The sequence below is a fragment of the Mobula hypostoma genome, chromosome 30 (assembly GCF_963921235.1).
Source record: "Mobula hypostoma chromosome 30, sMobHyp1.1, whole genome shotgun sequence".
Lineage (NCBI taxonomy): Eukaryota > Metazoa > Chordata > Chondrichthyes > Myliobatiformes > Myliobatidae > Mobula > Mobula hypostoma.
This window is the reverse complement of record NC_086126.1, coordinates 4901401-4972739: the sequence shown is the minus strand read 5'-3', so window position 1 is coordinate 4972739 and position 71339 is coordinate 4901401. Positions and strand designations below refer to the sequence as shown.

Sequence of the window (71339 nt, the reverse complement as noted above, 5' to 3'; positions counted from 1 at the left end):
CCCATATCAGAATCAGGTTTTATCATCAATCACATGAGGGCTGCTTAACAAAAGAGCCCGTGGTACTACAGGAAAGTTACTGGCGTGGTTAGAGCATTGGCTGATCGGTAGGAGGCAGCGAGTGGGAATAAAAGGATCGTTTTCTGGTTGGCTGCCAGTGACTAGTGGTGTTCTGCAGGGGTTGGTGTTGGGACCACTTCTTTTTATGCTGTATATGGCTTTGTTTAAATGGCTTTGTTGCCAAGTTTGCAGATGATATGAAGATTGGTGGAGGGGCAGGTAGTGTTGAAGAAATGGGTAGGATGCAGAAGGACTTAAAACAGGTTAGAAGAATGGGCAAGAAAGTGGCAAATTAAATACAATATTGGAGAATGCATGATCATGCACTTTGGTAGTAGAAATAAATGTGCGGACTATTTTCTAAACCGGGAGAAAATTGAAAAATCTGAGATGCAAAGGGATTTGGGAGTCCTTGTGCAGAACACCCTAAAGATTAATTTGCAGGTTGGGTCCGTGGTGAGGAAGGCAAATGCCATGTTAACAGTCATTTCAAGAGGTCTGGAATACAAGAGCAAGGATGTGATGCTGAGGCTTTATAAGACACTGGTGAGGCCTCACCTGGAGTATTGTGAAGAGTTTTCAGCTTCTCATCTTAAAAAACGATGTGCTGGCATTGGAGAGGGTCCAGAGGAGGTTCACAAGGATGATTCCGGGGATGAAAGGGTTATCATACGAGGAACTTTTGATGGCTCTGGGTCTGTACTCGCTGGAATTCAGAAGGATGAGGGGGGAATGTCATTGAAACCTTTTGAATGTTGAAAGGCCTAGACAGAGTAGATGTGGAAAGGATGTTTCCCATGGTGGGGGAGTCTAGGACAAGAGGGCACAGCCTTAGGATAGAGGGGTATCCATTCAGGACAGAGATGTGGAAATTTTTCTTTAGCCAAAGGGAGTGAATTTGTGGAATTTGTTGCCATGTACAGCTGTGGAGGCCAGGTCGTTGGGTGTATTTAAGGCAGAGATTGATAGGTTCTTGATTGGACGTGGCATCAAAGGTTACGGGGAAAAGGCCGGGAAATGGGGTCGAGGAGGAGGGAAAAAAAGGATCAGCCATGATTGAATGGTGGAGCAGACTCCATGGGCCAGATGGCCTAATTCTGCTCCAAAGTCTTATGGTCTTGTGTGTCATGAAATTTGCCTTTTTTGTATTGGCCACAGTACAGTGCAATACATAAAATTGCAGTACTGTGCAGAAGTTTCAGGCACACTAGCTATGTGCCTAAGGTTTTTGTGCTGTTCTGTAGGAGCAGAATTAGACTGTTCGGCCCATCGAGTCTGCTCCATCGTTCAGTCGCGACCTTGTTCCCTCAACCCAGTTCTCCCCATAGGGTTGGCACAACATTGCTGGCAGGAGGGCCTGTACTGTTCTGTGTCCTGGTAAAACTTAACCCCTTTTACTAACCAGGAACCTACCAACGTCCACTCTATGTGTACCCAATGACTTGGCCTCCCCACCGGCCTGTGACAACGAATTCCACAGATTCAGCTCCTTTTGGCTGAAGAAATTCCTCCTCATCTCTGTTCTAAATGGACGCCCCTCTATTCTCAGGCTGTGCCCTCTGGTCCTAGACTCCCCCACCACAGAAAACATTCTGTCCACATCAACTCAGTGGAGGTGTTTCAGAATCCCGGAGGTTTCAGTAAGACACCACCTGTTGTTCTGAACTTCCAAGTCCAGGCCCTGAGAGAAAACAGGGAAGAAAGATTAAAGAAAGTTTCAGTGTTATTGTTGAAGCATGCGCTGAAATGCGTCGTTTGTGCCCGCGGCCAACGAACAGAATACAGAATGTGCTGGGGGGCACGCTTTCTGCCAGTGTGTCGCCCTGCTTCCGTTGCCAACGTGGCATGCCCCATGACTTGCCAACCCCTACCCGCACGCCTTTGAAATGTGGGGGGTGGGGGAACCCACACGGGGACATACAAACTCCTCACGGCAGGGATTGAAGCCCCGATCGCTATAGCGCTGTGAAAACGTTACACTAACCGGGGTGCTACCAGGCCATCCCACAAACGGCAAATGTTCCTTCTGTGTTTCAAGATTCAAAGCAGATTTATTATCAAAGAGTGTATAAGTTATACAACCTCGGGATTTTGTCCGCTTATAGGCAGCCACAAAGAAACCCAAATTACCCAATTTAAAAGAAAAAGGACCGAAAACCCCTTTCATTCCCGGGATCGTAGACTCTCTCCTGGGCTGTCGCATCTTTCCTTGGATCCGGGGCCCAGAACTGCTCACAATATTCTAAAATACGGTGTGACCAACTCTTTAATGTTCTCTCTTACCTGCTCCCCATTATGCCGCTGGCATTTAGGGCAGCAACGGAGGTCAAAAAAATCTCTGGCGGTGTCCGTGGCTTCCTTCATCACGTCAGTAGCTTCCTCTCGGTTTTCACCACTATCAGTCACGCAAGTCCCGGGTGGAGTCTCAGGAATACCGTCGCACTCAGATGCAGAAGGATTCTTCATCGCTGTTTCCGTAACGGTTTTGTTTGACCAGTCAGGGTTGTTAGGGTGGACCACGCTCAGTCTGACCTCTACCCTTTGACCCTGTCTGGCATGGGCGACCCTACCAAGAGCCAAAGCAGAAAGCCCTGACTCCAGCCAACGTAGCTCCCTGGGTCACTGATGCATGCAAGCCTCCAAACCCGATGAATGTTCTAGTTCTCTCAAGATGAATGTTGACATTGCATTTGCCCTCTTTACCAGCGACTGCAAATTAATCTCAAAAGAGAATTCTGTACTAAAGAGTTGTACCTTACTCAACGTAAGGTGGGAGTTGGTGTTGGTTTTTGCTGTGTACCAAGAAACTGTGAAAAGCTGTATAGTTACCCTCTATAGCTAGCTACATAGCAAATGGAAACAGAACAGACTGTTACAGAAGTGCTGTGCACGGAAGCTCATGACAAGGCAAATTGTGAGGTCACGAGTTGATGTTTCATCACGCAAGAAGACCGCTCAACATATTTTATACAACAGCGGGTTAGAAGCTGCCCCTGAGCCAGAAGCCACGTCCATTTGGGCTTTTGTTATCTTCTGCCCGATGGGAGAGGGGTGAAGAGAAAATATCCGGGGTGGGTGCGATCGGATCCTTTCCCAAAGCAGCGGGAAGTGCGGGCAGAGTCTACGGGGGAGGGTTCCTGTGGCGTGCCGAGCCCTGTCCACAACTCCCTGCAGTTTATTGCGGTTAATTCCCTCCAACGCTCCCCCGGTACAGCTGGTATTCCCAACTACGCGGAGCACGGAGGAGGTTTGTTTTCTTCGCGAAGCTCTGAAAGAGAGAGTGAGTGAGTGAGTGTGTGTGAGAGGAGAGAGAGTGATCCACCCCAGCCCGCTCACAAAGGGGCAGAATTCTTCTGTATTGTACAGTACACTTCAGTGTTTAGACGTCAGCACAAAATTACAGCACACTTGTCAATAGCTGGACGCTTTCCTGTCTCCCGTGTACGCGTGTGTCCTCACCGATAGAAATTGTTCAGGGTTTGTTTTTTTTTTGTTTGTAAATAGAACAGTTATGGCGACTATTATCTAAACCTGTCTCCCTAACTCTGTAACTCTACTGCCGGTACTCTGCAAGACGCGAAACAGATTTGTGCCGACACTGGAATGGACTACCACAGAACTTCCTAATAAAGCAGGGCGATGTCACAACCCTCCCGGTCCGGTTTCTGTGTTTTTTGCTTGCCAGTGCCGGTTCTTCGTGAAGCTTTTGATTCTGGTCAATAGACCTTAAGACCATTCAATCCATCGGTTCGGTTCCTCCATTCGATCATGTCTGATTTATTTTTGTCTTTCAGCCCCATTCCTCCTGCCTTTCCCCCTATAAAACGTGTCGCCCTTACTAACCAATAACCTAGGGACTGGACACGCTGGAGGCAGGGAGCATGTTCCCGCTGATGGGTGAGTCCAGAACCAGAGGCCACAGTTTGAGAATAAGGGGTAGGCTATTTAGAACGGAGTTGAGGAAAAACTTTTTCACCCAGAGAGTGGTGGATATCTGGAATGCTCCACCCAGAAGGCTGTGGAGGCCAAGTCTCTGGATGTTTTCAAGAAAGAGATGGATAGAGCTCTTAAAGATAGCGGAATCAAAGGTTATGGGGATAAGGCAGGAACTGGATATTGATTGTGGATGATCAGCCATGATCACAGTGAATGGCGGTCCTGGCTCGAAGGGCCGAATGGCCTACTCCTGCACCTATTGTCTGTTAACCCCCTCTTTAAATTAAAAGGAGCAAAGGTCGACTTTTTGTTAGTCCTTGGCGCTTGTGGGAGGCTGGAGTCAATGCGGACCGTGAAAGCAGCTGCTGAGGGAGGGGATCAATGCGCAGATAGCCGTGTGGTGAGAGATGGGAGCTCTCCTCCATCGTCCTCCCCTTCCCACTCCTCTATAGCCTCCATTGATGGCAGAATCTCCCAAGTTAAAGTTCTGTACAAAGACGGCGCGGGACAGCGACAATGAAAAGCCTGAGACAACGCACAATATAAAATATACACTTGATTTATACAAGACAGTGAAAAGAAGTCGAAGGTATTGTCAAACAAGAGGAATTCTGCAGATGCTGGAAATTCAAGCAACGAACATCAAAGTTGCTGGTGAATGCAGCAGGCCAGGCAGCATCTGTAGGAAGAGGTACAGTCGACGTTTCAGGCCGAGACCCTTCGTCAGGACTAACTGAAGGAAGAGTTAGTAAGAGATTTGAAAGTGGGAGGGGGAGGGGAGATCCAAAATGATAGGAGAAGACAGGAGGGTGAGGGATGGAGCCAAGAGCTGGACAGGTGATTGGCAAAGGGGATATGACAGGATCATGGGACGGGAGGCCCAGGGGGAAGGAAAAGGGGGGGCAGGAAGCCCAGAGGATGGGCAAGGGGTATAGTCAGAGGGAGAAAAAGGAGAGAGAGAAAGAATGTGTGTATAAAAATAAATAACGGATGGGGTACGAGGGGGAGGTGGGGCACTAGCAGAAGTTTGAGAAGTCGATGTTCATGCCATCAGGTTGGAGGCTACCCAGACGGAATATAAGGTGTTGTTCCTCCAACCTGAGTGTGGCTTCATCTTGACAGTAGAGGAAGTTGTGGATAGACATACCCAAATGGGAATGGGAAGTGGAATTAAAATGTGTGGCCACTGGGAGATCCTGCTTTCTCTGGCGGACAGAGCGTAGGTGTTCAGCGAAACGGTCTCCCAGGCTGCGTTGGGTCTCACCAATATATAGAAGGTATTGTCAAGGTAGTCCACCATATGTTATTAGAGGTAGGGGTTCACTTTCGTGCAGGAATTTAAAATCAAATTTGTAACACCTATAACAAAGATTGGCAAACAATATATATACGAAGATTGTTCGTGTAAATGATAAAATTAAACAATACTGAGAACATGAGTTGTAGCTTCCTTGAAAGTGAGTGTGTAGGTTGTGGAATCAGTTCATTGTTGAGGTGAGTGAAGTTATCCAGGCTGGCTGTAGGGTAGTAACTCTTCCTGAACCGGGTGGCGTGGAATCTAAGGCTTCTGAAATGTCCTAAGGAAGGAGAGTCCCGGCCCGAAACATCGACTGTTTACTCTTTCCCGCAGATGCTGCCTGACCTGCTGAGTTCCTCCAGCGTTTAGTGTGTGTGTGTGTGGCTCTGGGTTTCCAGCGTCTGCAGACTGTATCTCGTGTTGGTTCTATATCTCCTTCCCGGTGGTGGTAGTGAGAAGAGGGCATGGCCCGGACGGTGGGTGCCGCTTTCTTAGTGCCGGCGTTCCTTGTAGATGTGCTGAATGGTGGGGACGGACCGGTCTGCCTGTGACGGACTGGGCTGTAACCACCTCGTTCTGTAGGGGTTTCTGTTCCAGGGCGGTGGAGAACACGCACACAGAGTGCCGGAGGATCTCAGCAGGTCAGCCAGCATCTGTGAAAATGGACAAACACTGGTGTTTCCCTACCAGGCGGCGATGCAACCAGTCAGGATCCTCTCCGTCGTGCATCTATCGAAGTTTGTCAAACTTTTAAATGAGCTGCCGAATCCACTCAAACTACTTGCTAGTCCCCTTACGAGAACTTAGTCCAACAAAAACAAAAAAAGACATTCAGAGACCAGCCTAGAGCCGTGCAAGAGTTCCATCGCTGAGGTAGAGTTAGGGTTGCGCCGGTCGGTTCAAGAACCGGATGGTTGAAGGGAAGTCGCTGTCCCTGAACCTGGTGGTGTGGGACTACAGGCTTCTGTACCTCCTGCCCGGTGGGACGGCACGGTCCGGGTGCCGGGGATCTTTGACCAGAAACGCTGCCTTCTTTGAGGTGGGGCTGACAGTGCCGAGGGGGGGATGTGACCGTGATGGACTGGGCTCCGACCACTGCTGTCCGCAGCCCGTTGTGGGCCGGATTCGGCGTGCCAAAGTGTTAAAGATTAGATTTACCTGCTGCACGTACACCTGAACACACAGTGAAATGTGTCGTTTGCGCCAACGACCAACACAATCCGACGATGCGCGGGGCAGCCCGCAAGAGTCGCCGCACATTCCGGCACCAACGCGGCAGGTCCACAGCGTTCAGCAGAACGACACGGACAACCGCGAAAACAAGTCTCTCTCTCACACACACTCTTTCTCTTCCGTACACAGACTCTTCCTCTCCATCACACTTTCTCTTTCACTCCCCCTCTCTCGTCCCTCTCCCTCTCTCTGCCCCCCCTCTCTCTCTCCCTCCCTCTCTCTGGCCCCCCCCCTCTCTCTCTCTCTCGTCTCTCTCCCTCTCTCTGGCCCCCCCTCTCTCTCGTCCCTCTCCCTCTCTCTCTCTCTCTCTCTCTCTCTCTCTCTCTCTCTCTCTCTCTCTCTCATCCCTCTCCCTCTCCGTAGCCCCCCTTCTCTCGCCTCCCCCCGAGTCCTTGGCCCTGGACTCGCAGACACTGGGCCTCTGAATACGCAGTTACCCCAGGAATTGGCCATCGTAAATTTGACCTTCAGGCCTTGACCCCTGGACCTCCTACCCCAGTGACCTGGACCCTCGAGACTTGTGCTCCAAGGTCTTCCTTCGACCCAGTCCACCGAGGAGCCATTTGTAACTTCACCAGGGGATGGGGGAGGGAGGGGCGGGGTCAGAAAGCTTGTGGGTGGCTGCTCCTCATCTTTCAGATGCTGGGCTAGTTCGGTTCAAGGCTCATGGCCACGTAAAAGCAGTCTCTCTGCCTCCTTCGACACAGGAGATTCCACAGATGCTGGAAACGCAGAGCTACACACACACACACACACACACACACACACACACACAAAACGCTGGAGGAACTCAGCAGGTCGGGCAGCATCTATGGAGGGGAATGAACAGTCGACGTTTTGGGACGAGACCTTTCATCAGGATTGGACAGGAAGGGGAAAGAAGGTGGTGGAGTATGGGCTGGCATGTGAAGAGCAGAGATCTCCGATGGGGGAACAGTGAGAGATTTAAACTTCTTCCGGATAGGAATACTCTTACAGTGAATTGACTCTTACATCCTTCACGCACGAGGAATAAAAATCTTTACGATACATCTCCGTCTAAATGTGCAATCATAGTAATTTATAATAAATAGAACAGTCAATGTAACATAGAATACTTTCTGATTGAAACATAGTCATAGTCACTTTATTAATCCCGGGGGAAATTGGTTTTCATTACAGTTGCTCCATAAATAATAAATAGTAATAGAACCATAAATAGTTAAATAATAATATGTAAATTATGCCAGCAAATTATGAAATAAATCCAGGACCAGCCTATTGGCTCAGGGTGTCTGACCTTCCAAGGGAGGAGTTGTAAAGTTTGATGGCCACAGGCAGGAATGACTTCCTATGATGCTCTGTGCTGCATCTCGGTGGAATGAGTCTCTGGCTGAATGTACTCCTGTGCCCAACCAGTACATTATGTAGTGGATGGGAGACATTGTCCAAGATGGCATGCAACTTAGACAGCATCCTCTTTTCAGACACCACCGTGAGAGTGTCCAGTTCCATCATATAAGATTATTAAGGGATCGGACACGCTAGAGGCAGGAAGCATGTTCCCGCTGATGGGTGAGTCCAGAACCAGAGGCCACAGTTTAAGTATAAGGGGTAGGCCATTTAGAACAGAGTTGAGGAAAAACTTTTTCACACAGAGGATTGTGGTTCTGTGGAATGCTCTGTCTCAGAAGGCAGTGGAGGCCAATTCTCTGGATTCTTTCAAGAAAGAGTTAGATAGAGCTCTTAAAGATAGCGGAGTGAAGGGATATGGGGAGAAGGCAGGAACTGGATACTGATTGTGGATGATCAGCCTTGATCACAGTGAATGGCGGTGCTGGCTCGAAGGGCTGAATGGCCTACTCCTGCACCTATTGTCTATTCAAATCAGCATGAATTAATCAGTCTGATGGCCTGGTGGAAGAAGCTGTCCTGGAGCCTGTTGGTCCTGGCTTTTATGCTGTGGTACCGTTTCCCAGATGGTAGCAGCTGGAACAGTTTGTGGTTGAGGTGACTCGAGTCCCCAGTGATCCTTCGGCCCCTTTTACACACCTGTCTTTGTAGATGTCCCGAATAGTGGGAAGTTCACATCTACAGATGTGCTGGGCGGTCCGCACCACTCTCTGCAGGGTCCTGTGATTGAGGGAAGTACAGTTCCAATACCAGGCAGTGATGCAGCCAGTCAGGATGCTCTCAATTGTGCCCCCCATAGAAAGTCCTCAGGATTTGGGAGCCCACACCAAACTTCCTCAACCATCTGGAGGAACTCAGCAGGATCTAATGAAGGATTTTGGCCTGAAACGTCAACTGTTTATTCCCCTCCACAGATGCTGCCCGACTTGCTGAGTTCCTCCAGCATTTTGTGAGTGTTACCATAGAAGATACAATGTCCCAGGCAGGTGGGTCCATGTGGTAACTGAGGAATCAAATGAGCTGGTTTAACAAAGGGAGTTGTATAAGATTCAAGATTCAAAAAACTTTGTTGTCATTCTAACCGTACATCAGCTCTGCAGGGCAGAATGAGACAGCGTTTCTCAGGAGCAGTGCAATCATAACATAAACTCAACACCTAATAATAAACATAACAATAAATAGTAAAACACAACAGCCACATGTCGGTTAATATCAGTTATTAGTGTCCAGTGCAAGTTAAAAGTGTCCGAAGCAGAGTCAGGTGGAGCAGCTATTTAGCAGTCCGACTGCCTGTGGGAGGAAGCTGTTTAGTAGCCTTGTGGTTTTAGTTTTAGTCAGGTCAGGTTAAGCCAAGGTTATTGCCATGAGTGCTATGAAAATTTAACTTTACGTCCCAGGAGCACAATAACCATATAACCATATAACAATGACAGCACGGAAACAGGCCACCTCGGCTCTTCTAGTCCGTGCTGAGCTCCCACTCTCACCTAGTCCCACCGACCTGCACTCAGCCCATAACCTCCATTCCTTTCCTGTCCATATATCTGCCCAATTTAACTTTAAATGACAACATCGAACCTGCCTCAACCACTTCTGCTGGAAGCTCGTTCCACACAGCTACCACTCTCTGAGTAAAGAAGTTCCCCCTCATGTTACCCCTAAACTTTTGTCCTCTAACTCTCAACTCATGTCCTCTTGTTTGAATCTCCCCCACTCTCAATGGAAAAAGCCTATCCACGTCAACTCTATCAATCCCCATCATAATTTTAAACACCTCTATCAAATCCCCCCTCAACCTTCTACGCTCCAAAGAATAAAGACCTAACTTGTTCAACCTTTCTCTGTAACTTAGGAGATGAAACCCAGGTAACATTCTAGTAAATCTTCTCTGTACTCTCTCAATTTTATTGACATCTTTCCTATAATTCGGTGACCAGAACTGTACACAATACTCCAAATTTGGCCTCACCAATGCCTTATACAATTTCAACATTACATCCCAACTCCTGTACTCAATGCTCTGATTAATAAAGGCCAGCATGCCAAAAGCTTTCTTCACAATACATCACAGACATGACAAATATAACCTTAACATGCACCCAATGGACACTTTATGAGGGACCATGCACAAAATGCTGGAGGAACCCAGCGGGGACAGGCAGCATCTATGGAAAGGAGTACAGTCGATGTCTCAGGTTGAGACCTTTCCTCAGTCCCGAGGAAGAGTCTTGGCCCAAACTGCCGACTGTACTCATTTCCATAGATGCTGCCTGTCCTGCTGAGTTCCTCCAGCATTTTGTGCGTGTTGCTTGGGTTTCCAGCTTCTGCAGATCTTCTCTTGTTTGTATTTATTGGGTCCCTCCTGTACCTAATAAAGTGGCCACTCAGTGTATGTTCGTGGTCTCCGGCTGCTCTAACTCTCACCTAGTATTCTCTGCAAACTGTAAAGACCATTGTGCGTGGAAAATCCCAGGGGTTCAGCAGTTTCTGAGATACTCAAACCACCCCATCTGGCACCAACAATCATTCCGCGGTCACAGTCACACAAATCACATTCCTTCCCCATTCTGATATTTGGTCTGAACAGCAACTGAACCTCTTGACCTTGTCTGCGTGCTTTTATGCATTGAGTTGCTGCCACGTGATTGGCTGACTGGATATTTGCATTAACGAGCAGGTGTCTCCAGTAAAGTGGCCACTGGGTGCGTGATGCACCGCAAAGTGAACACAGCGACAGAAGTACAAGCTGAGGGAGGTGCGTTCTGAGGTCCTGGTTGGGTTTTCCAGGGGGCTTCCAGAACCCGAGGGTGGTGGGGAAGGAGCTGTGGTTGAATCTCGAGGCTCCTGTACCTCCTCCTGCCTGAGGGCATGAAGGGTGTGGTCCCCGCTGAGTTCAAAGTTCAGACTAAATTTCCTATCAAAGTACATATTTGTCAGGAAATTCTGCCCTGAGATTCATTTTCCTGAGAGTGTTATGCTCTCTGCTGTGCTACTGTGCAGCCCGAATAAAAACTTAATCATCGAACATTGAACAGTACAGGCCCTTCGGCCCACTATGTCGTGCTGACCCTTTAACCCATTCCCAGATCAATCTAACCCTTCCCGCCCACGTAACTCTCCATTTTGCTTTCACCCATGTTCCCATCTAAGAGCCTCTCAAATGTCCCCGGCAGCATTTTCTATGCAGCTCAATTCTGAACGGATCCTACGACTCACTTTGAAAGACTCAACAAGTCACCGAGGCCCAACGTGGTTGGGATGGATGGACCATGGGTGTTGCGTCCCGGTTGTCTACGTTGAGTTGATGCGCAAGCCAGGGCAGTACGATGTGGACAGCAAGCGGTCGCTATGTAGCAGGCACTGTTGAACTCAACCTAGGGGATTGGGATTTCAGCTCCAGAGTTTTCATTAGGGTTTCTCCCATGATCCGGTACAGCCACAAGGCAGAGGGGGGTTTGAGATCAGAGTTTCCCTTCTCCTAGATGAGCGGCCAACCACAGCTGACGAGCCCCATCTGTCCGAAGCGGCTGGTTTTAAGGCACCATTAACCCACCTTTGCCCCTTCTCCTGTCAGTGGAAACAGTTCCACCGGTCTTAGTAGCTTAAGGAAGGCCAGGAGCCGGATTTGGTTGTCAGAGGTGATTTGATTTGAGACTGACACCACTGGGAGCATTTAATAGGTAGTGGAAACTTAATCCCACTACCACCCCACCCTCCTGTTGACTATAAATAAATATGAATAAACAAGTTAGCTTCTATACATATATAGCTTGATTGTATGTCTGTAAAGTGTCAGTTGGCACAGGAGTGTCTGCACATGAGGTGACTTTGACAGGAGATGATAATGAAGTGGTGGTTGGGGGTGTGGAGGGGTGGGTCAGTGGGTGGAGGTGTTGATCAGCCTTACTGCTTGGGGGAAGGAACTATTTTTGAGTCTGGTGGTCCTGGCGTGGATGCTGCGTAGCCTCCTCCCTGATGGGTGGAATTCTTCATGATGTTACTGGCCCTTTTCCAGCACCTGTCTGTATATATCTCCTTGATGGCGGGTAGGCTTGTGCTGGTGATGTGCTGGGCAGTTTTGACTACCCAGCATGACCACATTGCAATCCAAAATTGCTTCAATGCCAGGAAATTCTGAAACATCTCGATGGTATTGAGTCAGGCAGGCCCCAAAACAGGCCGTTCAGCCCATCACATTCATGCTGACCGTTCTCCCCCTCGCATTTGCACGTATGGGAGTGAAGAAAATGGGATTCTCTCTTTACTGCCAGAGAGGAAATCGGGTGAAGCTTCCTGCTGCCAAACAGCTCTGAACTGGTGGAATGTGGTTGGCTAAGGAAAAAGGTGGATTTGAAAAGTGAAGGAATGAACTACAAGTCCCGGTGTCCTCTGGGGTCGGAGGAGGGGCCACGCCTGCGCGGGGCGCAGTGGGTTGGGTAGGAGGGAATAGGCAGCGCCACGTCTCCTGACATCAGTTCCGGGCCGACGGCGCCGCCATTTTGCGGGTTTGTTTTGCCGAGGCGGAGGGAGGCGTCGCGGCCGGAGCCATGAATCCCGAGTAGTGAGTGGGCCGAGGGCCGAGGGAGAGCGGAGGGAGGGGGAGGCGGTTGGAGCCGGGACTGCGGGCGGAGGGGAGCCGGTCGTCGGAAGGGAGGGGTGGGCGGCAGCAGCCGCACCCGACCCACCTACCCCTCAGCCCCGCTCCGGTTATTGGTCGGCGGGCAGGTTTTCGGTTAAAGGGGCGGGCTCTTAAAGGGGAAGCCGCCGACTTCAGCCCCCGTGACCCTCACTCACTCAGTGAACCTTAACCTTGGCTGACCCCTATTCTCAATCCCAACCTCTTGACCTTCCCACTCCTGACCCTCGACCCTTCTGCTCTTTGATAGTTTAATAAACCTGTTTCTGACCTTTTGAACATTCAGCCTGACCTTTGAACCCATCCTTTGTCCTCCTTCCTGACCCATTGACCCTCCCTGCTGTTCATAAGCACTAGAGTTTCTGCAGATGGTGGAAATTTGGACACACACACACACCCTAATGCTGGGGGAACTCAGCAGGTCAGGCAGCACCTGTGGAGGGGAATAAACAGTTGACATTCCTGGCTGAGGTGCTTGACCCCTCTACAATCCCAGTGTTCCCTGTTGATCCTCACCAGTTCTTAAAGGTGCACCTCAGAGATCATCCTCTCCGGATGCATCCCGGCTCGGTACGGGAACTGCTCTGCCCGTGACTGCGAGAAACCGCAGGGAGTTGTGGACCCAGCTCAGCACATCGCAGAAACATGGACTCTGTCTACACTTCTCACTGCCTCAGTAAAGCAGCCAGTTTAATCAAGAACCCCTTCCATCCCGGTCACTCTCTCTTTCCCCTCTCCCATCGGATAGAAAAGCATGTTCCACCAGGCTCAAGGACAGCTCTACCCTGCTGTTATTAGACTCTTGTACACAAAAGATGAAATTGCGATCTCCCAGTCTACCTCTTTGTGACCTTTGCAGCTTATTGTCTACCTGCAGTACACTTTGTAATTAAAGATAAAGGTTCACTTTATCTGTCACCTGTACATGCAAACATACAGTGAAATGCATCACTAACCCTAACCCATATGTTGTTGGAATATGGGAGGAAACTCACCGGGGGGAATATACAAATTCCTTACAGACAGCTGCGGGAGTTGAAACTATGTGGCTGGCGCTGTAAAGCGTTATAGAGCCATGGACGTTACAGCACAGAAACAGGCCCTTCAGCCCATCTAGTCTGTGCTGAACTGCCTACTCCCATCGAACTGCACCGGGATCACATCCCTCCATACCACTTCCATCCATGTTTTCATTCAGACTACTCTTAAACATTGAAATCGCGCTCTCATCCACCACTTGTGCTGGCAGCTCGTTCCACACTCTCACCACCCTCTGAGTGAAGAAGTTTCCCCTCATGTTCCCCTTAAACTTCTCACCTTTCACCCTTAAACCATGACCTCTAGTTCTAGTCCCACCCAACCTCAGTGGAATAAGCTTGCTTGCATTTACCTTATCCATACCCCTCAGAATTTTGTACACCTCTCTCAAATCTCTCCTCACTCTCCTATGTTCTAAGGAATAAAGTTCTAACCTATTCAACCTTTCCTTATAACTCAGGTCCTCAAGTCTCAGCAACATTCTTGTAAATTTTCTCTGCACTCTTTCAATCTTATTTACATCTTCCCTGTAGGTAGGTGACCAAAACTGCTTACAAAACTCCGAATTAGGCCTCACCAACGTCCTTGCTCTAACCGCTAAGCTTCCGTGCCGTCCTGCAGCTCTGTATTCTATGCTCTTTATTCCCTTTTTCACTACCTCGCGGGACTGATAGACCTTAATATACAGGAGCAGAATATGGCCATTTGGCCCATTGAGTCTGCTCCGCCATTTCATCATGGCTGATCCATTTTCCTTCTCAGCCCTCAGTCTCCTGCCTTCTCCCCGTATCCCTTCATGCCCTGACCAAATTACGAGTCTATTAACCTCTGCCTTAAATACACCCAACGACTTGGCCTGCACAGCTGCAGATTCACCTCCTCCTGGCTAAAGAAATTCCTCCTCATCTCCATTCTAAAAGGATGCCTCTCAATTCTGAAGCTGTGTCCCCTGATCTTAGGTTCCCCTTCTGTAGGGAGCATCCTCTCCACATCCACTCTATTGAGACCTTTCAACGTTCTATAGGTTTTAGTGAGATCTCCCCGCTCCGATCTACATGGATGGTACAAACAAAAGCTTTTCACTGTACTTCAGTACACAGAACGTGGAACATTACAGAACAGTACAGGCCCTTCGGCCTGCAGTGTTGTGCTGACCTTTTAACCTACTCCTATATCAATCTGACCCTTCCCTCCCTCATAGCCCTCCATTTTCCTATCATCCCTGTGCCTATCTCAGAGTCTCTTAAACGTCCTTAATGTATCTGCTTCCAGCAGCGTGTTCCACTTCATTAATTAACAAACCAACGACCGATTAATTCGCCCCGCGCCACCCATTCTCTTTGTGGCGTCACTCTGGTCCAGTCCAGGACCCTATACGTGACACCTCTGCTGGGAAATTGCCCTCGGAGAATCTGATGTTTCTAATGGACAGAGGACCAAACGTAACTCCCCGGCCGAGGATTAGGTCAGGGCTGGGTTCATCACTCCCTTGTCAGTCCCAAACAATGGGTACTAGAGAGCAAGTGCGTATTTTCTCCCTCTGTCAGTATTTCCACCCCTTGTTATAGAGACGTAGCAATGTACAGCGCAGAAACAGCCCTTTGGTCCAACTAGTTCATGCTGAAACCTTTTAAACTGCCTACTTCCATCGACTTGCACTGGGACCGCAGTCCTCCGTACCCCTGCCATCCAAACTTATCTTAAACGCTGACAGCTCATTCCACACTCGCACCACCCTCTGAGTGAAGCATTTTCCCCTCATGTTCCCCTTAAACTTCTCACCTTTCACCCTTAACCCACGACCTCTGGTTGTAGTCCCGCCCAACCTCAGTGGAAAAAGCCTGCTTGGATTTACTGTGTCTATACCCCTCATAATCTTCTACTTTCTAAAGAATACCATCCTATTCAATCTTTCCTTACCACTCAGGACTTCCAGACCCAGTAAGGTTCTTATAAATTTTCTCTGTACTCTTTCAATGTTTTTTACATCTTTCCTATAGGTAGGTGATCAAAACTCTGCACAATACTCCAAGTTAGCCTCACCAATGTCTCATACAACTTCAACGTAACATCCCATCTCCTGTACTCAATACTTTGATCTATGAAGGCCAAGGTGCTGAAAGCTTTCTTTACAACCCTATCTACCTCATTCCCCCATTTGCTCCACGTGCAGCCCGCTGACAAACCACCTGTGATTCCCTGCCTCTTCCCCCCCTGCGTGGCTCTTCTCAACCCACCCCTCTCCTTCCTTTCCCACTCCCTCCGGCATGGGCCAACCTCCCTGCCTGTCCCTATTCCCTCGTTTGCTCCCCCTGCTGTCCATCGCAGCCAGCCCTCCCACCGCGCAGTCGCCGCCTCGGGACAGTCCCTCCCACGAGCTGGGTCGAATAGAGTGTTCCAGTTCCAGAGCACACGACGAGGGTGTGTGTGGGCAGCCAGAGATTCCTCGGTGCTCGTTGTCTGTCTGAACAAAGGTGCACTGTAAACTCTCCGAGGATGTTTGTGTTGACATTGGCAACATTCAGTCTCACTGCGTCCCCAAATAAAACACGGCTGCTTGAGAGACGCAAGAGACCGCTGGGCGTTTCTCCCGCGTCTCGCGTCTCGCGTCTCGTGTCTCGCCCTGCTGCGAGCTGCGTTGTCTGCAATCCAACACCTTCACGATCAGGCTTAATATCAGCGGCGTTTGTGGTGAAACTTGTGGCAACAATCAATAAAAACTATAAATTACAATAAGTATATACAAAAGTAGAGATTAAATGGTATTAATCAAGTTAGGGTATTGTTGCACTGTTGTAACTATATGTTATAATTATGTGGTTTTGTTAGTTTTTCAGTCTTGGTCTGTCCTGTGTTTTGTGATATCACACCGGAGGAAATAATGCATCATTTCTTAATGCATGCATTACTAAATGACAATAAAAGAGGACTGCGTGTCTTCATAATCTAATCTAATTTAAATAAGTGCTGCAAAAACAGAAATAAAAAAGCAGTGAGGCAGTGTTCATGGGTTCAATGTCCATTCAGGAATCGGATGGCAGAGGGGAAGGCACACACTCGTCGAGTGTACCTCCTCCCTGATGGTAGCGATGAGTAGAGGGCACGTCCTGGGTGATGGAGTTCTTAATGATTGAGATGGGGCGACCTTTTAGAACAGAGGTAAGGAGGAAATTTTTTTAGCCAGAGAGTAGTGAATCTGTGGAGTGCTCTGCCACAGACTGCGGTATATTTAAGATGGAAGTTGATGGTTTCCTGATCGGTCAGGGCAGCAAAGGATATGGCGAGAAGGCAGGTGTATGGGGTTGAGTAGGATCTGGGATCGTCCGTGATGGAATGGCTGAGCAGATTCGATGGGCAGAATGGCCTAATTCTGCTCTTATGTTTTTATGGTCCTTACGCCGCCTTTTTGAGATGCCCTCGATGGTGGGGGGTACTGGAGCCCACGTAGGAGCTGGCTGAATTTCCAAATTTCTGCAGCTTTTTTCCGATCCGGTGATCCCACCGTACCAGCCGGTAGGTCAAGACCTCCAGGGGGACGTCAACACCTTGGAGAAAGGGTACAAAGGACATTCTTTGGAATGAAGGACTCTGGTGATTATGTCTGTTGATATTGTTCCTACTGGGACAGAGGCTGCCAACAGCAGCTCACCAGACTCCTTTGTCCTGGGCCAGTAGAAGGTTGATTGGCCCTGTGGCTTTGTAAACGTAACTTTGCTGGATCAAATAACGGCAGCACAAAAAGATCGTTACTTATCCTTCCACCGGTTTATTTCTTCGAGCTCAGCCGGCGAGTGAACTTGGACCCGACATCAGGGAGAGACCCTTTCTCGTCTCCCTGGCGGTTCTGCAAGTTCACTGCCTGATGTCAGAATTGTCAGAAGTTATTAGGCCAGTGATACAAAAGAACAATCAGTTTGATAACCATTCCGGCCAAGTCAATGGACTATTGATACAGAGAACAATCAGTTTGATAGACACTCCAGCCACCTTAATTAAAGAAAGGAATGTCCTACCTTGTTTGTTGGAGCCACAACTTAATGACAAAGATAAGAACATCTGTCAAATTTGTGCTTTAATTAAGAAAGGAATGTTCTGTCTAATTTCCATCAGGTACTGTTTTCTGTCAAAATCAAAAGGTGTAAAAAGCCCAGAGACATCTGATGTAGATCTGGGTGAACTTTAACCCGTATCTCGCTCCAAAGAAAGCAGCTGTGAGACATTATTCACACACACTGCAGTCACAGGCATAGTTAGTACTGAATCCATTATTTTCAGGAATCTTGAGAATCCCCCATTCCCTTAAACTTCATCAACTTCTGCTTTCGCCACACAACTTGCAAAGATCCTCCTTCTCCCAGGGATGAGATCTTTGGAGCTCCTGTTGGTGTTTCTGTAGCTGGGATGGGGTTGCTAGCCCCGGTGCCCAACCCCCCTTCCTCTGCCGATCCATCCATGGTGGATGTGTGGCTCAGACTTAGTTGCTTTTTTTTAGGTTCATAGTGACGGTTTTTGGGACGGAGTGGGTAGTTGGCGTTTAGAGACAGGGATGAGGGGCAGTGAGGAGTCGGGGATGGGAACCTGTGTTCAGAGCCCGGGGTAGAATGCTCCGCAGTCGAACATTAGCAATCTCAGAGATCAAGACGACAGGCGCTGAAGGGACCAGCAATCCCCAGGTCGGCGGATCCCGAGTCAGAGGTCCTTACGAGTGGGAGTCATGGTGACTGGTGACTCCCAGGCCACCAGGTTAGGTGGTCCATGCGAGTCTGGAAGTCGAGACCCGCACTGCTTCGTGTTCATCTATCCTGGAGGTCGGGTTGGTCAGTCAAGTCTCGAAGGTCGAACCTGTAATTGACAAGCCCAGAGGTCGGCAAAGTCCGGAGGGCAGCGCTGAACCGGCGAATCCGAAGGTAGAACGACCAAAAGATCAGACTGAAGTCGTCAAGTCTGGAGGTAGAGCCCTGGCGGTTGAGTCTGAGTGACCGGAGCCAAGGACTGGAGGCCTGGAGGCGGCCAGTTGTGGGGTAGGGGGTTGTCTATGTGTGTGAGGGGGGTGGGATCATGGGACAGTGGGAAAGGGGATTGTTTTGCTGTTGTCTGGTTTTGTTGCTTGTGTTGTTCTGAATCCAGTGGGATTGGTACGTTGGCGCTGGAATGGGTGGCAACACTTGCAGCTGCACCCTCCAGTGTTAACGCAAATGACGCATTTCTCTCCCGCCATAAAATCATCGGAAATGGTATTTGATAGTCTGGGACTGCTGGGCCTGTTTTTCCTTGAAGCAGAGAAAGTTAGGGAGGGAACGTATTAAAGTATTCAAAAGCAGAAGGTGGCACACAGACATTGAACATAGGAAATAGGAGCAGGAGTCGGCCATCCGGCCCATCGAGCCTGCTCCACCACTCAGTAAGATCATGGCTGATCTGACCATGGACTCATCTCCACCTACCTCCCTTTTCCCCATAACCCTTCATTCCCCTACTACGCAAAAATCTATCCAACCTTGTCTTAAATATATTTACTGAGGCAGCCTCCACTGCTTCCCTGGGCAGAGAATTCCACAGATTCACCACTCTCTGGGAAAAACAGCTCCTCCTCATCTCTGCCCTAAATCTACTCCCCTGAATCTTGAGGCTGCGTCCGCTGGTTCTAGTCTCGCCTACCAGTGGAAACAACTTTCCTGCCTCTATCTTATCTATCCCTTTCATAAATTTATGTTTCTATGACATCCCCTCTCGTTCTTCTGAATTCCAGTGAGTATTAATCTCTCCTCATAGGCGAACCCCCTCATCTCCTGAATCGACCTGGTGAGCCTCCTCTGCACCGTCTCCAAAGCCAGTATATCCTTCCTCAAGTAAGGAGACCAGAACTGCACACAGTACTCCAGTACTTGTGCCTTATCACTGTCTCAGGTGTAAAGAGTGCCAAAGAGGTTCACCCAGTGCTGCCCCCAGGTGATAGGGTATGAGCTATAAGGAGAGGTTTTAACAAACTAACCAAGAACAGAAAAGCCAACAAAGACCAGATGACAGAGCCCAGCCCGTCACAGGTACAGCCCTCCTCACCAAGCGCACGTCTAGAAGGAGTGCAGACACGGGAAAGCAACGTCTTATCATCAAGGATAGCCACCATCCGGCCGTTATGTTTCATAACTTCAAAACATTAAATTAGTTCAAGGAAACAGGGGCATCCGAGAAATGCGGGTGTAACTGCGGGCCTACTTTAAGTGTGGGCCTCTCTCTGAGCTGTGCTTTTCTATGGTTCTGTACTGAGTTAGTGTTCATGGGTTCCATGTCCATTCAGAAATCGGATGATATAGGGGAAGAAGCTGTTTCTGAATCACTGAGTGTGTTTTTTCGAGTTTCCGTACCTTATCCCTGATGGTGGCAATGAGAAGAGGACATGTCCTGGTGGATGGTTGGGGGGGTCGTTAATGATGGACACAGTCTTTTTTGAGAGTGGAAGTGTCAAACAATAAAGGTTGTGCTTTAAGGTTGGGGAGAGGGTGGGTATTTTAAAGGCGACTTGAGGGTAGGATTTTTTTTACGCAGAGAGGGGTAGGTGTCTGGAATGGGTTGCTGGGGTTAGCAGTGGAAGCAGGCAGTTTGCTGGAGGTACAGACACAAAATGCTGGAGGAACTCAGCAAGTCAGGGGAGTAAAGAGTCGATGTCAAAGAGCCGAGAGCCTTGATCAAAATTGGAGATGAAAGGGGCAGATGTTTGGTGGAGTTTGAGGCTTTTACAGAGATGTATGCAAATTCAAGGATACCCATTTAGTAAAGCAGCATCAAGATAGGCACAACATTGTGGGTCGAATGGCCTGTACTGTTCCATGTGCCAGGGTACAGTGAAAAACATCTGGTCTGCTACCGTACATACAGATTGTTTCAAAACATCAGTATGTCGATGTAGATTAGATCAGATTAGAGAAGATTGGTATCTCGAGTTGGCTGCTTGTTTGTAGGGCTGTTTGCCAAGCCTGGAGGTTAGGTTGCAAGCGTTTCGTCACCAGTCGACGTGACATCGTCAGCGCGCAATCGAGTGTTGTTTCTGCTGGATGCTCGCATTTGTATTAGAATCAGGTTTGTTGTGAAGTTTGTCGTCTTTGTGGCAGCAGTACAATGCAATACATGATAAATATAGAAAAAAGCTGAATTGCAGTAATTATATGTATATTAAATAAATGAGTTAAAATCAATAGTGCAAGAACGGAAATAAAAAGTAGTGAGGTAGTGTTCATGGGCTCAGTGTCCATTCAGAAATCTGATGGCAGAGGGGAAGAAGCTGTTCCTGAATTGCTGAGTGTCAAAGGCTTCTGTACCTCCTCCCTGGTGGTAGCAATGAGACGAGGACAAGTCCTGGGTGATGGGGGTCCTTAATGATGGACGCTGCATCGCTCCTTGAAGACATTGTACTGGCCAACCGTAGCTGAGTGATATCCGCTAGCCCGTATCCCTATTTATCGGTGGTTGTGAGTGTTAGTTCCTTGTGTGTCCGTGGCTCACCCCTCAGCCCTGATACGTCAGACCCATAGGTTTGAAAATTGTATTTAGTTCATTATGGTTGTTAATAGAATCTTCTGTTGAGAACTAGGCTTCTAAGAATTCTCTTGATTGCTTGTTTTGTGCTTCTGCTAGGATCTTTGTAGTTTCCCAGACGAACTTCTGCTCTTCTTGGTCTTCATGTACTGAGTGACAGGATCATGTCTTCTCACGGCTAGCTGATGTGCACGTAGTGTCGTTGATAATCTTCTCCCCGTCCGTCCTACAGAGTGTTTGGGGCAGTCTCCACTTTGGATTTGGTAAATTACAGTGCTGCTAGAAAGTGTTTGTGAACCCTTAAGTAAACGAACACGTGTAATTTGTTTTGTGTTATTTATTTCATTGGGTTCTCTTTGTCTAGTTTTAGGACTTGTGCGAAGATCTGATCACATTTTAGGCCATATTTATGCAGAAATAGAGAAAATTCTACGGGGTTCACAAACTTGCTAACAGCACTGTACTTCTGTTCTCCACATGGGCTGTTGGACCCTTTAGGACTCAATGTGAGCATTCTGATGGTGGTTCTGGGTTTGTGTGCTACCGTTATTCTGTGTGCTTGGAGCAGTCTTGCTGTTATTTCGTAAATATTCCTGGTGGTGTGGTAGGGTTAGCCTCTTTCTTGTCTGTTCGGCAGAAATCAAAAGGTTGTTTGGTTTCAAACAGCGAACTTTGGATAGCCATTGCGTGAGAATACTTCGAAAAGGAGATTTTCTTCTTTCTACTTGAGTGTGAATACTTTGAAAATCACCTTCCTGAGTCAGACCAGTGGCTTACAAAGCCTCAGCATTGCATCCTTGTTCTTTATATTCTCATCTTCTCGACAGGGTTTCTTTGGGAAACCAGGGCTTGGGGGGGGGGTGGGAGGGAAGAGAATTTGGCAGGGCGGGGAGTCCCCAGAAGCTCGAATTTGCTCGTGGACTCTGGGTGGAGGTTTGATGACTGAAGCTGCGATGTGGCCAGTGACTCACTGAATTTGAGACGGAGATCTATGCTGTGTCACTCTGCCCTGCCTCTCGGCCTGCCTTTCATTTCCCTTTGAAAGAATCGGCTGAAGAGCTTGTACCTGTGCTGCAGAAATCAGTGTCTCTAACCATTGCCAAGTAACACCCTCTGATCTCAAATGTCAACCCAGCCGTGCCCCGCAGCCAGAGTCGCCCTTGTCTTGGTCCAGTAGGTCAGAAGTGAGACACCTAGAGATTCAGATTAATTTATTAATTACATGAAACCATAAGACATAGGAGCAGAATGAGGCCATTTGGCCCATTTGGTCTGTTCTGCCAGTTCCATCGTCTTCTTGGTTCCTTAACTCCCACTGGAGCACAGGCCATCGATGACCTCCCCTCTCCATCGTCTGACGAAGTCAGTGGCTTGGCTGGAGTTCATCGGTGTTTATGTAACCCATTGTGTCCACTGTAGAGGGGATTGGCCTGGACAGTTTCTCCTGTTGGCTGGCCTTGCACGGTTCCACCTCTCACAATGGGGACATGGGGCTGGATTTGAGAGGCCTCTCATCTCATCACGGCCGATTCATTATCCTTTTCGACCCCGTTCCCCTGCCAAATGCAACATCTGTGTCAACGGCCAAGACCTACAGATGTGCTGGGGGCAGCCCGCGAGTGTAGCGTATCCACAGTGCTCGGCAGGACGACACAAGCGCACCGACGGCAGCAAAAGGGGGCCCCTTTCCCACCCCCTCACACACACGCGGACAGCTTCCCAACCCCGCGACAGGACGCCTCCAGGCCTCCGACCTCCAGTCCCTGGCCCCAGACTCGAGGATAAGAGAGGACTAGAAGGTAATAGGTGAAGCCAAGTAGGTAGGGAAGGTATAGGGCTGGAGATGGAAGAATCTGACAGGAGAGGAGAATGGACCATAGGAGAGTGTGAAGGAGGAGGGACCTGGAGGAGGTTACAGGTAGGTGAGAAGAGGAGCAAGAGTAGGCCACAGCTCATGAATCCTATCCTGCCACACAAGACGATCTGGCTAATCTGCCCCAGGCCTCACCTTCTTGCATTACCCAAATCCCCGAAACTTCGGTAAAATTATCCAACCCTTCTTTAACTTCCTCTGGTAATTGGTCTCCAGTCATAAAAGTCGTTTAACGTGGGACTGGGTCTCTGGCCTCTATACCCTCCCCCCACCACATACAACTGGGAGCAGCCTGCAAGTGTTGCCACGCTTCCAGCACCAACATAGCATACCCACAACTTACTAACTCCAAACCACACATCTTTCTGGAACATAGGAGGAAACCGGAATACCCAGAGGAAACCCACAACGAGGGTGTACAGACAGCGGCAGGAATCAGACCATTCTGGTTGGGTTTCCCCCGGGCGCTGCAGTTAACTCCCACATTCCTACAGCATTGTTCGCTATGTGCCATGTCGTTTGACTTGGGCGATCCTGGTCTTTCCAGGACCATGATTGTTCTCGGCAAATTTTTCTACAGAAGCAGTCTGCCATTGCCTTCTTCTGGGCAGTGTCTTTACAAGACCGGTGATCCCAGCCATTATCAATACTCTTCAGAGATTGTCTGCCTGTTGTCAGTGGACACATAACTGGGACTTGTGATATGCACCGGCTGCTCCTGTGGCTTCACGTGACCCTGATCGGTGGTGGGGAGGTGCTAAGCAGGTGCTAGACCTCGCCCAAGGGTGACCTGCAGGATAGCGGAGGGAAGGAGCACCTTACACCTCCTTTGGTAGAGACGTATCTCCACCCTGCCACCGTACAGCATACTGACTGATAGACTGATCTGGGGTGCTGTGTTGGTTGGGGTCGACCATGGATGTTGTGCCTAATCGGAACGCAATCCAGGGCAGTACGATACGGAGGGCACGCTGTTGCCCATGTAGCAAGCCCCCCCCCCCACGCAACTGAAGAATCTAAAGGATCAGCGGACACTGGTACCGTTTGGCATCATCATATGTGTTTCTAGTTAGCATTGAACTCACTGCCGTAGGGACTTCCAGCTCCGGATTTTTCCCTCAGGGTTTACTCCCGAAGCCTCCCCCGTGAGTGGGTGTAGCTGCAAGACAGTGAGTGCTTCAGATCAGAGTTTTCCTTCTCCTAGATGAGCTGCCAATTGAGCCCCATCTGCCCAAAGTGACCGGTTTTAAGGCGCCAGTAACCCACCTTTTCTCCTGACAGTAGAAACTGTTCCGCCGGGCCCAGTAGCTAAGCCACACGTGAAGGCCAGGAGCTGGACTTGGATGTCAGAGGCGATTTGAAGTGCATGCCAGTGGGAGCTTGTCCCATCACTCCCGCCTACAACAACCTTAAGGAACCATAAACCACTGGTAAATTGTTCCTGGAGGTGTGGGTGGATGGTAGAGTGTGGATTGAATTGATGGTAATTATGGGGGGAGGGGGAGGGGGGTAGAATAAATTACGGGTAATGTACAGCTCGCGGTACTGGGCTCCTCAAGCTTGCCCCACCATTCAGTCTGATTGATGCTGATCCATGCTGTGCTCCCTCGAATCACAATCAGCATTATTGTCACTGACATTTATTTATTCATCTGTCTGTCTGTTTGCGTTGAGATACAGAGCGGAAAAGGCCCTTCTTGGCCATTCGAGCCATGCGGCCTAGCAACCCCCGATTTAACCTTAGCCAATTTACAGTGGCCAATTAATGGACCAACCGGTACGTCTTTGGACTGTGGGAGGAAACGGGAAGAACGTACAAACTCCTTACACGCTGTGGTGGGTCTTGAAATTTATCGCTTTACAGCGCCAGTGGCCCGGTTTCTGTTCCCGCCGCTGTCTGCGAGCAGTTTGGATATTCTCTTCCTGTGACTGCGTGGGTTTCCTCCCGGTGCTCCGGTTTCCTCCCACAGTCCAAAGGCGTGTGGGTTAGTAGGTTAATTGGTCACATGGGTGTAATCGGGTTACCTTGTTGTATCTCTAAATAAAATGATAAAATAAGTTTAGTGCAAGTATAACAAATTATTGTATTACAATAAAGTATGTATAAAAGAGCAGTAGTGAGGTAATGTTCATGGACTGTTCAGAAATCTAATGCAGAGGGGAAGAAACTTTGAGTTTTCAGGCTCGTATACCTCTTCCCTGATGGTAGTAATGAGGAGAACTCATGTCCTGGGTCTGGTGACTGATTGAAGTTACCAGAGAGACAGTAAAGCTGTTGATTATAGAAGTATTTATTCAGCACAACAAGCAGGCATCATTCTTGGAGACATTCTCGGTAGAAGCTCCCTGACCCAACATTATATCACATTTTATATGTCATAGACCACTGGTAACAACAGGACAATTTCTATGGTTACAGTGCATTCATGATGCTTCTTTTGAGTCACATTTGTTTTTCAAACGTCTAGATCTTCACATCAAAACACGCAAAATGCGTGTTAATCACCACTGTCTGTGAGCTACATTCATGCATATGCAAACATCTCAGGTCAATGGGGTGTTTATTGCATTCATGCATATGCAGACATTTCAGGTCAAAGTGATCCTGCAGCTCCAGGAAGACCATTGTTCTGAACTGCATTTAAAATTCAGTCTACAATCCACATTCCAATCTGAAGACTGGTTGCTGTTGAGATTAATATTTGCTCCATTCCTTATTTTGGGAATCTGCTCCAACGCTTGGATGGGGAAGGTCTATGATGGGTGCTGCCTTCTTGAGGCACCATCTCTTGAAGGTGTCCTTGAGGGTGGGGAGACCAGTGCTTATGATGGAGCTGGCTGAGTCAACAAAGGGTGCCACGGTAGCATAGAGGTTAGTGCAATGCTGTTACAGCTCGGGGCATTGGAGTTCAGAGTTCAATTCTGGCGTCCTCTGTAAGAAAGTTTATACGTTCTTCCTGTGAGTGCATGGTTTTTCTTTCGGGTGCTCTGGTTTCCTCTCACAGTCCAAAGACGTACGGTTAGTAGGCTAATCGGTTATCGTAAGTCGTAGTAGGCGGGTTGCTGGGAAGTGGGCTGGAAGGGCCTGTTTCCGCTGTATCTCTAAATAAATAAATATATTTTCTGTAATCTCTTATTTCCTGTGCAACAGCCCCTCTTTACCAGATTATCTCCACAATAAATATATCTCATCTCCAACAGCCCAGGAGGCAGAGAGTTTCTGAGAGAAGCATTTTCTGGACTCCTCAGTTTTAAATGACCGTCCCCTTATTTTGTAACTCAGTTCTCTTGCCTGTGACTCTCCTACTGGTGAAGTATCTCAGCATCTACTCTGTCCTAGTGCAGCAGTCCGTGAAGGCTAACTTGCAGGTGGAGTTGATAGCAAGGAAGGAAAATGCACTGTTAGTGTTTATCCAGGCTATGCCCTCATCCTGCTGCTACAGTCAGGCAGGAGGTACCACCAGCTTCAGGAATAGTTATTACCCTACAACCATCAGGCTTTGCCTGTGGTGGACTGGGCCATATCCACAACTTTCCCTGTATTTTGAGGAAATGCAGCCAACACCTCATATTCCAACTAGATGGCATGATCATCGATTACTCAAACCTACAGTAATATCTCCCCTTCCCCGAATCTCTTTTCTCCCAGTTCCTTTTCTGGCTCCCCTCCCTCTCCTCCTCCTCATCTGCCCTTCACCTCCCTCCGGTTCCCCTCAACTTTCCATTTCTCCCACGGTCCACTCTCCTCTCCTATGAGATTCCTTCTTCTTTAACCCTGTACCTCTTCCACCTGTCACATCTCAGCTTCTAACTTCATACCCACCCACCCACCTTCCCCATCACCTGGTCTCACCTATCACTTTCCAGCTCCCCCTTCCTCACCTTTATATTCTGGCTTCTGCCCCCTTCCTTTCCAGTCCTGGTGAAGGATCTTGGCAACTGATAAACGTCAACTGTTTATCCCCCTCCATAGATGCTGCATGACCTGCTGAGTTCTTCCAGCATTGTGTGTGTGTGTGTGTGTGTGTGTTGCTCTGGATTTCCAGCATCGGCACAACCTCTTATGTTAATAACAGATGTAGTTGGTGTTCACCACAGTGGGGTCCACCATTTCCCAAATGCGGCTGATTGCCCAGCCATCTGTGGCAATTAATTAGTCATATTTAGTAGTTGTATTTATTTGTATTAGATTTAAAAATTTTAATTGTGTAAAATTTGGTCTCACTAATAACCTGATTTAACACACTCGACCAATCGGAATAGAGGGTGATAAAAATTCCACCAATCACCGACGAGCTATCCAGGCCCTCACAATCGGGATGAGATCATGTTTCAGACACTGTTAGGCTGTCTATAAATGTAAATCTCAGGCCTCCCTGTGCATATACACGATGGGCCGAATGACTTTCTTTTATTAGTCAAGACCATGGAACATAGGAGCAGAAATAGGCCATTTGGCCCATCGAGTCTGCTCCATCATTCCATCATGGCTAATTTTTCAACCTACTCAACCCCATTCTCCCTGTAACCATTGGTGCCAATAGACAATAGGTGCAGGAGTAGGCCATTCGGCCCTTCAAGCCAGCACCGCCATCCACAGCCTTCTGGGGCAGAGCATTCCACATATCCACCACTCTTTGGGTGAAAAAGTTTTTCCTCAACTCCGTACTAAATGGCCTACCCCTAATTCTTAAACTGTGGCCTCTGGTTCTGGACTCACCCATCAGCGGGAACATGCTTCCTGCCTCCAGCGTGTCCAATCCCTTAATAATCTTATATGTTATCTGACTTGATCCTGACTTATCAAGAGCCTATCAAACTCTCGTTTAAACACCCTCAATGACCTGGCCTCCATGGCCATCTGTGACAATGAATTCCACAGATTCACCAGCCTCTGGCTGAGATACAGAAGCCAAAGTTTGATAGATGTTCAGGTGTGAAAGGACGCGGGAATAGTGCAGGAATGTATGAATGATGAGTGCCTTATCATTTTATGTTATTTCCCCCCCCCACCCCAACCTGTCCGTCCATCCCTCCCTCCCTCTGTGAATCCTCCAGCCCCTGCACTCTCCCTCTTTCTGAAACCCTCCATTCTGCACACTCCTCCAAGTCCCTACTTCCCGCTCTGATCTTTACACCTATATATTAAACTCACATCCATACTCCCTGCTGTCGGCAGCCACGACCAGGTCCCAAACCCTGGAATCTGCTCTGAAATCTGTCAACCTCTCCCTTTCCAATGAGTTCACCCATTCTCGTTGATCGAGCTGTTGGTTCCCCCACCCCCCGCGAAATCACTCCTCCCCTGCAACTGGCTGTCATTTTGCCCCAACGCTCGTTGATGTGAAACTATTCACGAGGCTGCATGTGAGTTCTAATCCTGGAGGGATGGTTTAAGCTTTCAAGAAATGCAGGGCGAGGTGGATTCAGGCAGGTGTGGGTAAAAGAGAAAAACTCTGGTAGCGGGAGGAGAGTCAGGAAGATCTTGGACACTCAACTCCAGGCAGCCTCTTTTACCGAATACCTACTCTTTCCCCTCTCCCCAGCTTCTTCCCCCTTCCTTTCCAGCCCCGATGAAGGGTCTCGACCTGAAACGTCATCATTTCCGTAGATGCTGCCTGACCTGCTGAGTTCCTCCTACGTTTTCTGTGGGTTGCTCCTGTTTAACTCTTCCCTCTGGTCTTTCCTTGCAGTGACTATCTGTTCAAGTTGCTGCTGATCGGAGACTCTGGGGTCGGGAAATCTTGTCTGCTGCTTCGGTTTGCTGTGAGTATCGCTCGAACACACTTCCTGTTCTGTGGCTTTACGTTACTGGGGTGCACACTCCTGGGTTCAGACACAGAAGCTACCTCTACACTGTCCCATCACACACTCCCGGGGTCAGACACAGAGTGAAGCTCCCTCCACACCGTCCCATCACACACTCCCGGGGTCAGACACAGAGTGAAGCTCCCTCTACACTGTCCCATCACACACTCCTGGGTTCAGACACAGAGTGAAGCTACCTCCACACCATCCCATCACACACTCCCGGGGTCAGACACAGAGTGAAGCTTCCTTTGCGTTGTCCCATCACACACTCCCGGGTTCAGACACAGAGTGAAGCTCCCTCTATACTGTCCCATCACACACTCCCGGGTTCAGACACAGAAGCTACCTCTACACTGTCCCATCACACACTCCCGGGGTGAGACACAGAGTGAAGCTCCCTCCACACCGTCCCATCACACACTCCCGGGGTCAGACACAGAGTGAAGCTCCCTCCACACCGTCCCATCGCACACTTCTGGGTTCAGACATAGAAGCTACCTCTACACTGTCCCATCACACACTCCCGGGTTCGGACCCAGAGTGAAGCTCCTGCTACTCCCTCCCATCACACACTCCTGAGTTCAGACACAGAAGCTACTTCTACACTGTCCCATCACACACTCCCGGGGTCAGACACAGAGTGAAGCTGCCTCCACACCGTCCCATCACACACTCCCGGGTTCAGACGCAGAGTGAAGCTCCCTCCACACCGTCCCATCACACACTCCCGGGGTCAGACACAGAGTGAAGCTCCCTCCACACCGTCCCATCACACACTCCCGGGTTCAGACGCAGAGTGAAGCTCCCTCCACACCGTCCCATCACACACTCCCGGGGTCAGACGCAGAGTGAAGCTCCCTCCACACCGTCCCATCACACTCTCCCGGGGTCAGACGCAGAGTGAAGCTCCCTCCACACCGTCCCATCACACACTCCCGGGTTCAGACACAGAGTGAAGCTCCCTCCGCACCGTCCCATCACACACTCCCGGGGTCAGACACAGAGTGAAGCTCCCTCTACACTGTCCCATCACACACTCCTGGGTTCAGACACAGAAGCTACCTCTACACTGTCCCATCACACACTCCCGGGGTCAGACACAGAGTGAAGCTCCCTTTGCGTTGTCCCATCACACACTCCCGGGTTCGGACACAGAGTGAAGCTCCCTCTATACTGTCCCATCACACACTCCCGGGTTCAGACACAGAAGCTACCTCTACACTGTCGCATCACACACTCCCGGGGTGAGACACAGAGTGAAGCTCCCTCCACACCGTCCCATCACACACTTCTGGGTTCAGACATAGAAGCTACCTCTACACTGTCTCATCACACACTCCCGGGTTCGGACACAGAGTGAAGCTCCCTCTATACTGTCCCATCCCACACTCCCGGGTTCAGACACAGAAGCTACCTCTACACTGTCCCATCACACACTCCCGGGGTGAGACACAGAGTGAAGCTCCCTCCACACCGTCCCATCACACACTTCTGGGTTCAGACATAGAAGCTACCTCTACACTGTCCCATCACACACTCCCGGGTTCGGACCCAGAGTGAAGCTCCCGCTACTCCCTCCCATCACACACTCCTGGGTTCAGACACAGAAGCTCCCTCCACACCCTCCCATCACACACTCCCGGGGTCAGACACAGAGTGAAGCTGCCTCCACACCTTCCCATCACACACTCCCGGGTTCAGACGCAGAGTGAAGCTCCCTCCACACCGTCCCATCACACACTCCCGGGGTCAGACACAGAGTGAAGCTCCCTCCACACCGTCCCATCACACACTCCCGGGTTCAGACGCAGAGTGAAGCTCCCTCCACACCGTCCCATCACACACTCCCGGGGTCAGACGCAGAGTTAAGCTCCCTCCACACCGTCCCATCACACACTCCCGGGTTCAGACACAGAGTGAAGCTCCCTCCACACCATCCCATCACACACTCCTGGGGTCAGACACAGAGTGAAGCTCCCTCTACATCGTCCCATCACACACTCCCGGGGTCAGACACAGAGTGAAGCTCCCTCCACACCGTCCCATCACACACTCCCGGGGTCAGACGCAGAGTGAAGCTCCCTCCACACCGTCCCATCACACACTCCCGGGCTCAGACACCGAGTGAATCTCCCTCCGCACCGTCCCATCACACTCTCCCGGGGTCAGACACAGAGTGAGGCTCCCTCCACACTCAACTTCTTACATGTGTGAGCTTTTCCTGTTTCACAAGCATCAAGAGCAAGGATAGAGGTCACCTCATTTCAGTTGAAGGTGAAATCCCCACAAAAAAACAAGCATGGGTTTCACATGCTAGGCCTATATTTGAGCCTGATCATGTCACTTAATAAAATGTTTTTTCAAAGTTTTATAACAAATTGAATTTTAGGCTATATTTTTATTCATATTGCTTTGGCTTATGGTTTCTAGTAACTTTACTATTCAACATTGTCAATAAATTTTCATGTTGTAAATAGCATTAATTAAAATCAATTTACAACCTTTATTTAAATTAAATCTATAGAGCCTAATTTAGAAAAAATAAATCCCATTTTGGCTTAAGCCAGTTATTTAACAAGGATTTGTTATGTTTACCTTATGATTTAAAATTTATGAAAGGGAAAAAAAGGAGATTAATTTCAAGAAAGGTAAGCTAAGCTTAACTACCTGTAGTTTTTTTTTTCAAAAAAGGCTGGCTAAGAATTCATTCTTTACTCAAAAGAGCAATGGCAATTGTTTTTGGATTATTATATTTGCAACTTACTGATCATGCTAATGTACTGTGAGCTGTAGATAGAATTATTTTTACGCAGGGGTTCCCTGTGACCTGAAAATTATTTCAAGGGTTCCTCTAGGGCAAAAAAGTTGAGAAAGGCTGCTCTACACTGTCCCATCAAACACTCCCGGGGTCAGACACAGAGTGAAGCTCCCTCCACACCGTCCCATCACACACTCCCGGGGTCAGACACAGAGTGAAGCTCCCTCCACACCGTCCCATCACACACTCCCAGGGTCAGACACAGAGTGAAGCTCCCTCCACACCGTCCCATCACACACTCCCGGGGTCAGACACAGAGTGAAGCTCCCTCTACACTGTCCCATCACACACTCCCGGGGTCAGACACAGAGTGAGGCTCCCTCTACACCGTCCCATCATACATTCCTGGGGTCCAGAGTGAAGCTCCCTCTACACTGTCCCATCACACACTCCCGGGGTCGGACACAGAGTGGAGCTCCCTCTACACTGTCCCATCACACACTCCCAGGGTGAGACACAGAGTGAATCTCCCTCTACACCATCCTATCACACACTTCCAGAGCTAGGGCTGTGGGGTTTATATTCAATTGAAGATCTTCTGCATGACATTATTAAAGGAAAAACAAACGGATGCTGTCTGTCCCAAGCCGTTAATTAGAGATGATGTAATTCAACTTTGTTCATTTTAGCATGTGAGTTGTGTGACTTTCCTGGTTATGAAATCTGGGGCTTTCCCTCTGGAGTGAAGGAGGATGTGAGATGATTTGACAGAGGTGTACAAGATGATAGGAAGCACAGATCAAGTGGACGGCCAGAGACTTTTTCCTCGGACTAATCTGAGGGGCATAATATTAAGGTGATTGGAGGAAAGTGTAGGAGGGTGTCAGAGGTAGGCTTTCTACATAGAGAGTGGTGGGTGTGTGGAACATGCTGTCAGGGACAGTAATAGAGGCATCCTCCCAACAGGACCACATCCTTTGTCGTAGGGTTTGGAGGCTCGCGTGCCTCAGTGACTCAGAGAGCTGTGTTGGTTGGAGTCAGGGCTTTGTGCTTTAGCTGTTGGTAGGGTCACCCATGCCAAACAGGTCGAAGGGTAGAGGCCAGACTAAGTGTGGTCCACCGGTCCTCCAGGTTCGGGGGTTCAGTTCAGGACTAATAACCCTGACTGGAACAACAAAACCGTTACTGAAACAGCAATGAAGATTCCTTCTACATCTGAGTGCGACGGTGTTCCTGAGTCTCCACCCGGGACTTGCGTGATTGACAGTAGTGAAAACCGAGAGGAAGTTATTGACACGATGAACACCGCCAACGATGGAGGACTTCATTGCTGGCCTAAATGCCAGCAGCGTAACAGGCAGTAAGTACGTGCATTAGGGACATGGATGGAGAGCTGTGTAGGAGGGAAGGATTAGATTGATCTTAGAGTAGGCTTGAAGGTCGGCACGATCTCGTGCACATTCTCTGTTTGTTTCCACTGATGTCCCTGTGGGCGTGGGCCCGCACGTTTCTGTGTGTTGGGGATAGAGACGATGCTGTGACTCCACGCCACTGAAATGTGTGTAGAAGGATCACTCACCCTCACCTCTCTCTTCACAGGATGACACCTACACAGAGAGTTACATCAGCACCATTGGCGTCGACTTCAAGATTCGCACCATCGAGTTAGAGGGCAAAACCATCAAACTACAAATTGTGAGTACAGCGGGGGCTTTCCCGAGGTCTGGAGGAAGGCAGCGTGCCGGAACAGGAATGGGCTTTGCACCCCTTTCTGTTACACCATTTCCCTCCTCAGTATCTGCTCTCTTGCCTTGATTGACAGCTGTGGGCGTGGCTAATGGCTGACACACCATTGGCTGACCTCAGTGTGGGCGGGGTGGATGGTACAGTCGATCAGGAGCGTCATTGGCTGCCTGGGTGATTGACAGACCAAAACATGGAGAGATTCTACAGATACTGGAATCCAGAGCAACACACACAAGCGTTCTTCTTAACTTCTGTCATCTCCAGTAGCATTCACCGCAAAGAGTACACACACAAAAATGCTGCAGAGCTCAGCATCTATGCAGCAGAATGCAGGGTTGGCGTCTCAGGCCGAGACCCTTCATCAGGGCTGGACCAGTACTTAAGGACTCTTTGTCTCCAGTCCTAGATGAAGTATTTCGTTCCTGAAATTTCTTTCCCTGACCTGCTGAGTCCCTCCAGCACATTGTGTTGCTCTGGATTTCCAGCACCTGCAGCTTCTCTTGTGTTTATGGTTCCCTCCCCGCCACTCTGGTCCCTCCCCTCTGACTTCTCGCCCGACACTTACCCCTGTGACTGTGACAAGTGCTACCCCTCCTCCCTCGCCGCCATTCTGGGCTCAAAACAGACCTTCCAGATGAGGCAGCGCATCACCTACAAGCCTGTCGGGGGTGGTATACTGTCTGCGGCACTCCCCCAGATCGGGGGACCGCTTTGCCAAGCACCTTGGCTCTGTCCACCGCGAAAGGTCTTGCATATTCCAGCTGGATCTGTTCCTGCCACCCTTACAGGTCTCTGCCAAGCGAGGATAAAGTGGAAAGTATTTCAGTGGCTCAGCGTTGGTGTATGATTATAGGACCAGTTTTGTAAATGGAGCACCCGGAGGAAACCCACGTGGTCATGGGGAGAACGTACAAACTCCTTACAGCACCAGGAATTGAACACAGGCTGCTGTTGCTGTAAAGCATTACGCCAAACGCTACACGACTGTGCTGCCGTTCAGACAGGCCAAGTGATTTATTTAGGGACTTTAAACCAGGGCGGGCCCCTGGAGAGTGTTAGGACAGGGCTCCGGAGAGGGTCAGACCATCAGACACAGGAGAAGAATGAGGCCATTCAGCCCATCGAGTCTCCTCTTGCCATTCCATCATGGCTGATTTGTTAGACCTCTCAACCCTATTCTCGTGCCTTCTCCCCGTGACTTTTGACACCTTGACTAATCAAGAATCTATCAATTTCTGTTTTAAGTATGCCCAATGACTTGTCCTCCACAGCCATCTGTGGCAATGATTTCCACGGGTTCACCACCCTCTGGCTGAAGAAATTCCTCCTCATCTCTGTTCTAAATGGACATCCTTTTATTGTGAGGCTGTGGCCTCTGGTCCTGGACTCATCTCCTCCACATCCACGCTATCCAGGCTTTTAATATTCGATAGGTTTCAATGAGATCCCCCCCCTCCCCCCCCGGTACGTTAACCCTTTCATTCCTGGAATTATTCTCCTTGACTCCCTGTGGACCCTCTTCAATGCCAGCACATCCTTTCTTACTGCTCAGCACAATACTCCAACTGTGGTTTGACCAGTGCTTTATAAAGCCTCAGCATTACATCCTTGCTTTTATAGCCTTGTCCTCTGGAAATACATGCTAACACTGCATTTGCCTTCCTGTTGTACAACAGAGAGGGTTAAGCGTGCAGGTATTGAATTTTGCAGAAAGTGGTGTCACAGGTAGACAGGACGGTGAAGAAACCATTCAACATACTTGGCCATCACCGGTCAGGGCACTGAGTACAGATGGGACCGTAAGATATAGGAGCAGTATTTGGCCCGTCGAGCCTGCTCTGCCATTTCGTCGTGGCTGATTCATTTTCCCTCTCAGTCCTGATCTCCCCGTATCCCTTCGTGCCCTGACTAATCAAGAACCTATCAACCTCTGCTTCAAATATACCCAATGACTTGGCCTCTTCAGCCGCCTCTGATTCCCGGCATCGTTCTCGTGAACCTCCCCTGAACCCTCTCCAGCTGTAGGAGATATTGGTGAGACGGCACCTTGAGTATCGTGTGCAGTTCCGGTCTTCCAGCTTTAGGAAGGATGTGATTAAGCTGGAAAGAGTTCAGAAAAGATTCACAAGAGTTACTAGGACTGGTGGGTTCAGATTTTTTTTTTCCCTGGAGCAAAGGGGGCTGAAAGGTGACCCTAAGATATTTATAAAATCATGATGGCATTGTTATAGATGAAAGATTAGCTTTATTTTTCCAAACGTACATTGAGACACAGTGAAATGCGTTGTTTGTGTCAATGGGTTGTTTTCTCTGGAGCGTCGGAGGCTGAGGGGAGATCTGATTGAGGTTTATAAGATTATGAGAGGTATAGATACAGTGGACAGAGAGTATCTGTTTCCCCAGGGTTGAAATGTCTAACACCAGAGGGCTTGCATTGAAGGGTGAGGGGGGGTAGGTTCAAAGGGGATGTGAGGGGTAAGTTTTTCACTCAGAGAGTGGTGGATGCCTGGGTGAGGGGTGAGTTTTTCACTCAGAGAGTGCTGGATGCCTGGGTGAGGGGTGAGTTTTTTACTCAGAGAGTGGTGGATGCCTGGGTGAGGGGTAAGTTTTTTTACTCAGAGAGTGGTGGATGCCTGGGTGAGGGGTGAGTTTTTTACTCAGAGAGTGGTGGATGCCTGGGTGAGGGGTGAGTTTTTTACTCAGAGAGTGGTGGATGCCTGGGTGAGGGGTCAGTTTTTTACTCAGAGAGTGGTGGATTCCTGGGTGAGGGGTGAGTTTTTTACTCAGAGAGTGGTGGATGCCTGGGTGAGGGGTCAGTTTTTTACTCAGAGAGTGGTGGATGCCTGGGTGAGGGGTAAGTTTTTCACTCAGAGAGTGGTGGGTGTCTGGGTGAGGGGTAAGTTTTTTACTCAGAGAGTGGTGGATGCCTGGGTGAGGGGTAAGTTTTTCACTCAGAGAGTGGTGGATGCCTGGGTGAGGGGTGAGTTTTTTACTCAGAGAGTGGTGGGTGCCTGGGTGAGGGGTAAGTTTTTCACTCAGAGAGTGGTGGATGCCTGGGTGAGGGGTGAGTTTTTTACTCAGAGAGTGGTGGGTGCCTGGGTGAGGGGTAAGTTTTTTACTCAGAGAGTGGTGGGTGCCTGGGTGAGGGGTAAGTTTTTTACTCAGAGAGTGGTGGATGCCTGGGTGAGGGGTGAGTTTTTTACTCAGAGAGTGGTGGATGCCTGGGTGAGGGGTGAGTTTTTTACTCAGAGAGTGGTGGATGCCTGGGTGAGGGGTGAGTTTTTTACTCAGAGAGTGGTGGGTGCCTGGGTGAGGGGTGAGTTTTTTACTCAGAGAGTGGTGGGTGCCTGGGTGAGGGGTGAGTTTTTTACTCAGAGAGTGGTGGGTGCCTGGTGTGGTGGTGGAGGCAAATACATTGGAGGCTTTTGAGAGACATTTAGATAGGCACAGGGATGTGAGGAGGGTGGGGGGATGTGGACACTGTGTAGGCGGGGCAGATTCATTTTTGTGGCTTTTTTGATTTACTTTTTAGCTGATTCGGCACAAGACTGTGGGCCTGTTCCTGTGCTGTGCTCGGCTGTGTGCTGGGGGCAGCCCGCAAGTACTGCCCATGCGCCTGGCACCAACGTAGCACGCCCACAACTCACTGAGCCTAATCCGTACACCTTTTGGGTGCGGGAAGAAACCAGAGCACCCGGAGGAAACCCACGCGGCCAAGACGAGGACGTACAAACCCCTCACAGACAATGGCGGGAATTGAGTCCAGATCACTGGTGCTGTGAAGTGTTTACACTAGCCAACACGCCAAACGGAGCAGAATTAGGCCATTTGGCCCATCTCTTCTCATGGTAGGGGAGACAGAATCTAGAAGGAACAGGTTTAAGGTGAAAGGGAGAGATTCAAATGGAACTTCTTCATACAAAGGTGGTGGGTGTGTGCAACATGTTGGGTTGGTTATGAGGGATGGTGCAGAGCACTCCAGGAGGCCACCTGCAGGCAATTCGACTGAACCTTACTGACAGCCTTGCTTGTACACTCCTATGTGGGGGGTGGCATATTGAGTGACACGGGATTAACCCATTAACTACCACAGCGGAACGAGCTGCCACTGGAAGTTGTAGAGGCAGTTACAGGTACGTGGATGGGAAAGGTTTCGAGTGGCATGGGTCAAATGCAGGCAAGTACGACTATGCTCGTCATCTGGGTTGACATGGACGATTTGGGCTGAAGCGCCAGTGATCTCCATTTCACCACTGACGCCCGTTTCCCGCCCCTACACTCGCATCGTGCGGGCCGGCACGGGCGTCTCCGAGAGGGGAGACACGGCCTCAAAGCTCCAGGGACCCAGGTTCGGTTCCAGCCTCCAGCGCTCTCTGTGTGCATCTGTCGGGAGTTTCACCTTCTCCCTGTGGCCCGCTGGATCCCCCTCCCCGTATCCCAAAGACACGCGGCGTCGGTTGGTCAATCGGCCATAGTAATTTGTCCCTTGTGTGCGTTGATGAGCAGTGGAAACTGGGAGGGGGTCAGCCGGAGGGTGTGGACACAGACAGTTGTGGAGGACAAGTCATTGGGTATATTTAAAGTGGTAAGTTGGTATTTCTTGATTAGTCATCACCGTAATGTGCCGCGTCATACTGACGTGGGTGATCTTAGTGACCGTGGTTGTTCTTGGCAAATTTTTCTGCAGAAGTGGTCTGTCATTGCCTTCTGGGCAGTGACTTTACGAGACGGGTGACCCCAGCCATTATCAATACTCTTCAGAGACTGTCTGCCTGGCGTCAGTGGTCGCATCACCAGGGCTTGTGATGTACAGTGCCTATGAAAAGTATTCACCCCAACCCCCCGAAGGTTTTCATATTTTATTGTTTTACAACATTCATTCACAGTGGATTTAACTTGGCTTTTTAAAAAACACGTTAACAGAAAACACTTCCGTGTCAAAGTGAAAACAGATCTCTACATAGTGATCTAACTTAATTACAAATATATGAAAAAAATCCATTGCATAAGTATTCACCCCCTTTAAGTTAGTAGATGCACTTTTGGCAGTAATTGAGTCTGTGTGGATAGGCCTCTATCAGCTTTGCACATCTGGACACTCCAATTTTTCCCCATTCTTCTTTACAAAACTGCTCAAACTCTGTCAGATTGCATGGGGATCGTGAGTGAACAGCCCTTTTCAAGACCAGCCAAAAATTCTGAATTGGATTGAGGTCTGGACTCGGACTTGGCCACTCCAGGACATTAACTTTGTTGTTTTTTAAGCTATTCCTGTGTAGCTTTGGCTTTATGCTTAGGGTCATTTTCTTGCTGGAAATTGAATTTTCTCTCATGTCGCAGTTCTCTTGCAGACTGCATCAGGTTTTGCTCCAGGATTTCCCTGTATTTTGCTGCATTCATTTTACCCTCTACCTTCACAAGCCTTCCAGGGCCTGCTGCAGTGAAGCATCCCCACAGCATGATGCAGCCACCACCATGCTTCACGGTAGGGATGGTGTGTTTTTGATGATGTGCAGTGTTTGGTTTACACCAAACATAGCGTTTAGTCTCATACCCAAAAAGCTCAATTTTGGTTTCATCAGACCATAGAACCTTCTTCCAGCTGACTTCAGAGTCTCCCACATGCCTTCTGGCAAACACTAGCTGAGATTTCATGTGAGTTTTTTTTCAACAGTGGCTTTCTCTTTGCCACTCTCCCATAAAGCTGTGACTGGTGAAGCACCCGGGCAACAGTTGTTGTCTGCACAGTCTCTCCCATCTCAGCCACTGAAGCTTGTAACTCCTCCAGAGCTGTCACAGGTCTCTTGGTGGCCTCCCTCACTAGTCCCCTTCTTGCACGGTCACTCAGGTTTTGAGGACAGCCTGCACCAGGCAGATTTACAGCTGTACCATATTCTTTCCATTTCTTGATGATTGACTTAACTGTACTCCAAGGGTATTCAGTGACTTGGAAATTTTCTTATATGCATCTCCTGACTTGTGCTGTTCAATAACCTTTTCGTGGAGTTGCTTTGACTGTTCTTTTGTCTTCCTGCTATAGTTTTTGCCAGGATACTAACTGACTCACCAGCAGTTAGACTTTCCAGATACCGGTGTATTTTCACTACGGTCAATTGAAACACCTTGACTGCACACGGTGATCTCCATTTAACTAATCTTGTGACTTCTCAAACCAAATGGCTGCACCAGTGATGATTTGATGGGTCATATTAAAGGGGGTAAATACTTATGCAATCAATTATTTTATGTTTTTTATTTGTAATTAGATCACTTTGTAGAGATCCGTTTTCACTTTGACACGAAAGAGTCTTTTTCTGTTGATCAGTGTCAAAAAGGCCAAATTAAATCTACTATGATTCAATGCTGTAAAACAATAAAATATGAAATCTTTTGGGGGGGGTGGGGTGAATACTTTCTTTAGACACTGTACACTAACTGCTTATACAACCACCTGATCCCATGGCTTCATGTGACCCTGATCAGGGGGCTAAGCAGATACCACACCTTGCCCAAAGGTTAGCGGAGGGAAGAAACACCTTACTCCTCCTTTGGTCGAGACGTATCTCCACCACTGCCACCCGTCTTGATTAGTAAGGACTCAAAGGTTATGGGGAGAAGGCATGAGAATTGGGTTGAGAGGGAATGATGGAGCAGACACCATGGGCCAAAATGGCCTAATTCTGCTTTAGAATGGTCAAGAAGGTTCGGTCGCTTGGCATTCGTGTGGGAAAAGCCAGACAGTGGTAGAGGAGGGTTGCCTCTCTCACTGGAGGCCTGTGACTAGCAGAGTGCCGCAGGGATCAGTGCTGGGTCAATTGCTGTTTGTCATCTATCAGTGATCTGGATGATAATTTTGTTAACTGGATCAGCAAATTTTTGGATGGCACCAAGATTGGGGGTGTAGTGGACAGCGAAGAAGACTATCAGAGCTTGCAGCGAGATCTGGACCAGCTGGAAAAATAGGCTGAAAAGTAGCAGATGGAACTTAATGCGGACAAGTGTGGAGCTGCACTTCAGTAGGACCGACTAGGGGAGGTCTTACTCAGTGAACGGTCGGGCACTGAGGAGTGTGGTAGAACAAAGGGATTTGAGAATACAGGTCCATAATCCATTGAAAGTGGTAGCACAGGTGGCTAGTTTGCAAAGAAAACTTTTGGCACATTGGCCTTCATAAATCTTAAGTATTGAGTACAGGAAATGGGATGTTATGTTGATGTTGTATTAGATAGTGATGAGGCCTAATTTGGAGTTTTGGTCACCTACCTTCAGGAAAGGTGCAAATAGGGTTGAAAGAGTGCAGGATGTTGCCGGTCTGGAGGACTTGAGTTATAAGGAAAGATTAAGACTATAAGATCTAGGAGCAGAATTAGGCTATTTGGCCCATCGAGTCTGCTCCGCCATTTCATCATGGCTGATCCAATTTCCCTCTCAGCCCCAATCTTCTGCCTTCTCTCCGTATCCCTTCATGCACTGACCAATCAAGAATCTGTGAACCTTTGCCTTAAATGTACAAAAAGACTCGGTTTCCACAGTTGCCTGTGGCAATGAATTCTACAGATTCACCACTCTCTGGCTAAAGAAATTCCTCTTCAGCTCCATTCTAAAAGAACATCCCTCCGTCCTGAGGCTGTGCCCTCTGGTGTTCAACTCTCCCATCATCCTCTCAACATCCACTCTTATCAAAGCCTTTCACCATTCGACAGATGAGGTCACCCCTCATTCTTCTGAATTCCAGTGAATACAGGCCCAGAACCATCAAACACTCTTCATATACCAAGCCACTCAATCCTGGAGTAATATTTGTGAACCTATTTTGAACCCTCTCCAGTTTCAGCAAATCCTTTCTAAGATAGGACCCCAAAATTGCTCGCAATACTCCAAGTGAGGCCTCACCAGTGCTTTATAAAACCTCAACACTACATGTTTGCTTTTATATTCTAGTCCTCTTGAAATGAATGCGAACATTGCATTTGCCTTCCTCACCACAGACTTGACCTGCAAATTAACCTTTAGGGAATCCTGCACAAGGACTCCCAAGTCCCTTTGCACCTCAAATTTTTGTATTTTCTCTCCATTTAGGAAATAGTCTACCCTTTAACTTCTTCTACCAAAGTGCATGACCATATACTTCCTGACACTGTATTCCATCTGCCACTTCTATGCCTGTTCTCCTAATCTGTCTGTCCTTCTGTAGCCTCTCTACTTCCTCAAAACTACCTGCCCCTCCACCTATCTTCATATTGTCTGCAAATTTTGCAGCAAAGCCATCAATTCCATCGTCTAAATCATTGACGTATAAATAAAAAGACTCGGTCCCAATACTGACCCCTGTGGAACACCGCTATTCATCGGCAGCCAATCAGAAAAGGCTTCCTTTATTCCCACTCTTTGCCTCCTGCTGATTGGCCACTGCTTTATCCATGATAGAGTCTTTCCTGTAAGAAATACCATGGTCTCGTAACTCGATAAGCAGCCTCGTGTGTGGAACCTTGTCAAAGGCCTTCCGGAAATTCAAGTACACAACATCAACCGATTCTGCTTTGTCTATTCTGCTTGTTATTTCTTCAAAGAATTCCAACAGATTTGTCTCAGTCTCTCTTTCTCTCCCACCACCGACCACAGTGGGACACTGCCGGTCAGGAGCGATTCCGGACCATCACATCGAGTTACTACAGAGGAGCTCACGGGATCATCGTGGTGTATGATGTCACAGATCAGGTGAGACTAGTGTGAACCGCCACGTCTGATAGACCTTCGATCCACCTCATTACCAGAAACCCTCCTCCAATACAACTTCATCAGCAGAACCCCTCCTGCAGTCCACCATCGATCGTCAGAACCCCTCCCATCCACAATTGATCTATTGACACCATCTTCAACCCCCTCACCCCTCCCTGTTGTAGCCCTTTCCTCCAATCCCTTGAAGCCTCTGCCCATTGAGACTCCTTCCTCCAATCCCCAAAGCCGGTCCTCTTCGATCCTCTCCTCTGTTCCCTTAAACCTGCCCCTTGAAGCTCCTCTCTATTGACTCTCTCCTCAAATCCCCTCTCACCCTTGGAATCCCTCCCTATTGACCCCTTTATCGAATTCCTAACCTTTCCTCCCCATTGAGCCCCGCCCCACAGACTCTGCCCAACGGAACATGCCAACGTGAGTCTGGTCAGACCTAAAGAAGTCCTTGGGTTGGATTCTGATTGGCCGTATATGTGTCAGATTTGGCTCTGATTGGCTGCTGTTGTATCAGATTGGATTCCCATTGGCTAATTGGAGGAACCCCTTACCAACCCCTCTCCCTCCCTCCCAGACAGGTGCCAAGTGTCACATTTTGTGAACTTAAACCACTACAATACGTGGTGAATGGTCTGGCTCGGAGATAGAGGAACAGATAGACCTAGGAGCACAGGGACATGGAAACTTGAAAATGGACACACATGTAGACAGGGTGGTAAATAAGATGTCTCGTAGATTTGCCTTTAACATTTGGAACATTAATACAAGTATTGGAAGTCATATTAGATTTAGAGACCGTACTTGGAACATTAGAGCATAGAGCACAGAACTATACAGGGCTCTTCGACCCTCGGTGTTGTGCCGACTTTTTGAACCACATTAAGATCAATCTAACCCTTTCCTCCCTTGTAGCTCTCAATCTTTCTTTCATCTGCGTGCCTTTCTAATAGTCTCCTCCAGTGTATCTGCCTCTACCACCAACCCTGGTAGCACGTTCCTGGCAACCACTGGTCTCTGTGTAAAAAACCATCCTCATACATCCCCACCCACCCTATACTTTCCTCCAGGCACTTTACAGTTCTGCCCCTTCATATTAACCTGGGGTAAGAGTCTCCATTTGATCTTTGCCTCTCATCCTCCTTGCATAGCGCCATCAAGTCACCCCTCATCTAAAGAGAAAAGCCCCAGCTCGCTCATCCCAGTTGTGTGCAGTTCACGTTATCCGTTTCACAGGAAGGATGTCAGTAAACTGGAGGGGTGACATGGACGTGGCCAGGACTTGAGGAGAGACTGGGACCTAGTGTGGGAGGAGGCTGAGGGGGTGACCTCAGAGGTTTGTAAAATTGTGAGTGGCATTGATAAACTTGACGGTCATAATCTTTTTCCCTGGGGGTTAAGGGAGTCTAAAACTACAGGGCAGAGGTTTAAGTTGAGAGGGGACAATGTTGCAAGGACGTGGCTGCGGTGGGGGGGGGGGCCCAAGTGCTGGACACAGGCACGGGGGCAGGATCGAGAGGCGTTAGCACGGTTGTGAGCGTGGAATAGGTATCCAGGAGAGTCTTGACACGGAGACAAGGTTCACGTAGAGAATCCAGGAAAACGATGCGGAACTTAGAACCGACAGTCGTAAAGAACCATGAAACGAGGTTACTCATACAAGAGTCGACCAACGAACTGGCAGCTCCTTGTTGTGATACGGGGTTTTTAATCCTGCCTTTACTGACAGAAGGCAGGTGTGTGTATTTAGTGGAACTGGGAATGATTGGAAAGTAGACGAGGGGATTGAGGCCCAATTACTGAGGTGACAGCAAGGTGGGGAATTGCCAGACGGGCCAATGACGGACGATGGGTGATGGACACATGGAACGAGAGGCAGGTATAATTGTAACAATTCAAAGACATGTATAGGAAAGGTTTAGACGGACGTGGGCTAACTGCAGGAAAATGGGTCCAGCTCAGGTCGTGGCCCGGCACAGACGAGATGGGCCGAAGGGCCTGTGACTGTGCTGTCTAACCTTTCCTGTGCCTCTTTGAGCGTTGTGCATTCTTGCTGTGCTCTCCCCCCGACCAGGAGTCCTACAACAATGTAAAGCAGTGGCTGCAGGAGATTGACCGGTACGCCAGCGAAAATGTCAACAAGCTGTTAGTCGGCAACAAGTGCGACCTGACGACGAAGAAGGTGGTGGATTACACAACAGCGAAGGTGGGTCCAATCCCAGACGTGGGGAGCGGGAACACAGACACACAGAAACAACAGACAGACAGAGACACACACCCACAAGCTGCTCCCACTGACAAGCCTCGTGTTTTCCATCCCCCCCCTCCCCCGGCAGGAATTTGCAGACTCGCTGGGCATACCGTTCCTGGAGACGAGCGCCAAGAACGCCACCAACGTGGAGCAGGCCTTCGTGACCATGGCAGCCGAGATTAAGAAGCGGATGGGGCCGGGGGCGACCGCGGGCGGCGAGAGACCAAACCTGAAAATCGACAGCACGCCCGTCAAACCCAGCACTGGCGGCTGCTGCTGAGGTCCGAGCAGCCCAGGCGAGCCCGAGGTGGGGAGGGGAGGACGACATGGGGTCGAGGAGGAGGAGGTGACTGAGCGTGCGAGTGTGTGTGTGTGTGTGTGTGTGTGGGGTGGGGGTTCCTGCCTCCTATGGGGGCACTGGATCTACACTGTCTTTCTCTGGAGGTGGAATGGGGTTTTCCAAGGGAGTCCCAGCACTCTTCTGTTCCCCAACCCCCCGACCCTAAGGCCTTCAAACCCCTCTCCCCATTTCGCTCCTGCCTGGGACTCAGTTGGAGTTGGGTTTCAGAGGGCACCCCCCCTTCAGGCCCAGCATCCTTCTGTTCCAGGATGATACACACCCCCACTCCCCTGTCCCACAGGGGAGCAAGTTTCCACTCACCCCAAGACCCGAGTATGACATCCAAACCCCTCTCTCCTGCTCTGGTAAAACAGGAGCGGGGATTTCCGCAGGCGTTCCCCTCAATCCCAGCGCGCCTTCCGTCTTGGGATTCTCTCCCCAGGGGAACACAAGCAGCCTACCCCGAGGGCAGAGTCTGACCTTCAGACCACTCCCCCGGACTGTCTCCTGCCTCGGACTCGGGGTAGAGTGGGCAATTCCGGGCAGCCCCTTCACTCCTGGAACCCTTCCATTCCGGGTTTCAGTCCCAGCCCCCCCTCCCAATTCCGGTTAGGCAAAGGGCTCCGTCCGGTACAGAGAGCGTCCAAACACTGGTTTCCAGCTTTCTCCTGCCCCCTCCTCACTCCACTCTCCATCTTCCCCCTCCTCCCATCGTTTCTTTGTTACCCCACCTGTAAAGCTCAGTTCAACCCACCCCCTGGGGCAGATCCCTCTTGAGGGATCTCGCCTCCAGCCCTCGTACTCCACGGAGGGGGTAGGAGGTCTGCACTTCCCCCTCCCAACCCCCTGCAGACACTGTTAGGGGTGGAGGGGTTGTGTTCACCCATCCGAGCTTGTTGGGGGGAGGAGTGTGGACATCCCTGGTACAAGGAGCTAACTGCTCCTGTCTCTTGCCCCTAGGTGGGGAAGGAGATGTGATCCCACTTACGGGCGAAGAGTTCGGCGACTCGCAGGAGGCGAGGGGCAAGCAATCTCCCTTCCCGTCGCTTTTAACATCCTCTCACACACCTGTCTGTCTCTGTCGTTCCACATTGCCCACCCGCCAGTCCTCCTCCTTCCTTCTCTCCCTCCTGCCACTTCCCTCTGTCCCCACCCCCTCCCTCAGTTGTCTCTTCCGACCCTCCGGTGCCTCCCTCTCGCCTGCCTCTCTCCCTCTCTGCTCTGTATATAATAGGTCTGTCTCTCCGAGCTGACTTGTGTTTTGACTGTAAGCACAGGTGCGGGCATCTTTTTGTACAAAACCGACAAACCGTTCGTTTCCTGCAGCTCTTCTCCAGGCTGCTCCACAGATATCATGATTTTAGAACCTTGTGGCTTTATAGATCAGAAATAAAGTCTCCCCTGGATCTGTCCCCCGAGTCGCTCACTGCTACTCCTGTCGGCGTGACCCCGCTCTCGCACACAGGCTGACTCCGTGACTCAGAGATGTCACGCGTCACAGGCGCGTTCAGTCCACCACCACGGATCCAAACTGCACCAGTGAGTGCAAACCGAGAGACGTGCACGCCAGCCGAGGGCCACGCGTGCTAGCCGAGAGACGTGCACGCCAGCCGAGAGACGTGCACGCTCACCAAGTGCCGTGCAGTCTTACCAGGTCATCACCATCCTTCACACAACACGCTCACCGGGGTACCCCCACTCTCGAGGTACAGAAAGGTGGTGGGGAGAGAGCCCTGCTCTGTGGCAGGGATGATGAGCAGGGAACTCCACAATGTCGGAGGGACGAGGAGGAGGGAACGCCACGATGTAGGAGGGACGAGGGGGAGGGAACTCCACGATGTAGGAGGGACGAGGAGGAGGGAACTCCATGATGTAGGAGGGATGAGGAGGAGGGAGCTCCACGATGTAGGAGGGATGAGGAGGAGGGAACTCCATGATGTAGGAGGGACGATGAGCAGGGAACTCCACGATGTAGGAGGGAGCTCCACGATGTAGGAGGGACGAGAAGGAGGGAACTCCACGATGTAGGAGGGACGAGGAGGGAACTCCACGATGTAGGAGGGACGAGAAGGAGGGAACTCCACGATGCGGGAGGGGTGGTGAGGAGAGAGCCCCACTCTGTCAGGGGTGGCGAAGAGGGATCCCTGCGCTGTGGGAGCCCTACACAGCGTGAGTCAGCTTCCTCACTGCCCCTCTGACAGCAGGGCTCCCTCCTCGCCATCCCTCCAACAGAGCGGGGCTCTCTGCTGTGGGAGGGAGCCGTGCTGTGGGAGGGGTGGCGAGGCAGTCCCGCGTGTGGGAGGGTGACGAGGAGGGATCCCCCACACTGTGAGAGGGGCGGCAGGGAGGGAGCCCTGCACTGCCGGAGGGCGATGAGGGAGGAGACCCGCGCTCTGGGAGCGGTGGCGAGGGTGGCGAGGAGGGAACCGCGCTGTGGGAGGGGTGGCGAGGGTGGTGAGGAAGGAGCACACCACTGCAGGAAGGGAGCTTCCCAATCATTACCTCTTCCTTCCCCCCCCCCCACTGGAATTGGCATCTGATGGGGCACTGGAGTGGACATCCTGTGTCCTGTATCACCGGTCACCGGAAGGCAGTTCATTCTGAGATCCCGTCTGTTGGTTCCTTAGGGGGAAGCAGGCGGGATTCGGCACCCCGAGGCTGCGGCAGGCCATGGACCTTCTCTCCTGCTCGGGGGAGGGGGAGGTGAGGGTGCCAGCCGAGATCAGGAGGAAGATGCTGCCCTCCGGCAGACGGAGGGACAGATGGAAGAAGGGAGTGTGTCGAGGGGCTAAAGCCGGAGAGGTCCCGGGGTCCGCGCCTGAGGAGACAGGTCCGGAGCCGCACCCATTGGGGGCCCGCCTCGCTCTCCACCTGCCTGCAGGGAGAGGCTTTTCTGAAGCTAACGGGAGGTGTGTGTGTGTGTGTGGGGGCGATAGGACAACCCTCTTCTCCTTTCACAGGCCACGTCTCTAACTGCCCAGATGCATCAGGCGTGGAGATCAGATTGGTTCGGGTTCAGGCTCGTGTATTCATCACGTGTGCTGAAATGTGTCGTTTGCGTGAACAGCCAACACACCCAGGGGTGTGCCGGGGGCAGCCCGCAAGTGTTGCCACACATTCCGGTACCAGCATAGCATATCCACTGCCCACGGTGCTCAGTGCAACAACACAGAGCACAAGCAGCGAAAACAAGTCCCCCTTCCCACCCACTCACACACACAGTCCTCAAACCTTCAGGCTACTCAGGGACCCGTGGCTCTGGCCGACGGGCTGTGACAGCTGGACTTCCGATCAATCGTTGGCATCGACCCAGGACTCGCCGATGATAATGAATGCGGACTCTGGACCAACATCCCGATCACTGGGCCTCAAAACTCCGGTCTCGCAGCCAGCCCTTGCCATCAGTGTGGGAACTGTCCAGAGGCTGGCCTGGGGGTGAGGTGGGGTCACTCATTGCCCAGACGCTCCGCTGAATTCAGAGGAGACGACCTCTACCCATGGGGAGGGGCAAACCCCTGGTTGCTGAAGGGCCGACCGGACAATCCCTCAGGGCACCCGGGATGTCATGGGAGTCAGGATGAGGGTCTTGGGGTGTGGGTGGAGAGAGATACGCCCCTTTCATGATGCTGGGCGGTCCCTGTTCCACTACCTAGGGGTGCGGGTGAAGGCAATCTCTGCCTCTTGAGATACTGATGTGGCCCTCACCCGGACGCTACCCTCCCACCTGGGCTCCCCGCTGGTCAGCACAATCCATCCCAACCAGCCCTACCTGATCCATTCAGAACAAGGGCAATGCTTTCCTCTCTCCCCTCATCTCAACCACCCCAACCAGAAGACGGAGCGCGACCACGGGCACGTTTACGTGGCTCTGCATCTAATCTGACTCTTCGCACTCTTACACCCCCTCTCCGCCCCTCCCTCGGTGTTCATCGTTTCTGAACGATCCGTGTGGACGATTTACAAAACTGCCTCGGTACAACTGAAGCAAACCGCGTGGCAACACACACAAAACGCTGGAGGAACTCAGCAGGCCAGGCAGCTTCTGTGGAAGAGAGTAAACGGTCCACGTTTCGGGCCGAGACCCTTCACCAGGACTGAGAAGTCAGAGTAAGAAGGTGGGGGGGGGGGAGGGAGGAGGAAGTCACGACGCGAGGTGATAGGTGAAACTTGGAGAGAGGGAGTGGTGAATTAAAGAGCTGAGAAGTTGATGTAGATAAAGAGCTGGGGAAGGGGGAATCTGACAGAAGAGTGTTGGAGTCTATTACAAGGATGTGGTTTCGGGGTACTTGGAGACTAATGATAAAATAAGTCAAAGTCAGCATGGTTTCTGTAAAGGAAAATCTTGCCTGAAAAATCTATTAAGGGTTATTTAGTCATAGTCATAGTCATACTTTATTGATCCCGGGGGAAACTGGTTTTCGTTACAGTTGCACCATAAATAATAAATAGTAATAGAACCATAAATAGTTAAATAGTAATATGTAACTTACGCCAGTAAATTAAGAAGTAAGTCCAGGACCAGCCTATTGGCTCAGGGTGTCTGACCCTCCAAGGGAGGAGTTGTAAAGTTTGATGGCCACAGGCAGGAATGACTTCCTATGACGCTCTGTGCTGCATCTCGGTGGAATGAGTCTCTGGCTGAATGTACTCCTGTGCCCACCCAGTACATTATGTAGTGGATGGGAGACATTGACCAAGATGACATGCAACTTGGATAGCATCCTCTTTTCAGACACCACCGTCAGAGAGTTCAGTTCCATCCCCACAACATCACTGGCCTTACGAATTTAGGGAAGTAAGAAGCAGGATGGACAAAGGGGAGGCAGTGGATGTCATTTACTTGGATTTTCAGAAGGCATTTGATAAGGTGCCACACATGAGGCTGCTTAACAAGATAAAATCCCATGGTGTTACAGGAAAGATACTGGCATGGATAGAAGAATGGCTGACAGGCAGGAGACAGTGAGTAGGAAGAAAGGGGGCTTTTTCTGGTTGGCTGCCAGTGACTAGTGGTGTTCCTCAGGGGTCAGTATTGGGACCGCTGCTTTTCATATTGCTTGTCAATGATTTAGATCGTGGAATTCATGGCCTTGTGGCAAAGTTTGCAGATGATAAAAAGATAGGTGGAGGGGTAGGTAGTTCTGAGGAAGCAATGCAATTGCAGCAGGACTTAGACAAATTGAAAGAATGGGCAAATAAGTGGCAGATGGAATACAGTGTTGGGAAATGTATGATAATGCATTTTAAAGGAACAATAGTGTGGACTATTATCTAAATGGGGAGAAGGTTCAAACATCAGAGGTGCAGGGGGACTCGCGCAAGACTCACAGAAGGTTAATTTACAGGTTGAGTCTGTGATAAAGAAGGCAAATCTGACATTTATTTCAAGGGGAACAGAATATAAACACAAGGAGATAACGCTGAGGCTAGTCAGGCCGCACTTGGAGAATTGTCAAGAGTTTTGGGCCCCATGTGTCAGAAAGGATGTGCTGTTATTGGACAGAGTCCAGAGGAATTTCTGGGAATGAAGAGGTTAACATATGAGGAGCGTTTGGCAGCTTTGTGCCTGTACTCACTGGAATTTAGAAGAATGCAGGGGAATCTCATTGAAACCTACTGAATGTTGAAAGAACGAGATAGGGTGGACGTGGAGTGGATGTTTCCTTTGGTGGGAGTATCCAGAACTAGAGGGCACAGCCTCAGAACTGAAGGGTGACCCTCTAGAACAGAGGTGAGGAGGAATTGTTTTTAGCCAGAGTGGTGAATCTGTGGAATGCTCTGCCACAGACTGCGGTGGAGGCCAAGTCCATGTGTATATTTAAGGTGGAAGTTGATGGTTTCCTGATCGGTCAGGGTATCAAAGGATATGGCGAGAAGGCCAGGTGTATGGGGTTGAGTGGGAGCTGGGATTGATCATGATAGAATGACGGAGCAGACTGGATGGGCTGAGTGGCCTAATTCCGCTCCTATGTCTTATGTTCTTATGTTGTGATATACATATGACAAATTAATCTTGTATTTAAAAGACGCATAATAAAAGTCCCGAGAGCTTGGGAAAAAACTGTTCCAACACTAGATTCCCAGCTCTGCAGATTTTCTCTTGTTTGTGATTTGACCACCACTAGATGGCAGTGTTGCACCACAATGGCGCTTCAGATCCGGCACCCAACTCTTCGTCCCGAGAGCAGCAGATCGTCTGTGCCCTCCCTCCGCACTGTTACCAGACACACTCCATATGCCCTGTACAACATCTGTGAATCACAGTCACGAGAGATACGGCAGCTGCTTTACTGACCGGTTGCTTCACGGCCTGGCATGGAAATGCTGATATATAAAAAGTAGTGGATCCAGCCTCGTCCATCAGAGCTAAATCCCTCCCCACCCGTTGATCACATCTGCATTGAGTGCTGTCGCAGGAAAGCAGCATCCGTCAACAGGAACCCCACCAATTGAGCCAAGCTCCATCGGAAAGGAGGTACAGGAGCCAGTTTTTACCCTCAAACACCAGGTTCTTGAACCAGCATAGATAACTTCACCCACCTCAACACTAAACTGATTCCACAACCCGTGGACTCACTTTCAAGGACTCTACAACGTAACTTCTCAACATTTATTGATTTTTTTTGTATTTGCACTATTTGTCTTTAGCTCATTGGTTGCTTGTCGGTCTTTGTGTGTAGTTTTTCATTGTATTTTCTATTCCGCAAGAAAATGAATCTCAGGTTGTATATATCGTGACATGTACTTTGAAATGCTGGAAAAACTCAGCAGGTCGGGCAGCATCTGTGAAGGGGAATAAACAAATTTATCATCGAAGTACGTATATGTTCCCGTATGCAACCCCGAGGTTCATTTTCTTGCGGACATTGATGAAAAAAAATAAAGAAGTACTGTAGAATGTATGAAAAACCATACATAAAGACTGACAAACAACCAATGTGCAAAAGAAAGCAAACTGCAAATAAGCAAAATAACACTTAAGAACGTGAGTTGTAAAGATTCTATGCAGGTTCAGGAGTCTGGTAGTTGAAGGGTAATAACTGTTCCTGATCCTGGTGGTGTGGGACCTAAGGCTGCTGTATCTCCTTCCTGATGGCAGCAGCGAGAAGAGAGCATGGCCTGGATGGTGGGGGTCTTTAATGATGGGTGGTGCTTTCCTGTAGCAGCGCTCTGTGTAAATGTTTCAGTGGTTGGGAGAGCTTTGCCTGTGATGGACTGGGTTGCAGACACCACTTACATGTCACATATACAACCTTGAGATTCAATTTCTTGTGGGCATTCGCAAAGAAACACAATAGAATCAGCGATAAACCACAGCAGCAAGAAGAGAGCATGGCCTGGGTGGTGATGGTGGCCCCTGATGATGGATGCTACTTTACTGCGACAGTGCCCTATGTGGATATCACCAGCGCTCAAAGGTGAGGAGGGCTTAGCCTGTGATGTGTGTCAGAGAGGGGTTCAAAGGATAATCACGGGAGGGACAGAGGGGTTATTGATTGATATCAAGGTACAGTGACAGGCTTTGCATGCCAACAGATCATTCTATATATCAGTGTACTGAGGTAGTACAAAGGGGAAAAAAAACCTAACATTTTCCCCCCAGGAGATATGGAGTTTATTAAGACGGTGTCATGACAACAACATTTCCATCAAAGTCTGCAAAGCAGGAGGAGGTGCACAAGCCCGCCTACATCAAAGGTGCTGAGGTTGAGACTTCCACCAATCGCCAAATACATAGACACCACGGTCAGAAAGGCTCACCAACACCTTTATTTCCTCAGGAGGGTAAAGAAATTCAGCATGTCCGCCGCACTCAGACATCCTCAGCCCCGCCCACCACACTGACCTCCCTCAGCCCCGCCCACCACACAGACCTCCCTCAGCCCCTCCCACCACACTGACCTCCCTCAGCCCCGCCCACCACACTGACCTCCCTCAGCCCCGCCCACCACACAGACCTCCCTCAGCCCCGCCCACCACACTGACCTCCCTCAGCCCCGCCCATCACACAGACCCCCCCCAGCCCCGCCCACCACACTGACCCCCCCCAGCCCCGCCCACCACATTGACCCCCCCCTCAGCCCCGCCCACCACACTGACCCCCCCTCAGCCCCGCCCACCACACTGACCCCCCCAGCCCCGCCCATCACACAGACCCCCCTCAGCCCCGCCCACCACACAGACCTCCCTCAGCCCCGCCCACCACACTGACCCCCCAGCCTCGCCCACCACACTGACCCCCCCTCAGCCCCGCCCACCACACTGACCCCCCCCTCAGCCCCGCCCACCACACTGACCCCCCCCCAGCCCCGCCCACCACAGACCCCTCTCAGCCCCGCCCACCACACTGACCCCCCCAGCCCCGCCCATCACAGACCCCCCTCAGCCCCGCCCACCACACAGACCTCCCTCAGCCCCGCCCACCACACTGACCTCCCTCAGCCCCGCCCACCACACTGACCCCCCCAGCCCCGCCCACGACACTGACCCCCCAGCCCCGCCCACCACACTGACCCCCCCCCCAGCCCCGCCCACCACACTGACCCCCCCCCCCTCAGCCCCGCCCACCACACAGACCTCCCTCAGCCCCGCCCACCACACTGACCTTCCTCTTGTTAATACAAATATCTAATCAGCCAATCATGTGGCAGCAACTCAATCTATAAAAGCATGCAGACATGGTCAAGAGGATCAGTTATTTTTCAGACCAAACATCAGAATAGGGGAGAAATATGATCTAAGTGACTTTGACCGTGGTACGATTGTTGGTGCCAGACTGGGGGTTTGAGTATCTCAAAAAATGCTGTTCTCCCGGGATTTTCATGCACAACAGTCTCTAGAGTTTACGAAGAATGGCATGAGAAACAAAAAAACACCCAGTGAACAGCAAATCTGTGGGTAAAAACATCTTGTTGAGGGAAGTCAGAGGAGAATGGCCAGACTGGTTCAAGCTGACAGGAAGGTGACAGTAACTCAAATAACCACACATTATAACAGTGGTGTGCAGAAGAGCATCTCTGAACGCACAACATGTTGAATCTTGAAGTGGACAGGCTACAACAGCAGAAAATACATTCACTGGCCACTTTATTAGGTAACTGAGTGTATATAAACTTAGTTAATGATCAATCTAAACCTTCCCTCCTACAGCCCAGAACCCTCCAGCTTCCTACACCTGATAAATAAGTCTATCTACTTACTGCCTCTTACGCCGCTGGCGTTTAGGACAACAATGAAGGTCCTCCCTCTCTGGCGGTGTCCGTGGCTTCCTTCATTGTGTCAGTAGCTTCCTCTTGGTTTTCACCACTGTTAGTCACGCAAGTCCCGGGTGGAGACTCAGGAATACCGTCACACTCAGATGTAGAAGGACTCTTCATTGCTGTTCCCGTAACAGTTTTGTTTGACCAGTCAGGGTTGTTAGCTCTGAGTTGAATCCCCAAACCTGGACGATTGGTGGACCACTCTTAGTCTGGCCTCTGCCCTTTGACCCTGTTTGGCATGGGTGACCCTGTCAAGAGCCAAAGTATAAAGCCCTGACTCCAGCCAACATCGCTCTCCGGGTCATTGAGGAATGCAAGCCTCCAAACCCTACAACAAGGTTGTGGTCCTCTTGGAGGATAAGCCTATCAAAGAGTTTCTTAAATGTCCTTATCTACCACCTCCCCTGGCACTCCAGGCACCAATCATTTTGTGTTATCTTCTTTAGACGTTCCTTCAACTTATCCTTGTTTGTGCCGGAGAGAAAAGCCCAAGCTCGCTCAATTTGTCCGTATAAGACATGCTCTCCAATCCGGGCAGCATCCTGGTTAATCCGCTCTGCACCATCTCTAAAGCTTCCACCTCCTTCCTGTAATGAGGCGACCAGAACTGAACACGATACTCCCTGCGTGGTCTGACCAGGGTTTTGCAGAGCTGCGACATTACCTCGCGGCTGTTGAACTCAATCCCCTGACTAATGAAGGCCAACGGACCGTACACCTAACCTGTGCCACAACTCTGAAGTGTCTGTGGACATGGATGCCCAAGATCCCTCTGTTCCTCCACTCTGCTAAGAATCCTTGCACTCCGCCTTCACATTTGGCCTTCCAAACTGTGGGAGACATGTAGCTGTTCTCTATCTGCTTCATATTCTGTGTTGCATGTTTATTATGAGTAGGGGCGTGGAAGAGGTGATGGGAATAAGTTATGTATTCTTGCTTATTTCGGGGCAGTTTGTAGCTTGGGACCGGCGGATGTGGTATCTGTCACTGAGATAATGCTTAATATCGCTGGATAGTGCTTAGCTTCCATTTGGATACGCTGAAGTTTCATCCCTTCAAGGTTGTACATTTGCTAATTGCCAATGTAGCCCCCCCTGGCCAGCCTCAGGGTCACTCAACTCGCTGTCGTCTAGGGAAACAGCCCTCGGCCCCGCCAAACTGGGTAATTAGTTTGTGTGGATGCTGTGTGAGGTACCCCACCCTGCCCAAATAACAGACAATACACCAGATACGATTAAATGAATTACAGTTTATAGATATTACTGGACTATATAATTAATAAAATATAAAAGGAAAATAAAAGGCGCCACACTTATCAAAGTTCAATCTCTTCGTGCACAAACAGTTGGAGCTCGGGACCCTCCTTCTTCACCCTGCGATCCCCTCGGACCACCTCAACCTGCCGCCTGTGATCAACAACGGAGGTCAACCAGACGCTCCACACGAGTCCGTCTCCGTCTCCTCTCCTCGCTGAACACCCTGGACCTCGGACTGCTGCTTGGGGTCCGACCCCATTCACCGACTCACAGCACCTTGTCCATCCTCTCTCTCTCTCTCTCTCTCCCCATCGTGCCTTCTGCCCAAAAACCCGCGCATCACAATAACTTACAGACACACGGAAAGAATAACATCTATCCCAATTGGTGCGTTCATCCTCTTATCAGTAAGATAATCCAAACAAACTGCTAGTGGGAGGACTTTCTCAGCAGTTAACATAACAAAGAAGCCATTTTAATTACCCTATGCAGTAACATAAAAGAAGAAACCTCTTACACCAATAAAAGATGAAATAAATAACTCAACTGTGGGAGCAATCATTGGAGCTGCGGGGGAGGGGTGGTTACGCGAGTATGACAACTCCGTGGTGGTTGCAGGCTAGCAGCAATTGATTTTGTTTTGGTTTTACTGCTACACAAAGTGTATCACCTCCATCTTTACCAGACTGAACTCTCTCTGCCATTCTTCTGCCCAGCTCCACATCCTGTCTATATCCCAATGCAACCTACCACAACCTTCCACATAGAGTCACAGAACATGACGGCACAGAAACAGGCCCTTCGGTCCATCGAGTCTGTGCTGAACCATTAATCTGCCTAGTCTCATCGATCTGACCCCGCACTATAGCTCCCCATCGCCCTCCCTATCCAAATTTCTCTTAAACATTGCAATTGAACCCACATCCACCACTAGTGCTGGCAGCTCGTTCTACACTCTCACCACCTTCTGAGTGAAGAAGTTCCCCCTCATGTTCCCTTTGAATATTTCACCTTTACACATGACCTCTGGTTGTAGTCCCACCCAACCCTAGTGGACATAGCCTGCTGGCATTTACTCTATCTATACCCCTCATAATTTTGTATACCTCTATCAAATTTTCTCTCAATCTTCTTCGTTCCAAGGAATGAAGTCCTCATCAATTCAATATTTCCTTACAACTCAGGTCCTCCAGACCCCGCAACATTCTTGTAAATTTTCTCTGCATTCTTTCAAACTTGTTTACATCTTTCCTGTAGGTAGGTGACCAGAACTGTGCACAATATTCCAAATTAGATCTCACCAATGTCTTATACAACTTCAGCATCACATTCTACTCCTGTACTGAACACTTTGATTTATGAAGTGCCTAAAGTCTTTACAACTCTATCTGTATTCCCAGATCCTTTTGTTCTACCACACTCCTTAGTGCCTGACCATTCACTGTGTAAGCCTGGTTGATCCGATTGAAGTGCAACACCTCACACTTGTCTGCATTAAATTCCATCTGACATTTTTAGCCCGTTTCAGAATCTGGTCCAGATTCTGCTGCAAGCTGTGATAGTCCTTCTCGCTGTCCACTACACCCCCAATCTTGGTGTCATCCGCAAAGATGCTGATCCAGTTTACCACCTCATCATCCAGATCATTGATGTAGATGACAAACAACAGCAGATCCAGCACTGATCCCTGCAGCACTTCATTAGTCAGAGAGACAACCCTCTGACTTTTCCCACAATTCAATAAGATCATGGCTGATCTGGCCATGGGTTCATCTCCATCAACCTGCCTTTCCCCCATAACTCTTACTTCCCCTACTATGCAAAAATCTATCCAACCTTGTCTTAAATATATTTACTGAGGTGGCCTCCACTGCTTCCCTGGGCAGAGAATTCCACAGATTCACCACTCTCTGGGAAAAGCAGTTCCTCCTCATCTTCATTCTAAGCCTACTCCTCCTGAATCTTGAGGCTATGTCCCCTAGTTCTAGTCTCACCTACCAGTGGAAACAAATTTCCTGCCTCTATCGTATCTACCTCTTTCTCAGTTTTATGTTTCTATAAGATGATCTCTCATCCTTCTGAATTCCAGTAGGACCTCACTGCTGCTTTGCCCCACTTCTAGACTCTGTCTCGTTGTCCCGAGTAAATACAGATGCTAAAAATCCATTTACGATCTCCCCCATCTCTCTGCTCCACACATAGATTACCGTTCTGATCTTCCAGAGGACCAAGTACATCCCCGAAACAAATCTTAGGTATGTATATGTACTTGGAGAATAAATTTATTTTGAACATTGACCAATTTTGTCCCTTACTATCCTTTTGCTCCTAATGTATCTGTAGAATCCGTTAGGATTCTCCTTCACCTTGTCTGCTCGGACAACCTCATGTCTTCTTTTAGCCTTCCCTGTTTCCTCCTTAACTGTCCTCTTGCATTTCTTATACTCCACAAGTACCTCATTTGTTCCTACCTGCCTATACCTACTGTGCACCTCCTCCTCCTTAACCAGGGCCTCAATATCTCTTGAAAATCAAGGTTCCCTAAACTTGTTTTCCTCGCCTTTTATTCTAACAAGAACATACAAAGTTCCAAGTAAATTTATTATCAAAATGCAGCCTTATGCATTTTATGCAAAATGCTTACTTATGCAGCCTGGAGATTCATTTCCGTGCAAGCATGCCCAGTCCGTTGCAAGAACAATAATAGAATCAAGAAAGATCGCACTCAACTGGGCGGGCACACAACCAATGTGCAAAACACAGGAAACTGTGCGAGTACAAAAGGAAAAAGGAAATGATAACAGTACATCTACATCAACGGAGCTGTAGTGGAGTGTGTATCAAGCTTCAAATTCCTTGGTGTCCACATTTCTGAGGATCTCACTTGGTCCCTGATCAAAAAGGCGCAACAGTGCCTTTATTTCCTGCGGAGCATGAAGAAAGCTCACCTCTGTCCCAGGATACTGACGGACCTTTACCGCTGTACCATTGAGAGCATACTCACCAGCTGCATCTCAGTGTGGTATGGCAACTGTCCCGTATTGGACCACAAAACACTCCAGCATGTGGTGAAAACTGCCCAGCGGATTATCGGCACCCAATTGCCCACCATTGAGAACATCTACCATAAACACTGCCTGGGCAGGGCGAAAAGCATTATCAGGGATGCATCTCACCCTAACCGTGGACTTTTTACTCTCCTCCCATCCGGTAGGCGCTACAGGAGCCTCTGCTCCCACACCAGCAGGCACAGGAAGAGCTTCTTCCCTGAGGCTGTGACCCTGCTGAACCTCTCATCACAGCGCTAAGCAGTATCGCACCCATATTGTACTGTCTCAGTACTTTTATATTTGTGTGCTGTAGCACTTCTTTTATTCGCAGTTATTTTGTAAATAACACTATTCTTTGCATTTCTGGTCAGATGCTAACTGCATTTCATTGGCTTTGTATCTGTACTCGGCACAATGACAATAAAGTTGAATCTAATCTAATCTAATAATAATAAATGAATACACAATAAATATCAGGAACATGAGATGAAGAGTCCTTGAAAGTGAGTCCATAGGTTGTGGGAACAGTTCAGCGATGGGGCTGTGATGCAACTAGTCAATATGCTCTCCACAAGTTTGTTTGGATGTCACGCCGAATCTTCGCAGACTCCTAACGAAGTAAAGGCACTACTGTGCTTTCTTCGTAATTGCATTTACAAGCTGGGCCCAGGGCAGATCTTCCTAAATACAAAGTTCAAATTGCATTTACAGTATTATCAAAGTATGCATAACTTATACAACCTTGAGATTTGTTTCCTTACAGGCAGCTGCAAAGAAACCCCAAAAGAACCAATAAAAACAAAGGCAATGTGCAAAGAGAAAAACAAATCCTGCACCCAATAAAAGTAAGCAAGCAACATTTAGAATGAAAGTGAGTCCTCGGACACGAAGTCCAGAGCTGGCCCGCTGTCTCAGCCTCAGTGCAGAGCATGTGTCATGGAGCAGTGAGCAGGGCTGGTCCAGCCCTTGCCTCCGGTCCCAACACCCTGCCCTTTCAATCCTTCTGGCCCAGCGTTTAGATTGTCGAAGCATCGGGTCGTTCCTTGCTCTCAGACCCCAGCCCTGTTGCCTGGACCCCGCCGCCACGTGAGGAATTCAAATCTTCAGCAATATTATCACCCAGGAACTTGATAATTGGTCACTCACAATCAGCTCTTTGGTCTTACTGGTGTCGACTGCAAGGTTGCTGCTGTGCCAACGCTGAGCTGTAGTCAGTAAACGCCATTCTGACATAGGTATTTGCATCGTCCTGGTGATCCAAGGCCGGCGATGGACAAATTACAGTGGGTCCAGGTCCTTGTTGAGACAGGAGTTGATTCTGGCCGTAACCAAACTCTCAAAGCACTTCATCACCGTAGATGTGAGCGCTATTGAACGATAGGATACTTGGTAGTGTGGAGGAGCAGAGGAATCTGGGGGTACATGTCCACAGACCCCTGAAAGTTGCCTCACAGGTGGATAGGGTAGTTGAGAAAGCTTATGGGGTGTTAGCTTTCATAAGTCGAGGGATAGAGTTTAAGAGTCACGATGTAATGATGTAGCTCTATAAAACTCTGGTTAGGCCACACTTGGAGTACTGTGTCCAGTTTTGGTCACCTCACTATAGGAAGGATGTGGAAGCACGGAAAGGGTACAGAGGAGATTTACCAGTATGCATTATGATCAGAGATTAAGGGAGCGAGGGCTTTACTCTTTGGAGAGAAGGAGGATGAGAGGAGACATGATAGAGGTGCACAAGATAATAAGAGGAATAGATAGAGTGGATAGCCAGCGCCTCTTCCCCAGGGCACCAGTGCTCAATACAAGAGGACATGGCTTTAAGTTAAGGGGTGGGAAGTTCAAGGGGGATATTAGAGGAAGGTTTTTTACTCAGAGAGTGGTTGGTGCGTGGAATGCACTGCCTGAGTCAGTGGTGGAGGCAGATACACTAGTGAAGTTTAACAGACTACTAGGCAGGTATATGAAGGAATTTAAGGTGGGGGGTTATATGGGAGGCAGGGTTTGAGGGTCGGCACAACATTGTGGGCTGAAGGGCCTGTACTGTGCTGTACTATTCTGTGTTCAATATTTTATGATAGTTGTTAAGGCAGCTCACACTGCTCTTCTTGGGCTCTGGTATAATTGTTGCCCTTTTGAAGCAGTTGGGAACTTCCAGCTGTAGCAAAGGGAGATTGGAAATGTCTTCGAACAAATGCACAAGGAGGTATTGAGGCCCGGGTCTTGAAGCTTATTGATTAGTTTTGAGGGGATGATGGTGTTAAATGCCGAGCTGTAATCGATAAAGAGCATCCTGACATATGCTTCTTCACTGTCTAGGCGTTTCATTTATGAGTGACAAGCCAGTAAAATGGCACCTGCTGTGGACCTGTTGCTCTGGATGGCAAATTGGAGCAGATCCAAGCACCCTCTCAGCAGTAGTTGATATGTTTCATCACCAACTTCTCAAACCACTTCATCACAGTGCTACTGGGTGATAGCTATTGAGGTAGGTTACCATGTTCTTAGCCACGGGTATAACTGAAGCAGATGGGCTCAGAGTGCCGAAGTGAGAGGTTAAGGAGCTCAGTGAATGCTCCAGCCAGTTGATCAGCACCGGTCTTTAGTACTCGGCCAGGTACCCCATTTGGGCCGGATGCTTTCCACAGGTTCGTCCTCCCGAAGGCTGCTCAGCCTCAGAGACTGGAATCACAGAGTCATCGGGAGGCTATGGGAGTTCACAAAGGATCCTCCATGCTTTGACGGTCAAAGCATGCATAGATGGCATTGAGCTCATCTGGAAGTGAAGCCCTGTAGTCACCTGAATCCACTTGACTTCAGTTTGTAAGAAGTATAAATCTATACTCTCAAAATTTTACTTTTGAAGGCCTCCCACTTACCAAGTACACCTTTGCCAGAAAGCAGCCTGTCCCAATCCACACTTACCAGATCCTTTCTGATACCACCCAGACAGGCTTTTCTCCAATTTAGACTCTCAACCCCAGGACCAGACCCATCCTTTTGCAAAATTATCTTGAAACTACTGGCATTATGATCACTAGATGCAAAGTGTTCCCCTACATCAATCTCTGTCACCTGCCTTGTCTCATTCCCCAATAGCAGATCCAGTATCACACACTCTTCATTTGGGACGACTGAGTATTGGTGAGGGAAACTTTGCTGAACACATTTGACAAACTCTGGTCCTTGTGGAAAGTGAAAATCACCTACTATAACAACATTACATTCCTTGCAACAGTCTGTGATCTCTCCACAAATTTGTTCCTCTAAATCCCTCGGACTGAATATAGCCCCATTAAGGTGGTCATACCTTTCTTATTCCTCAGTTCCACCCCACCCATATTGCCTCAGTAGACGAGCTCTCCAGTCTGTCCCGTCCGAGCACTGCCGTGACATTTTTCCTGACTAGTAACACTACCCCTCCTCCTTTAATCCTTCCCGCTCTGTCACATCTAAAATGACGGAACCCCAGAAATATTGAGCTGCCAGTTCTGCACCCCCCCCCCCAACAACCAAGTCTTGCTAACAGCTACAATGTCATAATTCCATGTGCTGATCCATACTCACCTCTCCTACAATACTCCTTGCATTGCAGCTCAGGACAATAGTCCCGCCATGCTCAACTGTATGATTCCTGACTTCGTAGGTAGGATTAAGAACGTCTCTCTCCACAACCACTCCACTATCTGTTCCAGCACACTGGCTCTAGTTTAACCCGCACTCCCTCCACCCTCCCAAGTGCAGCACCGGAAAATCTTTCCACTAGGATATTAATCGCCCTCTAGTTCAGGTGCAAACCGTCCCTTCTGTACAGGTCCCACCTTCTCTGGAAGAGAGCCCAATGATCCAAAAAAGCCCTCCCTCCTTTGAGGAATTATATACAGAATTAAAAGGGTTAAAACCTGACTGACATTTGCAGCTTGACTAAGTCGTGCTCTGAGAATAATGTTGCAAGATAACTAAGGAACAAAGGACTGCTTGTTGCATGAGAAAGCTGCTTTGTGTAACCACTTATCAAGGATGCTTGGCAATGATCAGAGTATAATGTGATAACGAAAGTTTAACAAGCAGCTCGGGGCTCAGGGCTCACTTGATTACAGATTTCCAGGCTCTATGAGCGGGGCTCTGTAATATCAGCTGAGACACAAGCTTGCTAATAAGCAGTATGTAATGGTTGAGTGAACTCGGCCTTTTCTTCTTGGAGCAACGGAGGATGAGAGGTGACCTGATAGAGGTGTATAAGATGATGAGAGGCATTGATCGTGTGGATAGTCAGAGGCTTTTCCCCAGGGCTGAACTGGTTAACATGAGAGGGCACAGTTTTAAGGTGCTTGGAAGTAGGTACAGAGGGGCTGTCAGGGGTAAGTTTTTTTACGCAGAGAATGGTGAGTGCGTGGAATAGGCTGCTGGCGACTGTGGTGTAGGCGGATACAATAGGGTCCTTTAAGAGACTCCTGGACAGGTACATGGAGCTTAGAAAAGTAGAGGGCTATGGGTAACCCTAGGTAACTTCTAAAGTAAGTACATGTTCGGCACAGCTTTATGCACCGAAGGGCCTGTATTGTATGACCCTGGCACCGGGGAGGTAACATGCCATCTGTGGATCTTGTCGTCATCCACAGAACTCCTTTCTACAGTCCTGTCACCTCTTCACTCCCCTTCCCTTCCAAATCACAGAGCCAGATTTGGTGCCAGAGAACTGACTGCTGTGGCTTTCCTCTGCTAGGAGTGGGTGTACATGGAGAGAGGTTAACGTGGGGTGTTGCTGCGTTGAAGGGGGTTAGTGGTAGGGGAGTGACATTGGCCTAAGACTCAGCAGCATCACTGTGGCAATGCTGGGCTCCCAGGTATGAATGGGCAGTGCTGGGGTGCGCTGTGCAGTCACAGGGGTGATGCAGACGGAATGGCAGTGAGGACAGAGTATCACGCAGCCGGATGGGTGGTTAGCAAGGAGCGCCACGTTGTGGGAGGGGCGGTGAGGAGGGTGCGATACGCTGCGGGAGGAGCAGTGAGGAGGGAGTGCCACGTTGTGGGAGAGGCGGTGAGGAAGGTGTGCCTCAAAATTGGGGTAATGTCGCGAAGAGATGCTGCACTGTTGTGGAGTGGAAGCTGTCCAGAGACATGATGGTGGTGGGGGGGGTGGGGGAAGAGAAGAGTTGATTGTCATGTGAGGGAGAACAGATCAGAAGGAATAAAGAAGGGAGGAGATAGGACTGATGGGATTGTTCTGTGGGAAGCCAACAACGCTCAGACGGGCTGAATAGCCTCAATAATGAGCAAGTGACAAAGGTGTCAAATTTAAGAGGCCTAACGTCGACGGAAAGGAAACCCAGGGCTTCTGGTGGGAAGAGGATGAAGGCCCACCTTATGTTAATGACCCGGGCCACGATCTGTTCTTGGTTCTTGATCCTCCAAAATATTCCGCATGGAATGTAAGCTAGAGGTGGCGGAGGGTGGGCTTAAGAAGATTTTTGAAGAAGAAAAGCTGTCTTAAATTTAATTGGGTTTGGTTGCGTGACTGTGTTAGGATTAAGATTATTCCATGCTTTAATTGTGCGGGGGAAAAATAAATTGCTGTACACATCTGACTTGGTAGTTAGTATTTCAAATTGAGTTGAGTGCACTCTTCTGCTCCTAATTGGTTTGGGTTTGATGTGGGATTGGTAGTCTATGTTGAGCTGACCATTTAACATTTTGTAAAAGCAGGTCAGGCGGTGTGCTTCACGTCCATCTTGGAGAGAGTTCCACTTTAATGAATTTAAAAGTTGAGTAACACTCACTTCTCTCTCATTGGTATTTGTGACAAATCGGGCTGCCTGTCTTTGGACTCACTCGATGGATATAGGTGTTTCTGTTTGTGCATGGGTCCCATGCAGTGACTGCATATTCCAAATGTGGACTAACAATGGTGAGATACAACTTCTCCTTAACTGAAGCTGAACAATGGTGAAAATTGCGTCTCAAAAAATTTAGGACTCCTGTTGCATGATGCGTCTGACTATTCCAGCGCAGATCATTCCGGATTTTGATACCAAGATACCTGATCTGTTTGGTTTCTTCAAGGGTGACACCTGGGATTTTATATGATGTTTTACCTGGTTTTCTCTTATATAACCATATAACAATTACAGCACGGAAACAGGCCATCTCGGCCCTTCTAGTCCGTGCCGAACTAGACATCCCAATGTGCATTACCTCACCCTCGTCTGGATTAAATCGTTTGGACTAAATTTGTCTATTCTGCCCAGTTTTCCACATCAATTGTTTCTCACAATCTTCTTCACCACTCGTTATTCCAACTTCTTTGACCTTCTGTGGTGTTAGAAAACTTATAACAGGAACCACCCCCTCCCCACCCCGAGTCTGTGAATCTCTGCGAGTCTGCTGGGGAAGTTGGGGCTCCAAATCTGATGGAGGCTGGAGATAATATGGCCTGTTCCTGGTGACAGGCATGGTTTCACATTTGGAAGGATTGAACTGCATGACCCTTGAGATCACTATCAAGATCTTTTTGGAGAGCATCTTCATCATCAGTTGACTTAACTGGCCGGTATATCAAACAACCATCAGCGAAAAGTCTGGTTGTGCTTGTGACTTTTTCACTGATGTAAATGTGGGCCCAGCACTGTACCCTGGGGTGTACCACTTTAACACTGGACGCCATTTAGAACTTTTTCCACTCACGCACACACAGGTTGAAGATGTTTCGTCAAGAAACTGGAAATCCATCTTTTAGTATTGGAGCCAACACCGTAGAACTGTTTGTGGGATCTCACTGCGCACTGATTGATTGCTCTGTTTCGCACATTAATGCACCGGCACAGGTTGAAAACCGAGAGAGATATACTCACGGACTCACTCAAACCGATCCCTCAATTTTAACCCGCCATCTCGACTGAGCGGAATCTGCCGGCCACACGCATGCGGGATAGTGGGTGACGTCCGTCGGCTACCGGCCGCCGGCTGCCGGTCGTTGCCTTGCGCGTGCGTGACGGGGAGAAAGTTGCCGCCCAAAACGCCGAGGGCGGGGGCACGCGGAAATGGCGGTTGGGGAAAGCGGGGGTGGGGGAGGGGCGGAGGTGTGAACGGAGGCCGAGGTTTAGCCGGCGAGTGGATGAGGTGAGTGGGGTTGAGGGGAATGGGGAGAGGCGATGGATGAGGGGAATTGAGGGAGATGGAGGGTGCAAAGGGATTGAGGGAGATGGAGGGGGTGGAGCGATTGAGGGAGATGGAGGGCGCAAAGGGATTGAGGGAGATGGAGGGCGCAAAAGGAATGAGGGAGATGCTGGACATGAAGCAATTGGGGCAGATGGAGGATGGGATGGGAGTGAGGGATTGAGGGAATTGGAGGGTGCAAAAAGATTGAGGGAGATGGAGGGAGCAGAGATTGAGGGAGATGGAGGGAGCGAAGAGAGTGAGGGACATAAAGGGTGCAAATGGATTGAGGGTGATGGAGGGTACTAAAGGAGTGTGGGATTGAGGGAGATGGAGGATGTGAGGTATTGAGGGGGGCAGAAAGTGATAGTGGCAGATGGAGGGGCACGGCGGGATTGAGGGAGGTGGAGGGCGCGAGGGGCATTTATGGGGAAGGATGAACGGATGGAGGGGTGAAGGGACATTGGGAGGGAGGTTGGGAGCGCAAGGAATGGTGAGGCTGAGTGACAAAAGGGATGGAGGGGACAAGGAGACAATGGAGGGGCGAGGGGGATGTAGGAGGCAAGGGGCTTCTCTTTCATATGTTGTGCCTTTATGAATTCTCTGCTATCAGAAGAGTTGGTAACCACAGGGATATCGATTGCAGGACATTGAGAATAAAACCAGAGAGGAGATAAGGGGAACATTTTTGCACATGGAGTTGTTATTGGGAATGTATTTCCTGAAAGAATCCATGTGTCCCTGCAGTTATGTTAGGGCCTGATGGGACCATATCTGCAATTTGTTTACAGGTTTGGTCTCCATACTTAAGGAATATGTACTTCTGAATGGGGCTTGCAGTAAAGGTTCACCAGACTGATTTGAGGAATGAACTATCCACCAGTAATATCTGTGCCCTTTGGATTGTGTGTGATGCCTCATTTTTGTGTTTAGTTCATATTTGGGTTCTGGGTATTGTTGGTCTGGATTTCAAAAAGGAGCCAGGGTAGATGCTTTTAACTTCATTAAAATGAAGTGGCCACTGAGTGTGTGTCTTTGTGGTCTTCTGCTGCTGTAGCCCATCCACCTCAACTTTCAATGTGTTGTGCATTCAGAGATGCTCTTCTGCACATCACTGTTGTAACATGTGGTTAGTTGAGTTACTGTCATCTTCCTGTCAGCTTGAACCAGTCTGGGCAATCTCCTCTGACCTCTCAATAACAAAGCGTTATGACCCACAGAACTGCTGCTCACTGGAAGATTTTCGTTTTTCACACCATCTTTTGTAAGCTCTAGAGACTTGTGCGTGAAAATCCCAGGAGATCAATAGTTTCTGAGATACTCAAACTACCCCATCTGGCACCAACAGTCACTTGGATCACATTTTTTCCCCATTCTGATATTTGGTCTGAACAGCAATTGAACCTCTTGACCATGTCTGCATGCTTTTATTGATTGAGTTGCAGCCATATGATTGACTGTTAAGATATTTGCAGAGGGGAAGAAACTGTTCCTGAAACATTGAGTGTGTGCCTCCAGGCTCCTGTACCTCCCTGATGATAGCAATGAGAAGAGAGCATATCCTGGGTGATGCGGGTCCTTAATGGTGAATGCCTCCTTTTTGAGGCATCGCCTTTTGAAGGTGTCCTCGATGCTGGGGAGGTTAGAGCCCATGATGGGGCTTGCTGACTTTGCAACTTTCTGCAGCTTTTTCTGGTACTGTGCTGTGACCCCCCCTCCCCCAATACACATTGATTGCTTGTCATTTTGTGTTTCTGTGCAGTTTTTCATTGATCGTATTCTATTTCCTTGTTCATTTTGAATGCCTGCAAGCAAAGGAATCTCAGGAGTGACATCTATGTACTTTGATAATAAATTTGCTTTGAACTTTGAACTAGAAAACAGCAGAAGGCGGAGAGTGGGATAATGGGGTCCTTTTCAGGATGGCTGCCACTAACCAGTGGTGTTCTGCAGTTGTCCATATTGGGACCATAATTTGTCAGTTTATTTGTCAATAATCTGGATGAAGCAACTGATGGCATTGCGGCCAAGTTTTCATATGATGGCTGGAGGGACAGGGAGTCTGTAGAATGACTTGGACAGGTTAGGAGAGTATGCAAAAAAGTGACAGATATAATACGGTGTAGGGAAGTGTGGGGATTTTCATTTCAGGATAAATGAAGGGGTAAAATATTTTTTAAATGGAGAGAGAAATTGGAGATGCAAAGGAACGAATTCAGAATTCCCTTAAGGTTTACTTACAGGCTGAGTTGACAATGTAGGCACTCATTTTGAGGACTAGAATATAAACTAGGATTGTGCTGTGAAAGTATTACAAGATGTTGGTGAGATAACAGTATATTTGGAATATTGTGAGGAATTTTTGCTCCTGTTTGTAAGGAAAGTGTCATGGTCCGATCCGTGAAGTCCACGTTCTGGTTCACGGTCTGGTCCATGGACTCAGGACTCCGGGTCTTTCAGCTGTCCCTTGTTTTGATTGAGTTAATCATAGGCACCTGATTCCCATCTTGGGGCTTGGAATATAAGTAGCCTTGGGGTTGAGTGTGGGCTGCTGGTTTGTTTTGTTAAGATCCCCTGGGAGCAATCTGCTGGTGGAAGGCTAGAGTGGCCACTTGTCATCTTTAGGCTGTGTTGGAGAACCATCGCTTCATGGAGCCTTGTTGTTGGTAGTCAGAGCTGTCTTTGTGGTATGGATTTGGCTGTTTCCGTAGTCAGCTGAGATTGCTGGCTGAACTGAGACTCGGGGCTTCCCTGGAGCAGAGATGGAACTGTCTGTTGTTCTTTGGTGTTTTTCTCTTCTTGTCCTTGCCTCCATGGGGTAAATCAGGCCATTCTGCTGTTGCCCTGTGAGGTATCCTGTCTTGTCTTGTCTTGTCCTCACCCCTGTGGGGTAAGTCAGGCTGTTTTGCTGTTGCCCTGTGGGGGTGGGTGGGGACATGTCTTGTCTTGTCTTTGCCTCTGTTGGGTAAGTCCGGCCGTTCTGCCGTTACCTGAGGGATGGTCCTGTCCCGCTTTGCTGTGGAGATTAAGTTGAGTCCTGGCTTGTCTTAGGATAAGTCCCGGCTCTATGTCTATGTTCTGCCCAGTCTCATGTTAGTGTCGTGTTAAAGATGAGTCCTGGCTTGTTGAAGGATAAGTCCCAGCTCTATGTTGATGTTTGGTTTCCAGTCTGTCTCTGAGCTCCAGCCTCCGAGTTATCAGCCTCTGCATTCCAAGGTCCAAGGCCCCAGCCTGCAGCCAAGCTCAAGGTCCAAGGCCCCAGCCACGTCCCGTCCTGTAGCCATGTCATGTCCTTGCCTGGTTCTGGGGTCCGAGCCCGAGGCAAGACCCAAGTCCTAGGTCCTTGTCCAGTCTCTGGCTCAGAGTCCAAACCCAGGCTCCTAGTTCATAGTTCCTTGTCCGGGTTCCCTGTGTCTAGCCCATGTCTGTGTTCTTGTCCCTGCTTCTTGTCTGTATCCTGTCACGTCCCTACTCAAGTCAAATTCTGTTCCTAGTACTTCAGTGGCTGTGTGTTGCATTTGGGTCCATTCCCAGTGCCCCCCCCCCCATTGTGACAGAAAGATCTGCTGACCCTAGAGAGGGTCCAGAGCAGGTTCACAGGAATGATCCCTAGGACTGAAAGGCCTAACGTATGAGATGTTTAATGTCTCTGGGTCTGTACTCAGTGGAATTCAGAAGGATGAGGGAGAATCTTATGGAAAATTACCAGATCCTGAAAGATCCAGATAGTGGACATGGAGAGTACGAGGGAGTCCAGAAACGGCCTGCACATTAGAACTGAGGTGAGAAATTCCTTCACCCAGAGGGTGGAGAATCTGTGAAATTTGTTGCCACAGAGAGCTTTGTGGAGGGAGAAGGTGGGAAAATGAGGTGGAGAGTATAAAGTCAGCTATTTTGAATGGCAAAACAGACTTGGTGGACTGATGATCTAATTCTCATCTGGTATCTTGGGGCAAAACAGTAGCGAAGGGGTTAGTGTAATGTAATGATTGAACGATCGGGGTTCAATTTCTGTCGCTGTCTGTTAGGAGTTTGGACGTTCTGCTTGTGACTGTGTGGGTTTGCTCCAGGTGCTCTGGTTTCCTTCTATGGATTATGGTTAGTGAGTTGTGGGCACGCCGTGTCAGCACCAGAAGTGTGGCAACACTGGCGGACCGTTTCCAACAGATCCTTGGACTACGATATGTTGGTCATTGACAAAAAGAATGATTTCACTGTATGTTTTGATGTTAATGTGTCAAATAAAGCTTATCATTCAAACACAAGGAAATCTGCGAATGTTGGAATTTCAAGCAACACACATAAAAATTGCTGGTGAACGCAGCAGGCCAGGTGGCATCTTTAGGAAGAGGTACAGTCGACGTTTCGGGCCGAGACCCTTCGTCAGGACTAACTGAAAGAAGAGCTAGCAAGAGATTTGAAAGGGGGAGGGGGAGATCCAAAATGATAGGAGAAGACAGGAGGGGGAGGGATGGAGCCAAGAACTGGAAAGTTGAGTGGCAAAAGGGATACGAGGCTGGAGAAGGGAGAGGATCATGGGACGGGAGGCCTAGGGGGAAAGAAAATTGGGGGGGGGAGCCTAGAGGATGAGCAAGGAGTATAGTGAGAGGGGCAGAGGAAGAAAAAAAATTAATAATAAATAACATAAATAACAGATGGGGTACAAAGGGGAGGTGGGGCATTAATGAAAGTTTGAAGTCAATGTCCATGCCATCAGGTTGGAGGCAGAAGCGGGTGAATTTATTATGGGGAACAAGGAAATGGCAGATGAGTTGAACAGGTACTTTGGATCTGTCTTCACTAGGGAAGAAACAAATGATCTCCCAGATGTAATAGTGGCCAAAGGACCTCGGGTAATGGATGAATTGAAGGAAATTTATATTAGGCAGGAAATGGTGTTGGATAGGCTGTTGGGTCTGAAGGCTGATAAGTCCCCGGGACCTGATGGTTTGCATCCCAGGGTACTTAAGGAGGTGGCTTTAGAAATCGTGGATGTATTGGTAATCATTTTCCAATGTTCTATAGATTCAGGATCAGTTCCTGTGGATTGGAGGGTGGCTAATGTTGTCCCTCTCTTCAAGAAGGGAGGAAGAGAGAAAACAGGGAATTATAGACTGGTTAGCCTGACATCGGTGGTAGGAAAGATGCTGGAGTCAATTATAAAAGATGAATTTATGACACATCTGGATAGTAGTAACAGGATTGGTCCGAGTCAGCATGGATTTACAAAGGGGAAATCGTGCTTGACTAATCCTCTGAAATTTTTTGAGGATGTAACTATGAAAATGGACAAGGGAGACCCAGTGGATGTAGTGTACCTGGACTTTCAGAAAGCCTCTGATAAAGTCCCACATAGGAGATTAGTGGGCAAAATTAGGGCACATGGTATTGGGGGCAGAGTACTGACATGGATTGAAAATTGGCTGGCTGACAGAAAACAAAGAGTAGCGATTAACGGGTCCCTTTCGGAATGACAGGCGGTGACCAGTGGGGTACCGCAGGGTTCAGTGCGGGGACCGCAGCTGTTTACAATATATATTAATGATTTAGATGAGGGAATTAAAAGTAACATTAGCAAATTTGCTGATGACACAAAGCTGGGTGGCAGTGTGAAATGTGAGGAGGGTGTTATGAGAATGCAGGGTGACTTGGACAGGCTGCATGAGTGGGCAGATGCATGGCAGATGCAGTTTAATGTGGATAAATGTGAGGTTATCCACTTTGGTAGTAAGAACGGGAAGGCAGATTATTATCTAAATTGAGTCAGGTTTGGAAAAGGAGAAGCACAATGAGATCTAGGTGTTCTTGTACATCAGTCACTGAAAGCAAGCATGCAAGTACAGCAGGCAGTGAAGAAAGCTAATGGCATGCTAGCCTTCATAACAAGGGGAATTGAGTATAAGAGCAAAGAGGTCCTTCTGCAGCTGTACAGGGTCCTGGTGAGACCACACCTGGAGTACTGTGTGCAGTTTTGGTCTCCAAATTTGAGG

The 71339-nt window shown here is 49.2% G+C and overlaps 3 protein-coding genes across 10 annotated transcripts in view; all 3 read left to right on the top strand.

The window, feature by feature from the left end:
• LOC134339796 (kinesin light chain 2-like) overlaps window positions 1-3703 on the top strand; it is a 41034-nt gene extending 37331 nt beyond the window's left edge. For all 4 annotated transcript variants that reach the window (XM_063036578.1, XM_063036580.1, XM_063036576.1 and 1 more), the window contains exon 16: window positions 1-3703. This exon is cut by the window's left edge. The gene's annotated coding sequence lies outside the window, so the exon portion shown is untranslated.
• An 8691-nt stretch (window positions 3704-12394) lies between these two features.
• On the top strand, window positions 12395-46041 carry LOC134339640 (ras-related protein Rab-1B). 3 transcript variants are annotated; one of them, XM_063036331.1, is made up of 7 exons: window positions 12395-12479; window positions 28692-28764; window positions 33167-33262; window positions 41936-42031; window positions 44115-44246; window positions 44377-44572; window positions 45592-46041. In XM_063036331.1, the coding sequence occupies exons 1-6, from the start codon at window positions 12466-12468 to the stop codon at window positions 44569-44571; spliced, it is 606 nt and encodes a 201-aa protein (XP_062892401.1). In that variant the 5' UTR covers window positions 12395-12465; the 3' UTR covers window position 44572; window positions 45592-46041. The 3 variants fall into 3 exon arrangements, with proteins under 3 accessions (XP_062892401.1, XP_062892400.1, XP_062892399.1); XM_063036330.1 differs by having other exon boundaries at window positions 44377-44598; window positions 45592-46040; XM_063036329.1 differs by having other exon boundaries at window positions 44377-46040.
• A 19252-nt stretch (window positions 46042-65293) lies between these two features.
• pola2 (polymerase (DNA directed), alpha 2) overlaps window positions 65294-71339 on the top strand; it is a 249450-nt gene continuing 243404 nt past the window's right edge. For all 3 annotated transcript variants that reach the window (XM_063036321.1, XM_063036322.1, XM_063036319.1), the window contains exon 1: window positions 65294-65313. The gene's annotated coding sequence lies outside the window, so the exon portion shown is untranslated. The remainder of the gene's footprint in view (window positions 65314-71339) is intronic.

What these genes read in the sequence shown, in the direction of transcription:
- LOC134339640 (XM_063036331.1), top strand. An exon ending in GTCTGCTGCTTCGGTTTGCT is followed by an intron (nt 28,765 to 33,166) that starts GTGAGTATCGCT and finishes CTCTCTTCACAG; the next exon opens with GATGACACCTACACAGAGAG. An exon ending in AAACCATCAAACTACAAATT is followed by an intron (nt 33,263 to 41,935) that starts GTGAGTACAGCG and finishes CACCGACCACAG; the next exon opens with TGGGACACTGCCGGTCAGGA.